The sequence below is a fragment of the Microcaecilia unicolor genome, chromosome 14, assembly GCF_901765095.1.
Source record: "Microcaecilia unicolor chromosome 14, aMicUni1.1, whole genome shotgun sequence".
Lineage (NCBI taxonomy): Eukaryota > Metazoa > Chordata > Amphibia > Gymnophiona > Siphonopidae > Microcaecilia > Microcaecilia unicolor.
Window position 1 is genome coordinate 5,212,661 of NC_044044.1, and position 72,089 is coordinate 5,284,749.

Consider the following 72,089-nt stretch of genomic DNA (forward strand, 5'->3'; position numbering starts at 1 on the left):
TGACCACATATAGGGAGGCAAAAGTTTGCTCTCTATCTCCACCTGCTGGTAGATGGACACAACCCACCAGTCTATGGATTGATCAGCTTGATGATATGGAATATCGCTTTATGAGAGAGAGACATAAACGGTTAGTGCAGCAGGCTTTGATTCTGGCAGCCTGGGTTCGATTCTCATTGCAGCTCCTTGTGACCTTGGGCAAGTCACTTAACTACTACTACTACTTATCACTTCTATAGTGCTACAAGGCATATGCAGCGCTGTACACCATACACAAAAAGACAGTCCCTGCTCAAAGAGCTTACAATCTAGATAAGACAGGTAAACAGACAGAACAATTAAGAGGCAAGGGAATAAAGAGGTGGGGATAAAAGTACCTGCATATAATGTGTACAGCACTGCGTGCATCTAGTAGCACTATATAAATGATTAGCAGTAGTAGTTAAGATTTCAACTCATGAATTGCCTGTCCCCTGCCATATGGGAGAATTCAATCCTTTTGTGTCTTGGCATGAAGAAAATCCAACCTGTGCCAGCATAGTCTTTACTGCTGACGTAGTCATGCTATAGTATGTCAATTGCGGGAGAAATTTCAGTTAAAATTATAGATAGAAAGAAGTGAGAGTAGAAATTGGGATAAAAGGGCTTTCTGCAGTTTAAGGGCTACAAATGTTTCTTCACAGGAAAGCAACCAGGATGCAAAGAACAACTGCCAACAGTCAGGGAATGGGGGTGGCGATAGGATGGCCTGGGAGGAGAAATATGCTAACTATACTTTAAACTAATTTGGCAGCAAAACTGGTAAGACTTGCTGGGGGCAGGGCCTGATAATGCCAAACAGAGGGAAGTGAGGAGGATCCTAAGCAAATGTGGACTGGAGCGGCTTAAGGAAGATCCGAGATCAACAGTTGCAAACTAGGCTGCAGGGTTTCAAAATTATATTCAGATACTTCTTTGCCCACACTTGTAGGCAGAGGCTCTGAATAAAGGCATACATGAACTAAGAAGTATAACAGGCTTTGGCATGTCTGACAGACACACTGACACATACAATGTCTCTTTCCCTTTCTGTACTGAAACTCTCAGTTGTTTTTTTTTTTTCCCCAGCATGTTCTAGTTTCACTTTGATTGACTCGAGTTGCATTGATTGGCTGGGAGTCTGGGTGGGACATTTTTCAAATGTCTCTGGAGAGAATTTGGAAATTAGAGGTACCGTAAAAGTGCATGGTCGGGTTAGTTTACAGATTAGTTGTTAGGAATAGGAAAATCTTTTTTTTTTCTACAGGTAAATCTAATCTTAGGCATTTTAGCTTACAAAGAAATTAGCAGGGACAGTGGAAGTGGCAGTAGTGAGGTGAGGGACAGGTAGAGATGGGCGCCTTGAATTCCTCTATTCAGATGACCGACAAAGTAAGGTCTGGGAGCGTAAACAATCAGCAAGTAACTGCAGGCAAAGCCCAGGATCTAGAGTCACAGCTGGAAACAAATCTGAAACAGGAACTTGATGCAATGCAGGAGGGTCTTAGAAGGGAAACGGGGGATGATCTCCCAACAGGCATGTGCAGAGTGAGGGGAAGTAGACCAGATACAAAAGTGGGCAAATGGAAAACGCTCCAGCAGCTGCCCCTGCTACTGGATTCTGCATGGGTGAAGAGAAATGGAGGAACAACAAATGTGGAAGGAAAGGACTGCTCACTGTTGCAATTCTTCCACACTGTTTCCAAAAATCAGGACCCAAATTCTCTGCAGGATCAAATGCAAAGTTCCATGATCCAGGAGCCAGAGGATGTCCTAGAAATAGCTCCAGAATGCACGGACTTGTCAGAGACTTCAGAAGGAGCCAGAAAAGAATGGACCAGGACTAGAACTAGGACCAGACAGAAGTGTGGCATAAGTGAAGCAGGTAAGAGCTAAAGAAAATATTTTTTCCTACATTGATGCTAGCACTTCAGGAAGAGGCATACAGCAAGTGGAGAAATTCCCAGTTTAGATTTAAGAAACACATGTATCTGTTCAAAAGACGGAAGGGATAATGCAGAAAGCTTGTGTTAGAGCCATGCAGTGACTGATGACTGAGCACAGGACTTGCTATCATAAGCCTATTGCAAAAGGTTTAGCACCCCATTGCAATAATTAAACTGCATGGAAATTATTGCTGTATTAAAAAGTATGTGCTGAAAACAAACAAACAATTAAAACAGTGCACACTACCCCAGTGGCGTTCCTAGGGGCGCTGACACCCGGGGCGGATCGCCGATGCGCCCCGCCCCCTGGGTGCAGCGCGACCCCCCGGCGAAAGAACCCCCCCCCCCGGGTGCACGCCGCTGGGGGGTGGGGTGGGGTGCCGCGCGTGCCTGTCGGCTCTTCGTTTTCATGCTCCCTCTGCCCCGGAACAGGAAGTAACCTGTTCTGGGGCAGAGGGAGCATGAAAACGAAGAGCCAACAGGTGCGCGGCACCCCCCCCATCGGCGTGCACCCGGGGCGGACCGCCCCCCCCCCCTTGGTACGCCACTGCACTACCCCAGTAACATACATCCACTGGACTATGCAAAATTATCTCTTGTGGTCTAATGGACCCCTTTCCCCTTGTTGGGGGTCAGGGTGCCACCATTATCAATGGGGTCAGGAGAATCCACAGAAGGAGGGCTCAATAGCACTGTTCCCTCTACGCTGAGTGCTTGTCCTCCAACTACATTGAAGCCAGTGGAGGCTGGTGAAAGGCAGGTTCCCTGGAGTCCTGCAGAGTTTGCCTGTCCCTCACAATTAAAAATGCAAGAGTGAAGCAGCACCTCCCACTGGCAGAACTGAAGAGGGAAAACTCCCACTCAGCTTAGAATGAACAGTGCCCATTACACACCACAGTCATTTAACAGAGATCAGGGGGTTGGAGATTGGGGTGCTGTTTAATCCGAGCGGTTGACATGGGCTCCTGATAAAGTAAAGTGAATAACACTTCTTACACATATTCTGAAGTGGCATTAAAACCCCACCATTGCACTCAGTTTGTCAGTCTTCTAACATAGTAGTTGACGGCAGATAAAGACTTGTAAGGTTCATCCAGTCTGCCCAACAAAATAAACTCATAGCACAACACATTAAGGGAGCATTTCACTAAAATGCAGCAACTGCAAAGTGTCTGCCTTAAATGTTAGGGGCATTTGCAGCTTCTGTTCAGGCAGATAACACAGACAAAATACAATTAGTGTGTTTTAGCTGCTCTACAAATAATGCAGATGCATTTACGGTCAGCCATCGAGGTTGCATTATATGGTTTGCAGTATCATCTGTGTTTACAGTCCAATGCCCATTCTCCAGTCCATTTTATGCAAGCATTTGACAGGGAAATCCCTTAATGGCTAGGATTTGGTGAAATGCTGGAGAGTAGATCAAGAAGAAAGAGGTAGACCAGACATGAACTATCACACATCTGGTTTTATTTAATGATGTCAAATCACTGGTCAGTATCCAAATACTACTACTTATCATTTCTATAGCACTACTAGACGTATGCAGCGCTGTACAGTTCAAAATGAAGAGACAGTCCCTGCTCGACCGAGCTTACAATCTAATTAGGACAGACAAACAGGACAAATAAGAGATAAGGGAATAACTAAGGTGGGAATTATAAACCTGCACTATTATGGATTTGACTTCTATTTGTTAAAAGTTGATAGTTGCACTTGCTTTTATGATTAACAATTGTTAAAGAAGGATTATTTTGGCAACCAAATGTAAGCACTTCCTTATATCCCACTTGTAACACTTTCCATAAAACTACTGTCTAATGTTGGTATACATATGGGAAAGGAGAGTTCCATATAAGAATGGGAATGTGTGGAAAAAAGTCTGACAATTGAATATCTGTAGAAACGCAGTTTGCACATTACCCTTCAGGTTTTCTATACAGTGCTTAATTGCATTTTGATGCCATAGCTGGTGATCCCTCCATTAAAAATACTTTCTATTTTTTTTTCCTTGTAATTTTCACAGGACATTGCTGTTCTAGAAGGGTGGAACTGCCCCAGTGGGCTGCAGCTCTTACCCTGTTGGTGTTCTGTACCATTATAACAGTCTTGGCAGCCATATTAGGTGAGGCATTTTTTCTCTCTTGTTAATATTAATAATTTGCTTGGATGTAACATTAGAATTTTTTGACCCTTTAGGAGATAAGACGGTCCTGGAGAATGAATGAGTGTTGACTTTCCTGTGTGAGAAGTGCCTTCCTGTACCTGTGCATTTTTATCTGGGTTCTAGGTGGACAATCTTGGGAGTGTTTTTAGGATAAGGGAGGAAATAAGTGCACCTACCAGACATTTTTCAAAAGCACTTGCCCTTTTGCTCTCTGTGTTGGATATTAGGTGGTGGCCAGGCAATATTCAGCTGTGGTATCAGGCTGTCCTAAATCTATCTGGGTCAGTGGCGTTCCTAGGGGGCCTGACACCCGGGGCGGATCGCTGATGCGCCCCGCCCCCCCGGGGTGCAGCGCATCCCCCCCAGCGAAAGAACCCCCCGGGTGCACGCCGCTGGGGAGGGGTGCCACACGCCTGTCCGCTTCGTTCGTTTCCATGCTCCCTCTGCCCCAGAAGTAACCTGTTCCGGGGCAGACACAGAACAAACGTAGTGGATAGGCGCGCGGCACCCTCCCCCCCAGCGGCGTGCACCCGGGGTGGACCGCACTCACCGCCCCCCCCTTTGTACGCCACTGATCTGGGTATGCCACTGAATATCAGTAGTGCTCAGATCTTTCTATAGTCTACCTACAGACGACCCCCAGCACTGCCTGGATATTTCCAAGGTGGTCTGCTCAGATTTTCAGCAGCACTATCTGGACAAGTACCGCCGGAAATCTGGATTAGTCCTCAGGAATGGGAGTTATCCAAGTAGGAGATGCTCCTACCCTGATAATTACTGCTGAATATCGCCACCTATGGTTCAACTATGGTAATCCTGCTTCAATATATGAAACTGTAAAATAGTAATGAGTTGGGGGTAGTAGTGCGCCCACTTGGTTTATATTTTCTTGTGTGGCTTGGCGCAGATGTAATCCATTGGCCTAACTGCTGTTTATTTATTTACTTATTTATTTATTTTTTAATATTGCCACAGGTTCCAAGAGCTGTACAAGCAGCACTGGTAAGTAGTCAAACAGACCACAACACAATTATCTAATGTTAAAACAATAAAGAGATCAAATGCATTAAGTGGTGATTGACAGAATAGCCACTGAGTTTTCACAAATTGCAAAAAAAACAAACAAAAAAATCCCAAAAACAAACCAACCAACCAACCAACCAAAAAAAAAACACAAAAAAGAAAGAAAGAATCCCCTACGCAATAAATCATAAAAAGAAAGAAGTAGGTATGGACAATGTTCTTCCACACATCAGAGAGAATTTATTCTGAATTATTATAGAGGCATCACACATGTAGAGACCAGGAACCTTGTTTCAGCAGTAAAAAGCCACCTTCCTCAGGGGTCAAACAATTTGTATGTTGTGATCAAAGGGTTCAGATCCAAGTAATGGTGTACAAAAAAGAAACTAATCTCAGTTCCTTCAGTAAAGCCACACTCAAATACAACGGACAATATTCTCAAGCACGGGACCACGTCAGGTTGTCTTAAGGTATTTTTTGGACTCTGAGGGGCCCTTTTACTAAGTCGTGTAGGCGCCTATGTGCACCCAACGTGTGCCAATTTTGAGTTACCGCCCAGCTACCACGTGGCCCTTGCGGTAATTTCATTTTTGGTGTGCGTCCGCTACACGCGCCGGAAAACAATTTTTATTTTCTGACACGCAGCAGAAACTGGGCAGTAAATGTCATTCTACATGTGAAGACGATTACTGCACGGTTACTGTGTGAGACCTTACCGCTAAGTCAATGGTTGGAGGTAAGGTCTCAGACCCAAAATAGACACGTGTCAATCTTTATTTTGCCACATGTCCATTTTCGGCAAAAATTTTAAAAAGGACTTTTTTACAGGCTAGCTGAAAAACGGATCTGCGTGTGCCCAAAACATGCGCCTACATTGGAGCAGCCCATTTTTTGGTGCACCTTAGTAAAAGGACCCTTGAGCCTGCTTTGATTCTGGTTTCTTTGTGATTGTTGCAGACCTAGAAATCCTCTCTGGTGTTGTATATTGATTTCAGAAATATATTCTGACCTTGTCAGTTACTGGTGAGACAGATCCGCAACTGATATGAAAGAATGTTTTGAAGTCTCCAGAAAGAGAATGTTTATCTGAGCATTCAATTTCCATTAAAATTTTTCTTCAAAACTGCAAAAAGTTACACAAGTTTAAAAAAAATCGAAACTTAAAAAAGTCCAAATTTCCTTCCCCAAACTCTCTTTGATGTCTAACTCTTTTTTGGTTCGCTTATGTTTTCATCTTTGGGTGTATATAAATTTCCTTACATTTTTTTGGAATTGAAAAATGGCTCTTCGGGTTCACATACTCTGATGTGTTTCTGAATGTGTGGAGTGCTCGGGTAAGTCACCATATATACAGGTGCCAGCCACCCTATTGAGTGACGTGGAGGGGCATTTTCCAAAGAAACGTCTAAGTGTGAATTTGGACGTTTTAGAAAGACGTCCAGATTCTGAGCCGGGGAGAAGGTCATTTTCGAAAAAGATGGACGTCCATCTTTTGTTTTCGAAAATACCATGGACGTCCTTGAATTTGGACGTCTTTGATTTTCGGTCATTTTTGAAAACAAAAACGTCCAAGTCTAAAATGTCCAAATTCAAGCCATTTGGACATGGGAGGAGCCAGCATTTTTAGTAGACTGGCCCCCTGACATGCCAGGACAGCAATCGGGCACCCTAGGGGGCACTGCAGTGGACTTCATAAAATGCTCCCAGGTACACAGCTCCCTTACCTTGTATGCTGAGCCCCCCAAAACCCAATACCCCCAACTGTACACCACTACCATAGCCCTTACAGGTGAAGGAGGGCACCTTTATGTGGGTACAGTGTGCTTCTGGTGGGTTTTGGAGGGCTCTCTGTTTCCTCCATGAGTGTAACAGGTAGGGGGGTATGGGCCTGGGTCCACCTGTCTGCAGTGCACTGCACCTACTGCTAAACTACTCCAGGGACCTGCATTCGCTGTCGTTTCTTTCTTTACAACATCCGTAAAATCCGCCCCTTTCTTTCCGAGCACTCTACCAAAACCCTCATCCACACCCTTGTCACCTCTCGTTTAGACTACTGCAATCTGCTTCTTGCTGGCCTCCCACTTAGTCACCTCTCCCCTCTCCAGTCGGTTCAAAACTCTGCTGCCCGTCTCATCTTCCGCCAGGGTCGCTTTACTCATACTACCCCTCTCCTCAAGACCCTTCACTGGCTCCCTATCCGTTTTCGCATCCTGTTCAAACTTCTTCTACTAACCTATAAATGTACTCACTCTGCTGCTCCCCAGTATCTCTCCACACTCGTCCTTCCCTACACCCCTTCCCGTGCACTCCGCTCCATGGATAAATCCTTCTTATCTGTTCCCTTCTCCACTACTGCCAACTCCAGACTTCGTGCCTTCTGTCTCGCTGCACCCTACGCCTGGAATAAACTTCCTGAGCCCCTACGTCTTGCCCCATCCTTGGCCACCTTTAAATCTAGACTGAAAGCCCACCTCTTTAACATTGCTTTTGACTCGTAACCACTTGTAACCACTCGCCTCCACCTACCCTCCTCTGTTCCTTCTCGTTCATATTAATTGATTTGATTTGCTTACTTTATTTATTTTTTGTCTATTAGATTGTAAGCTCTTTGAGCAGGGACTGTCTTTCTTCTATGTTTGTGCAGCGCTGCGTATGCCTTGTAGCGCTATAGAAATGCTAAATAGTAGTAGTAGTAGTATATTTTTCAAAATAGCAACATTTCTAATGCTAGCGAATGTTGATTCAATCACGTTAAACACTTCATTTGCAAATAGCATCACTGACTATTGATGCAAATTGACTTTCACAACGCTAATGCTATCTAAAGACTATCTGCAACATTTCTATTCATTAGATATATTTTTCAAAATAGAAAGCACGGTAATGTAGCGCACATTTTATAATATAGTCACTGTATTTCATAATACAGCCTCAGCCACTATCCAGCTCATAATCAAAAGTGATCGCAGGCCATTTCCCGACACAAATCGGGAGTTGGCCGGCGATCTCGGAAAAGCGGCGAAATCGGTATAATTGAAAGCTGCTTTTTTTGACAGCATCGCCACTTTCCAGTCACCTCGCCGGCGAAAGTTCAAAGGGGTGTGTCGGCGGCGAAGCAAAGACGGTACATGGGCGGGTATGGGCGTGGCTACCAGATAGCTGGCTTTCGCCGATAATGGGAAAAAAACGGCGTTAAGCAGTGTTTCGCCGGGTTTACTTGGTCCTTTTATTTTCACGACCAAGCCTCAAAAAGGTGCCCCAACTGACCAGATGACCACCGGAAGGACTCGGGGACGACCTCCCCATACTCCCCCAGTGGTCACCAACCCCCTCCCACCCTAAAAAACACAATTATAAACATATTTTGCCAGCCTGTATGCCAGCCTCAAATGCCGTACCCACCTCCATGACAGCAGAATGTGTTCTGTCCTCCGACAGCCTTTTCCTGCTTGTGATGTGGCTCTGGGGTGAGTGTGACACCTTTTCTGTTATTTGCACTGCAGAGTCACATCAGCAATGTATTGTGGTGGGTGTAGGTATTGGTAGTTGGTAGGCTCTATTCCCCTGGTGCTTTCCCCCTGCTTACTGGGTCAGAGTGTGCCCTGTTTTGTTTCCTGTTGTAGTCCATGCCATAGTGGCCATTTTTGTAAGCCAGTTTTAGTTCCCTTTCCTGTGTTACCCATGTTAGAGAACGTAGTTCTTACCTTGAATGGTGCAGACAGAGGGCATTGTACACCATTGTGCCAGCTCTGACCTACTGCTCATCTTAGTACCAGGGGACTCTTTGCCAGTGGGGCACAACCTCTGATCTGCAGTTAACTGTGAGTAAACGTGCTTATTCAAATAAAGGACTTTTTCAAAGAGATTAGTCTTCAGGTGTCAACTGGTGTGCCAAAGATATACAGCAGCAATAAGTCCTAGAGGCTGTATGCAGGTCCCTGGAGCAGTTTTAGTGGGTGCAGTACATTTGTGGGTAGTGGGTTTTGGGGGGGAGCCCCCCAAGTAAGGGAGCTATGCACGTGGGAGCTTTTCTGAAATCCACCGCACTGACCCCTATGGAGCCCGGTTGGTGTCCTGGCATGTGAGGGGGACCAGTGCACTAAAAATGCCGGCTCTTCCCACGGCCAAATGCCTTGGATTTGGCCGGGGTTTGAGATGGCCGACATAACTTTCCATTATCGCTAAAAAACCAAGCCGGCCATCTCAAACCTCGGCCAAATCCAAGGCATTTGGCTGGCCGGAACTGTATTATCGAAACAAAAGATGGCCAGCCATCTTTTTCGAAAATATGGGTCTGGCCAGCTGTTTGCGGCGCCGCCAAAATACATCGCCGGCCATGTATTTTGCAGGCGCCGTTCGATTATTCCTCTCCACGTAACACTGTTTCATTATTTTATTATTTTTCATCATAAAACAAAATCATGCTCATTGATTTTTGTTATTATATATTTTCAAGCAATCTATTTTTGAAAAGATGCTGCTATTATTTCATTTTATTCTAATCAAATTAATGATATTCCTTGTCGTTGTGGCTTTAGATATATCTCTCCAGCTATTTTTATGGCACTTTTTCACTCCCATCTATTTTTAAATATTTTTTATTACCTTTATTATGACTATTATTGTTTTTATATCCATTTTTATTTTCAATATATATTTTTTCATTTTCTATACATTTTTTTATTTTTTCATTTTTAACTATTTCTGTTTGTTATCTAAATCATTCAATACATATCTTGTTGTTTAAATACAATATTATAATATCAGTTAAATTAACATGAGGCTGTACCTGCCATGTTTCCACTATAGATGCAATGATGTTTAAATCTTAAATCCAATTGTTTTTTTCACATATAGTCCTATAATGGAAAATATGATCCACTTTTTGTCTAAATATTTATATATATGTATATGTCATGTATATGTTCTAATTTATGCTTTTACACCCAGGGTTTATAATGGTTTAAGCCTTACACATTTATTTGTTTTAAAAAAAAAAAACTATATTCTTAATTGCATATATATGTCATGTATTATGGTTTCTATTTTTTTTGTTATATATATGTATTTCACTATTAAATTACTATTTTTATGTTTTGTGTAGACCCCTGACACAGGCGCTGTGCGCCGAAACACGGACCGTGTCGGGTCCATTCTAGGATGGTTTCATCTATACATTCGATTAAAATTATTATCCCCTTTTTTGAAGGCTCCTGGTACTTTTTGTTTTGCTGTTCCTCCACAACTGTAACAGGTAGGGGGGTACGGGCCTGGGTCCACCTCTCTGAAGTGCAGTGCACCTCCTACTAAACTTCGCGCCTTCTGTCTCGCTGCAACCTACACCTGGAATAAACTTCCTGAGCCCCTACGTCTTGCCCCATCCTTGGCCACCTTTAAATCTAGACTGAAAGCCCACCTCTTTAACATTGCTTTTGACTCGTAACCACTTGCCTCCACCTACCCTCCTCTCTTCCTTCCCGTTCACATTAATTGATTTGATTTGCTTACTTTATTTATTTTTTGTCTATTAGATTGTAAGCTCTTTGAGCAGGGACTGTCTTTCTTCTATGTTTGTGCAGCGCTGCGTATGCCTTGTAGCGCTATAGAAATGCTAAATAGTAGTAGTAGTAGTAGTAGTACTAAACTACTCCAGGGACCTGCATGTGCTGTAATGGACCTGAGTATGACATCTGAGGCAGGACTAGAGGCTGGCATCACAATTTTTGAGGTTGGGAGGGAGTTAGTGACCACTGGGGGAGTAAGGGGAGATTCTGAGCATAAAGCATAGGTATGTCTCAGCAAAATATTCAATCTTAGGAAAAGATATTATATATATCTTCATCATTGGCCGAAAACCTCTTAAAGCTCTTTAATTCTTTTAGATCTCTTAAATCTTGAGCTCTGTATTATTCATATCAATGCAAAATCCAAGTTACTTAGCTTGTCTGCTATTCTGTGCTGTGCAGGTCCTTCCTACACCTTGATAGCCGACCACGGACTACGATGGCCAGCGTTTCGGTGACCTGCTGCAGGGTCCTGTGTATAATCTTCCTGGTAGATTCAATGCTTTAGAGTCCATCCATTACCCAAGGAATTTCAGTCTATGTGCAGCCCTCATACTTTTGGGTCAGACCATAGCCCCATGGCCTATCCCGTTCTGTTTTCTATGCATCTGGCTCACATTTGACCCGGTCTAGCAAAGAAGACACTCTAGAGACCTATGTTTGCAGGTTAAAGGCATGGACTTTGGAAAGATCCATTGCATGTTTTTTTTATGAATCTGGTTTCCATTATGTCTGTGTCTACAATGTCAGCCATGCAAAACTACAGGTCATCATTGGTTGGTTCATGGTAAAGGATATCTTTAAAAATCATCAGCAAGAGATAGTAAATTACCATCTCTTTTGCTATTGCATACTTAGTACTACCTAACATGTTAAAATAAGTCTTATCTCTTGTCTAGTTTTCTATCTCCCCACCTCTTTTTTGGAAGATGATTCTGGCTTGACTGTAGTAAAGGAGAAAGGGAGAAGGAGGCCAGATGAACAAGGTTACAATAAGACTATTAGGGAAAGTTTTCACAGTGAGAATGGAGAACTTTGGCCTTTTTTCTGCTTTCTGAGTCCCTTCCCTTGTCACTTTGCGAACAAATTCGAGCTTGTTCTTTCAAAACTCAATATTCCTTCCTTCCACCCTAAATTCCAGCCTTCCTTTGTGCTTCTAGCTTTCCCCCATGCTCTGTTTTGTTTACAACTAATCTGTTATGGCCTTATAATTCTGCTGTGACATTCTCTTCATATGAGTTTACATACTCTGAATTTGAAACTAGTTTGATTCATAGTTAAGGTTGAGAGACAATCGGTTTCCTGTTTGTCCATACTTATGAAAGATTACGTGCCCATGCATGGTGCTGCCCGGAAATTAAAATCTTCAGAATAGGTTCAGAGTGGGCAAATTTCTACATTTATCCCTTTTCTGGAAGGATCCCCTCAAAAGGAGAAAGGGGAATGCAGTCTGTAGGTCCATTAAGTCCTTGGGGTCTCTATTGAGTCACCCTATAAGAACACCATTTAGGGGAGGAGTTATCAATATGGGCTACCATTAAGATGGGTTATTTTCCTACAAGTTGTGCTATTTTAGCACAGGGTCCCATTTTATGCAATGAAACCCTGTGCTAAAATAGCAAGACTTGTGGTAAAATAACTTATCTTAACTTTGATAACTTCCGCCCTTAGTGTCAATTACAAAGGTAGTTCGTAATAATGTAGACACCTTCTCATTGTAACTGTAATTGGGATTTCTTAATGCCTTTCAGAGATGTTCAGTTGTTTCCAGGCTTAGCCATTTGGCCTAGAGGCAACATACTCATGTAAAAAATTAAATTACTGCCCGGGCCATGCGGTAGCTGGGCAGTAGTTCCAAATTGACACACGTTGTGCGTGAGTAGGTGCCAACGCTGCTTAGTAAAAGGGCCCCTGAATGTTTTCCAATTTAACACTGCTATCCTTTGTTTTCCAGTTCAAAAGTGTGTTCCTTGTCCAGAAGGATGGATATTGTATGCAGGAATGTGTTATAACTTCTCTGAAGTAAAAGATTCTTGGGCATCCAGTCAGGAGTACTGCTCCACATACAATGGGACATTGGCTGTACTAAAGAGTAATCAAGACCTGGTAAGGAAGGTGGCATACCTTATTTAGAGTTTCTGCTCTTGTTAAGGTGGGACATGTAAGCTCAAAAGCCATAGTGGTACTATTTATGAGTGCAGGGTGGAAGATGAGGGGTGAGGAATGATAGGAGAGAACAAGGTGATAGTTATTACTCTGGGTGTAGAAAGCAGAAGATGAGGAATGGTCTAGAATGTTGATGGTTGATGGTAATTATGTTCTTCTGTTAAAGTAAAAAACATTCAACAAAGCTGTGGGAACAAGAAATCTTCATTTGAGAACCAGCCACATTCTGTTCTGATATTACTCACAACTCAGGTCATGACTGAAATATGAATATATTTAAAAGAACCTAAATGAATTGATTGAAGTTTTCTTCCCATGCCTTTTCTTCTGATTCTTACTCAACGTGCCACATGCATATTAAACCTAAGAATAATTATTTAATAGCTTTTGATTAAAACCATGTCTGTAGAGTCGGTACACCAAACCTTCCACTCTGACTCTGACACTTCTGTCTGTCTCTGACTCCAAATCCAGCTTAGACTCCTCCTACTGATATTAGGGTTTATTTTTTGCTGGTATAATGTTTTTTAAATTTTGAAGCTGAAGTCAGAGTTGCTACATTTTTACCAAAATTACTTCCAACTCTGACTCCATGACTCCACAGCCCTGCTTAAAACTGTATTGAAAGATGTGCACATTAATTCAGTGTTGAATGGATTTCTACTGAATATCTACTGTCTCATTAAGAACTATAGCATTAATGATGACAGTTTAAGGGCTTGTGATTATACATCATTGGTAATCCTACATTCACGGGAAAATGCAACCCCCCCCCCCCCCCTTTCTCAGTTCTCTTTTCTTCTTACACACTATATTTGGACTACCAGGCTTCTTTCTCACTCAATTAGTCAGTTGTGTTTTCTTGGTAATCTCAAAAGTTTGTGAGTCTTATAAAATATATATTTTTTTTTAATACAGGAGGACTTTGTTGGTTTTGCACATGCTAATTTAATTTTTGTTTGCTCAGAAGAACATGGAATTCTTTTCCTATCTTCTTAAATTTCCTGTCTTCCTTTATTTCTGGAATGCAGAAAACCATTGAGCGTTTCAAGGACAACAATTATTGGGTTGGACTATTCAAGAAGGAAGATGGATGGTGGTGGTTGGATGGATCCCTGTTGCCAAAGGATAGGTGAGAACTTGCTCTTTGTTTTGTTTCAATAGGAGTTGTAAATATTGTCTTTTGGACATGTGCTGGTGTTCACAAAATTTTCATTGAGTGGGTTGTAGTCTTCACCATACATGGAGTCAAAATTAACATTATAAATGATCAGAGGACATTCAGCTAATCAAGGGGCCCTTTTACTAAGGCGCATAGGTGCCTCTGTGCTCCCAACGTGCAACAATTTTGATTTACTGCTTGGCTACTGCATAACATAGTAGATTACGGCAGAAAAAGACCTGCCCGGTCCATCCAGTCTGCCCAACAAGATAACTCATATGTGCTACTTTTTGTGTATACCCTACTTTGATTTGTACCTGTGCTCTTCAGGGCACAGACCGTATAAGTCTGCCCAGCACTATCCCCGCCTCCCAACCACTGGCTCTGGCACAGACCGTATAAGTCTGCCCAGGACTATCCCCGCCTCCCAACCACCAGCCCCGCCTACCAACCACCGGCTCTGGCACAGACCGTATAAGTCTGCCCAGCACTATCCCCGCCTCCCAACCACCAGCCCCGCCTCCCACCACCGGCTCTGGCACAGACCGTATAAGTCTGCCCAGCACTATCCCTGCCTCCCAACCACCAGTCCCGCTTCCCACCACCGGCTCTGGCACAGATCGTATTAGTCTGCCCAGCCCCGCCTCCCGATCTTGACTAAGCTCCTGAGGATCCATTCCTTCTGCACAGGATTCCTTTATGCTTATCCCACGCATGTTTGAATTCCGTTACCATTTTAATTTCCACCACCTCCCTTGCGGTAATTTTATTTTTGATGCGTGTCTGCTATGCGCGCCGGAAAATATTTGTATTTTATGGCACGCAGGCAGTAATCGGGCAGTAATTGGCATTTTGTGCACGTAGGCCATTACCGCCTGGTTAGACCTTACTGCTAGGCCAATGGCTGGCAGTAAGGTCTCATATCTAAAATGGACGCGTGGCAATTTTCATTTTGGTGCACATCCATTTTCAGCAAAAATTTAAAAAGGCATTTTTGATAGGTGCGCTGAAAAATTCTGCATGTGCCCAAAACACACGTCTACACTACCACAGGCCATTTTTCAGCAAGCCTTAGTAAAAAGGCCCCCAAATTTCTTGATTTGCCATCTCTTCCTCTAAGGCAATAAAGGGTCCTCCACTTGCATATATATCACCGTTTCAATCATAGGGAACAGATTCCCAGGGTATTTGCCTGCTCCTCAACTACAGTATTGATGCTTCATTGCCTATAGCATTTCCTTTAAAAATGTGCTGCTAAAGCTTTTTCTGACCAAGACCTTGTGTGCGCAGTTGTAGTGATACCCATGACCCGACCTAGGTATGTTATAATGATGTGCCTATGTTATATCCGCTTAGGTTGCAACCCACAGTTTGGGAAGTGCTGCTTTAAAGTCCATGAGAGTCCTCCATCCATGTACCTACCATCAGGGATGAGGCATCAATATCACCTTTTCAATCACAAGGAATAGGCAAGTCTTGTAGAACTATAAGGGTAACTGCCTGCTCCTCAAAAGTGAAACTACAATATTGATGCTTCACTGCCAACAACATTCTCTTTATGGGTTATGTGAGTCTCCCACCTATATTTCTACCATCAGGCATGAGACATCAATATTGTAGTTTTAATCACAGGAGGCATACAGATCCCATGGGAATCCTGCAGAACTTATATTCCCCTTCTGCAGGATTCCCATGGGATTTGCATGCCTCCTGTGATTAAAACTACAAGTCCCCTTATTATTGAAACTGCAATGTCCATGATGATAGGAATGCAGGTGAAGGACTCAAGTGTGCCCTAGAAGGAATAACATTAATATTAACATTGTGGCTTATATCCCGCTATCACCTTAAAGTTCTAAGAGGATAACAATCAACAAGAAGTCATACAAAGGCATACCCCACCGACCCAACATAAAGACTGAATACCTCCAACACAACAAAACCAAAACACGTAATGGACATACCTAACTCTTCTTCTCTAAGATCCCCAACATGTATATCATACATGAACCTCATTCTACCATAATATCACCTTGTATTTGTTCAAACCGGAATTGGCGAATGCCGATACGGTACCATGTAAGCCACATTGAGCCTGCAAATAGGTGGGAAAATGTGGGATACAAATATAACAAATAAATAAATATGGGAATTACACTAAATAAGTAAAAAATGGTGTCAAAATCTTTAAGTATATATTTCTTAACAAGAAAAGCTTTAACTTTCTTGCTAAATAGAAGATAGAAGGGTGGTGTAGAGAATATCCCTGCAATAATTTTGTTATTGACCACCAAAAATTTCTGTATTTATGTAAAACCAACAATCGGGTGAGGACGCAAAAAAGAAGAAACCAAAGCTAATCCAACAAATCAGGTCTTTTTTGCTTCAAAAGTGATGTAAGCCAATTGTCAAAAGGCTCAACAAGGCTGTGTTTCAGCAGACGTGCCTTCGTCTGGAGCCTTATCTTACATAGAAATAAAAAAAATAGATAAATACATATTGGTAAATAAAGTACACCAATGAAAACCAAAATGAAACAATAAATAAATAAATAAGCATTGAAAACTCAACACAAATAGTAACTATCATGGAAATACAAAATCAAACAAAGTATAAACGGTACAAAATGTATTAAAATAAGGTCCGTGAATAAACAAAAACTTACACCCTTGTTTACTAACAGGCTCATTTTCGAAAGAGATGAATGTCCAAAAAGTGACATAAATCAGCATTTCACAGAGACGTCCAAATCGGTATAATCGAAACCGCATTTTGCATGTCTTTCTCAGAAGTTTGTCACAAGGACGTTCAAATCTCAAGGGGGCGTATTGGAGGTGTGTTTAAGGCATGACTTGGGCATTCTTAAGACTTGGACATCTTTGAGCCATAATGGAACAAAGCAAAGACGTCCAGGACTAAAACTTGGACGTTTTCAGCTAGACCTGTTTTTATTACGAATAAGGCACAAAAAGATGCCCGAAATGATCAGATGACCACTGGAGGGAATAGGGGATGACCTCCCCTTACTCCCTCAGTGGTCACTAACCCCCTCCCAACCCCAAAAATTGTGATGAAGAACATTACTTGCCAGCCTCAGATGTCATACCCAAGTCCATTACAGCGCATGCAGGTCCCTGGAGTAGTTTAGTAGTAGATGCAGTGCACTGCAGACAGGTGGATCCAGGCCCATACCCACCCCCTCTACCTGTTACACTTGTGGAGGAAACAGTGAGCCCTCAAAAACCCAACAGAAACCCACTGTACCCACATATAGGTGCCCTCCTTCACCTGTAAGGGCTATGGTAGTGGTGGGTTTTGTGGGGCTCAGCACACAAGGTAAGGGAGCTGTGTACCTGGGAGCGTTTTAATGAAGTCCACTGCAGTGCCCCCTAGGGTGCCCGACTGCTCTCCTGGCATGTAAGGGGGACCAGTCTACTAAAAATACTGGCTCCTCCCACGTCCAAATGGCTTGACTTTGGACATTTTAGACTTGGACATTTTTGTTTTCGAAAATGGCCGAAAATCAAAGATGTCCAAATCACAAAACATCCAAATCCAAGGATGACTATGGTATTTTTGAATACAAAAGATGGACGTCCATCTTTTTCAAAAATGACCTTCTCCCCGCCTCGGAATTTGGACGTCTTTGTAAAATGTCCATATTCACACTTAGATGTTTCTTTCAAAAATGTCCCTCCATGTCACACTACTGTGAATGGGTTATGTTGGCATTTGCACATGGCAGCCTCTAACACGACTTAGTAAACAGGGGAGTTAGTGGCAAATGCAATAAACAAAAACAATTGAACCATATCATGTACTACTAAAGAAAAACATACATACCTTATTGACCATCCAGCTTATAATCGAACGAGAAAAACGCCCAAGTTCCGACCTAAATCGGGAGATGGACGTTTATCTCACAAAAACGAATAAAGCGGTATAATCGAAAGCCGATTTTTGGGCGTTTTCAACTGCACTCCGTCGCGGATGCGGACAAAGTTTATGGGGGCGTGTCAGAGGTGTGGCGAAGGCGGAACTGGGGCGTGGTTATCTGCCGAACAAAGATGGGCGCATTTCACCGATAATGGGAAAAAAGTATGCGTTTTTACCTAGAATTTAGGACACTTTTCCTGGACCCTGTTTTTTCACGAATAAGGCCCCAAAAAGTGCCCTAAATGACCAGATGACCACTGGAGGGAATCGGGGATGACCTCCCCTGACTCCCCCAGTGGTCACTAACCCCCTCCCACCACAAACAAATGATGTTTCACACATTTTCATTTTCACCCTCAAATGTCATACCCAGCTCCCTGGCAGCAGTATGCAGGTCACTGGAGGAGTTGTTAGGGGGTGCAGTGGACTTCAGGCAGGTGGACCCAGGCCCATCCCCCCATACCTGTTACAATTGTGCTGCTTAATGCTTATTAGTCGTCCAACCCCCCCAAACCCACTGTACCCACATGTAGGTGCCCCCCTTCACCCCTTAGGGCTATAGTAATGGTGTAGACTTGTGGGCAGTGGGTTTTGAGGGGGATTTGGGGGGCTCAACACACAAGGGAAGGGTGCTATGCACCTGGGAGCTCTTTTACCTTTTTTTTTGTTTTTGTAAAAGTGCCCCCTAGGGTGCCCGGTTGGTGTCCTGGCATGTGAGGGGGACCAGTGCACTATGAATCCTGGCCCCTCCCACGAACAAATGCCTTGGATGTATTCGTTTTTGAGCTGGGCGCTTTCATTTTCCATTATCGCTGAAAAAAACGCCCAGCTCACACATCGTTGAATAAAACATGGGCGTCTATTTTTTCCCAAAATACGGTTCGGTCCGCCCCTTCACGGACCCGTTCTTGGAGATTAACGCCCATGGAGATAGGCGTTTTCGTTCAATTATGCCCCTCCATATAAACTAAAGTGTAAAAACGAAAGCTGGTACAAACGTAATGCACATCTATAAATAAAAACAGAAAACTAATTTGAATCTGATAACATAAGTGTCCAAAAGCTTATTTGTAGTAACGTATATGGTTAAATTAAAAAAAATGTGAACTAAAATAAAGAGGATTAATAATATTCAAGTAAAAGGGAAGAGAAAAACATCATAATGCACAATGCTGAGAAAACAAATATTGCAAGTGAAGAATTCTAGAAATGAGACTAAAAATAGATACGCAAAACGTGATGTGCTGTGTATACATAGTGAAAATGGATGATACTTTGCTGCATCAAATAATAATAAACAAAATACTATGACAAAACGTCATTAACCATAAAAGTGAACATAACGTTTGTAAATTCTAAAGAAACTGAAATCATATAAATAACCTAAGAGACTGGTAAGTTGAAGATAAGTCTGTAGAAAACCTGAAAAACAAAGCAAAGTTACAAATGTACTAGTGAAAATAGATTTATGTATATATTGTGATAAAGTCACATCCAGGATAGTTTGGTTAAGGCAGTTTCAGTCTGAACTACAAGTCCCAGAAGGCATTGCAGGCAAGGAGCCAGGGGGTGAGATGAGGAACCCGGACTGGACTTCTAGCTGCAATAGGGGAAGACAAGGGAATAAGCTGACAGGATGTGTAGATTGGCTGCCCCTAGGGGGAAAGAGAGCTAGGAAACCCTGTGTGCAGGAGCTCCTCATTAGGCTCATGCTCAACTCAGCTGGTATGGGTGTGTAAAGAAGCTAATGAGTAAAGAATGATTGGTTGTGAAGGCAGAAGCCAGGGATTGATTAGGCAGGTGGGAAGGAGTCCCAGGAGAGCAGCAGGAGAGAGAAGCAGTTGCAGGCTAAAAACCCTTGGGCAGGGAGGTCCCTAAAGTATTTGCAGGCTGAAAACCCTTGGGCAGGGAGGTCCCTAAAGTACTGAAGCAGGCTGAAATTCCTTGGGTGAGAAGAAGTCCCAAAAGTATTGAATTCACTGTGAAGCTGATGCAGGGGAAAACCCTTGGGTAGAAGGAGTCCCTCAAATATTGAACTCTCCTGAAGGTAAAGAGGATAGAAGGTAGAAACTGCTGCTGGGGTGACTGAACTGTGATGATGAACTGAAAGAACTGTTTATCTTGGGAACTGAATTACTGTTTATTGTGCATTGGATAAAGAGCCCAGACTGGAGCCTGTAAGCCTGTATTGAATCCTGGTATGTGCTATGCTGCTGGGGGAACTGTGTACTAGAAACCCGCAGGGAATGAAAGTCCTTAAGATTAAAGTTACTGGTGGACATCTATTTCTTCATTGTGCCGGGAGGAGATTGTTCTATCCTTGGCTGCACAAGAGAGGTACCTGGTTACAATATAATAAAGAAAAAATAAAGACCTAATATATAAAGTCATACAGAACACCACCACCCATCTTCACGCTCAAGTGTTGCATATTTAAAACGGTACATGCTGGCAAAAAGGAGATAACAACTATCAAATAGAAGTATTGAGATATAAACAAAATAATAACTATTGTAAACAAATCACTATTTACAGTACTGAAAGTAATACCATAAAAAGTTAGAGCATAAGAACATAAGAGTAGCCATACTGGATCAGACTAGCGTTCCATATAGCCCAGTATCCCGTTTCCAAACAGTGGCCAAGCCAGGTCACAAGTACCTGGCAGAAACTCGGTTATTAGCAACATTCCATGCTACCAATCCTGGGGGAAGCAACTGCCTCCCCATGTCTGTCTCCTCCAGGAATTGTCCAAACCTTTTTAAAACCCAGATACGCTAACCGCTGTGAAATAATATTTCATCCTACTTTATCCTATTTGTTTTAAAAGCATTTCCATGTAACCTCCCTGAGTATCCCCTAGTCTTTGTACTTTTGGAGTGAGTAAAAAATCAATTTGCTTCTACTCGTTCTACACCACTCAGGATTTTGTAGACCTCAATCATATCTCCCCTCATCCATCTCTTTTTCAAGCTGAAAAGCCCTAACCTCTTTAGCTGTTCTTTAGACAAGAGGAGTTCCATCCCCTTTATAATTTTGGTTGCTCTTCTTTGAATCTTTTCTAATTCTGCTATATCTTTTTTGAGATACGTCGACCACAACTGAACGCAATACTCAAGGTGGAGTCACACCATGGAGCGATACAGAGGCATTATAGTATTTTCAGTCTTGTTCACCATCTGTTTCCTAATAATTTCTAGCATCCTGTTTGCTTTTTTGGCCACCGCCACACCCTGCTGAGCAGAACATTTCAGTGTATTATCTATAATGACACCTAGATCTTTTTCTTGGGTGCTGACCCCAAGGTGAACCCTAGCATCAGGTAACTATGATTTGGATTATTCTTTCCAATGTGCATCACCTTGCATTTGTCCACATTAAATTTCATCTGCCATTTGGTTGCTAAGTCTTTCAATTTCCCAAGGTCTTCCTGCAATATTTCACAGTCCGCATATGTTTTAACAACCTTGAATAGTTTTGTATCATCTGCAAATTTAGGGGATCTTTTACTAAAGCTTAGCCTGAGTTATCTGCAACAGAGCCCATAGGAATAAAATGGGCTCTGCTGCAGGTAAAGCGAGCTAAGCTTTAGTAAAAGACCCCTTTAATCACCTCACTCATCATTCTGATTTCCATATCATTTATAAATATGTTAAATAGCACCGGTCCCAGTACCAATCCCTAAGGCACTCCACTGTTCATCCTCCTGCATTGAGGGAAAATGGCCCAAAAAAGTAGACATACTAAGCACAACATCATCTAAGAAATGGTCATTTTCAAAGAAAAAAAAAGAGATGTTTTCAGCAAATTGTCCAAAGTTGAATTTAGTCATCATATCGAAAATGTTCCTCCACATCACCACACTTAGCAGATCATCATAAACATGGAACAGTGAGCAGAAAGCAAAATCCTTAATAAACTCAGTAAAAACCAGTGCAGATAGTACTGTAAAATAAGACTATAGGGACCTAAGGGAACTTTTACATAAGTGCGGGAGGGCTAACGTGCAGGTACATAAGTATTGCCATACTGGGAAAGACCAAAGGTCCATCAAGCCCAGCATCCTGTTTCCAACAGTGGCCAATCCAGGTCACAAATACCTGACAAGATCCCAGAAAAGTACAAAACATTTTATACTGCTTATCCTAGAAATAGTGGATTTTCCCCAAGTCCGTTTAATAATGGTCTATGGACTTTTCCTTTAGGAAGCCGTCCAAACTTTTTAAAAACTCCTCTAAGCTAACCACCTTTACCACATTCTCTGGCAACAAATTCCAGGGTTTAATTACATGCTGAGTGAAGAAAACTTTTATCTGATTCGTTTTAAATTTACTACATTGTAGCTTCATCGCATGCCCCCTAGTCCTAGTATTTTTGGAAAGCGTAAACTGATGCTTCACATCTACCCATTCAACTCCACTCATTATTTTATAGACCTCTATCATATCTCCCCTCAGCTGCCTTTTCTCCAAGCTGAAGAGCCCTAGCCGCTTTAGCCTTTCCTCATAGGGAAGTTGTCCCATTCCCTTTATCATTTTCGTTGCCCTTCTCTGCACCTTTTCTAATTCCACTATATGTTTTTTGAGATGTGGCGACCAGAATTGAACACAATATTCGAGATGCGGTCGCACCATGGAGCGATACAAAGGCATTATAACATCCTCATTTTTGTTTTCCATTCCTTTCCTAATAATACCTAACATTCTATTTGCTTTCTTAGCCGCAGCAGCACACTGAGCAGAAGGTTTCAACGTATCATCAACGACGACACCTAGATCCCTTTCTTGGTCCGTAACTCCTAAAGTGGAACCTTGCATGACATAGCTATAATTAAGGTTCCTCTTTCCCACATGCATCACTTTGCACTTGCTCACATTAAACGTCATCTGCCATTTAGACGCACAGTCTCCCAGTCTTGTAAGGTCCTCTTGTAATTTTTCTCAGTCCTCCCGCGAGGAGCGCAGTCTCAGCACAGACCCCTGGGGAACCCCACTAACTACCCTTCTCCATTGAGAATTCTGACCATTTAACCCTACTCTCTATTTTCTATCTTTTAACCAGTTTTTAATCCACAGTAGAACACTACCTCCTATCCCATGACACTCCAATTTCTTCTGGAGTCTGTGTTTTTTTTAAAGGGTCAATTTTCATCATGGCTAAGTTTCTGACCTAACAGCTCAATTTTATTTTTTCTTTATATTTATTTATACAGATATTTTGCATTGGCAGTTACAGTACCAAAAATATAGTAAAATTATTTCCTGGCCTCCAAATTTCTACCTAAACACAAAAATCAATAAAAAGCCTATTTTAAGGTCCCCTCTCTGTTTCAAATTAGGTGGATGTCGGAAGGCCAGCACTGGTGGTGCTTGGAAATATCTCTTGTAGTAATTCATCCGCCTGGAGTTGTAGCTGTAACTTTTTTTTAATGATTCTTCTCAATTTCTCTAGCTTTGGATTTTATGTCACTACAAGGGTAACTCTCTCTCTCTGGCCTTTTTCTCTTTGTACTGCAGTAGGTTTTCTCTAGCTATTTTAAGGGAAGAAGCAATATTCTTGGAGATTAGTTTGGGGTTGTAGCCACCTAATTTGAAACAGAAATAAGTGAAAAGCAAACTTCAAAACCTCTGTAATATACCTAGCTGCAAACTGTGCCAGTGCACCTCACAGGATCCCACAGTCACTCACATGGGAAAAAAAAATCAGCATAAAGAGATCATTCACATACTCATCCTCAAATGTGCCTAATATCATTCAAAATAAAAAGTGTGATGAAGGATGCTATATTGGAGAAACAAGCCAGATGCTAAAGACGAGGCCCAGTTTATATAGATACAATATTAAACATTCCAATGATAACCAGGATGCCACCTCTGTGGGACAGCACTTTACAAACCAGAACACTACATCAATGACCTTATGGTAAGAATGCTAAAAGGAAATTTTAAGATAATCCAGGAACGTAAGACCTTTTAAGTCAAAATGATGAAATATTTTGATATCCACCAGACAGGATTTAACAAAGATCTGGGCTTTCTATCCCACTATAAGCCATAAAATTATACTGCTTTGCCACCCATCTCTCCCTGTCTTTCACCCACCCAGCTCTCCCTGTTTCTCATCTAACCCACCCCTTCCTCTTCCTGTCAGACTGTCATTAGAACGCTTTTGTGTTTCACTTATATATTCTGATATTTGTCAACATTTGCTTAATTTCAATCTGAAGATGAAAGGTTACCTTCAAAAACTAATCAAAAATGTATTGTTAGGTATCATCATATTTACTTTTTTATGTTTTGATTTTTTTTTCTATTTATTACCTTTAAAAGTGGACTAACACAGCTACCACACCTCTTTACAAGTCATTCTAGCAAAGTTCAGATAGTCAAAGCCTCTTGGCACAGAGGGCACATTCTCTGTTTTCACGTTCTCTAGAGATGCATGTCTTTTTCTTTCCCTCACAGGAACCCGTTAACAAATAATGACTCATCTCTAGGCTGTGCGTACCTTAACTCTGGAACTTTTGGAGCACTGTATTGTAAGACAGCTCGACACTGCCTTTGCACCAGGGCTCCCGCTTCATGTTTTATGGCTAGAGAGTAATTACATTGGTGCAAGAGGGTGAGAGAAGCATCCAACATCTTGAGATGAAATAAAAGTCAGGTGCAAGGCCTTTCTCTGGCAGTCTGGGTGCTACTGAATATCATTTTGGACAGACATGAAAAAATGTGTTACCATCAGGCAAGTTCCTGTATATCTTCTCAGATGTGTGACCTCAGGAAAGGCCAGACCAAGGATCCTCTCTTCGCTCTTCTCAGAAATGGGTCTCTGTCGTGGTAATTGTAAGATGATTAGCAAGGACACCTTACATCATCCCAGAACCGAAATATGACTGGCTGCACAGGATCCTCCTACAGGGTATACCAACAATTTTGAATTTGTCATTTTCTTTCTTGTTTTACTGTTCATTACAGAAATTTATAAATAATTTCTGTATATAATGAAGGACTTTACATGCAGAAATAGACCTTTATAAAATTACTTCAGGATCTGTGTGTATAAAACTATGATTGAAAAGAATTTTCACATGTACTTTTGTGTATTTCAGAAGTAGGACTTTGCAATTTTGGTACATATTTTCCATTTTATAAAGTATACACAAAAATCTAGAAGCAAGGAGCAGGGTTGCTTTCTACATTTTTCTTTGTGTCTGAGATTAAGTATTATTTTATTTTAATTTTTTATTTATAACCATTTACATTTTTACAAGCGATAAAACAACTAGCCGAAAATACAGAGAAAGTAATATATAGGAATTATTTCAGTCAGGTAATTCTATTCTCTTCCTTAGACCACTAAATAGGGAGAGTGAAACAAGACAAGGAGATCAATTAAACAGTAAACAGAAAAAATAACGTGGTATTAACCTGATTATCCCCAGTTATTACTCGTCTAATTCATTATTCCACATTGATCATCTGGTTGGCTTCTTCAAGGCCAATACGGTGTATAGTCAAATCATTTCATTGAAAACATACTTATTGTCCAATATTAGTTAGAAATAATACATCTGATTACATTCTTTCTCTTTTAAAAACCAGAAGTTATTTAACAATACATATACTTAAGCCTCTAATTCAAATCCCACTGATTAAAGTAATCCCAGTTTTCACAGGCTTCACTCCTTTTAAAGTAATAATTGAGGAAATATTTCTGAGGAAAACTTTAGGAGTCATACCCAGAACTCTGGGAATAACAATAATCTCGATATTAATCATCTATAATAATATTCATTTTATTATTCAAAGTTTCTGGTCTATTATCATTTTCAAAATCATAACCATTTCTTGCTCATGTAGAATCATTTGTTATATCAATTTTTCACTCTCAAAGGGTTCAGTTAAATTGTCCATTTAACTCTCTAGTAAAATTATATCTGAAACAAAATTATTTACTGCCACCGTTAGGTCCCGAAGCGCCTTCCAGATGGTATTCAATGTAACCTCCACGGGAGCCAAAAACTCCAAGTTGATTTCTCTTAGGTGTTTAGGAGTGGTTCCGCCGATTCGGGTTCTGCTGTAAACGTCCTCCGTTTCAACATATGCCTCTAATTCACTCCTCCACTCCTTTGGACATGGTGGTTGAATAATTTAGGAGCGATGGAGTTGTTTTTTCCAGGTCCAAGAGCATCGACGCTCCTTCGCCGGCGCTAATCAAAGGACTCGCCAACCCTTTCATCTGTGGGGCAGTTCATCGCGCAGCGGTCCCACACTTGCTGCTCAGGGGACAAAATGCTGGCCATCGGCGGCTGACCACCAGTTGTCCCCTTCCTCTCAGTTAAGGTAACTGCAATTGCAGAGAGGAAATTTATGTAAAGAAGACAAAACTTCAGAGGGCAGCTGGGCCGTTGGGCATATGAACTTCAGGTTGCCATCTTACCACTCTCCCAGTTTGGGACACTCTTTGTCTGGTTTCTCCTCAAAGGCCTGTCTGATATGGGTACCCCTTCAGCATAGCCCTCTGAGTCATTGAAACACAGAAGACCCTCCACCACTACAAGGTGGTGTCCCTTCGGAGGGGTAAGTATTATTTTATAAAGGAAAATATGCACATACTTTCCCTTAACAGCTTAATTTAAGCACCTACCTAACACAGGGTCCTGTGATGTAATGTATAGAAAACTAGTGAAAGTGCCCCACAATGCCTTACCCATGCATTATCAGCTGAGGACGCCCATCTCCTAATCATGCCCCAGTCCTGCCTTCGCTACCCTGCTGACACGCCCCTGTTAACTTTAGTCGTCCCCGTGATGGAAAGCTGTCGAGGGTGTCAAAAAATCTGCTTTCGATTATGCCAATTTGGGCGGCCTTGCAAGCAGGGCGCCCATCTCCCTATTTGTGTCGAAAGATGGGCACCCTTCTCTTTCGAAAATGAGCTGGATAGATAGCAGTTCTAACTTTATGGGCCCGATATTCAAAAAGGTTTAACCAGGCAGCAGAGGCTCCTGCCCAGTTAAAAAAGCTATGCTGGCCATTCCCGGATCATGATCAGCACTTAACGGGATAGTGCTGCTCAATATTCCCTGCCACTGCCAAAGCAATAACCAGGTAGAGTTGGGGTGGTTAGGGGTAGAGCCAGCACTTAACCAGTTAACAACAATATTCAGTATGCTAACCAGTTAAGTAATCTCTTTGAAAAAGTCCTTTATTTGAATAAGCACGTTTACTCACAGTTAACCGCAGATCAGAGGTTGTGCCCCACTGACAGAGTCTCCCTGGTACTGAGATTAGCAGTAGGTCAGAGCTGGCAGAATGGTGTACAATGCCCACTTTCAGCCACATTCAAGGTAATAACTAAGTTCTCTAACGTGGTTAACACATGAAAGGGATCTAAAACTGGCTTACAAAAATGGCCACTACCTCATGGACTACCAGAATCAAAACAGGGCATACTCTGACCCAGTTAGCGGGGGGGGGGGGGGGGGGGGGGAAGCACCATGGGAGTAGAGCCCACTACCCTACACCCACCACAATGCATTGCTGATGTGACTCTGCAGTGCACCTAACAGAAATGGTGTCACACTCACCCGAGAGCCACATCACAACCAGAGAAAGGCTGTCAGAGGATAGAACACATTCTGCTGTCATGGAGGTGGGTACGGCATTTGAGGTTGGCATAGAGGCTGGCAAAATGTTTATAATTGTGTTTTTTAGGGTGGGAGGGGGTTGGTGACCACTGGGGGAGTACGGGGAGGTCATCCCTGATTCCTTCCGGTGGTCATATGGTCAGTTGGGGCACCTTTTTGAGGCTTGGTCATGAAAATTAAAGGACCAAGTAAACCCGGCGAAATACTGCTTATTGCCGCTTTTTTTTTTACATTATCCACGAAAGCTGGCTATCTGGTAGCCACGCCCCGCCTTCGTTATGCCGCCAACACGCCCCCTTGAACATTTGCCGGCGAGGTGATGGGAAAGCGGCGATGCTGTCAAAAAGCTGCTTTCGATTATACCGATTTGGCCGCTTTTGAGAGATCGCCAGCCATCTCCCAATTTATGTCGGGAAATGGCTGGCGATCACTTTCGAAAATAAGCCTGCAAGTTAACTGGGCACTGGTCTGAATATCGGCCGATATGTGGATAGCTTCCAGGTTGCCACCCTAACCTGAATATTTAGTACTGAAGCCCGTAAATTCTCGGACATTAAACATCCTGTCTTAACTCAGCCTGACACTGCGAGCATCTTACAAGCTGCTTATTGCTATGGACTGAATATCGACCCCTATATCAATAATTAATCTGTTTGTATAGGACCATATGTTCAGCAGTTCAACTTATCTGCGTTGGCTGGCTAAAAATCTACATAACAATATCCAGAAAAATTATCTGAATGTCTTCATGTGGAAGTTATCCTAGGAGCCCTTTTACTAAGCAGTGGTAAGCCCACCATGGGCTTACTGTGTGCCAAACAGGAACTACTACTGCTGGGCTACCGCAGTAGCCCAGTGGTACTTCCCACCCCCAATATGCATCATTTCCGGTGCTACAAATTTATTTTCTATTTAGTGCAGGAACCCCCCTGAAATGCCCATGTGGTAAATGGTTGGCTGTGCTGGGGATAGACCCTCTTAGTTGGCCTCAGGCGAGTGGCTAGATGTTTTGTGACAGACCCCCTAGTAAATATGGTTCCCAATGGAACCTTAGTGGTTAAGGGAGGGAGATTGTTGTAACAGCTCAGAAGGAAGGGGTACATGGAAAGGTGTGAAGGAGGTACTTGGTGCACCTTATCTACCAAAATCCAGGGCCAGTGCAAATACATTAGTGGCTGTAGGTGAATCTACAACCTATGCCACCTTCTCCTCCCCCCCCTCCCGCCCCAATTAACTTCAAGGCCCTAGGCACCCCTCTAAGATTTTGATAAACTCAACAATATTGATCACGTCAACGCCACACCTTCTAGAACAATCCTGCAAAAATGCAAGCTTAGATGTCAAACCTTTGATTATTAAATGTTATATAGAATGTTCCTAATGAGGGCAATTTCCAAAAGGCTATTTACCTGGGCATCTGGAAATTCCCACACTCCTTGTGCATAAAGGGATAGGCTGATCTTTTAAGGTTGTGTGATTGTCAGAATGGTTGCTTTACTCTGATCACAGCTACTCTTTACTGCCCCTTCAAAGCTGCTGCCCTAGGCAACCATCTAGTTTTGCCTAGTGGTTGAGCTGGCCCTGCCAACATCCATTGTGTTAGTCATCTTTTGAGGGCTTTGCAAGAACGTTAAAGTAGATTGTGTGCAAGAGAAGGATGAGGTGAGCCGGGTCACTGTAGAGGATCTGTTGGTGTTGCAGTCTCACCAGTTCCTGTCCAGACCTTCCTCTCACAAAAAAAAGGATGGTCCTAAAAAAACAGATGGGCAAGCAGTCCACTAGTTCCAGTAGAATGGAAGATGAAGAAGCAGAAACAGCAGAAGATAAACTTACGAGTATTTATTGTAGACAGCGGGTAAAAGGACACCCAATGCTGCCATGTTTCACCCAGCAGAGCTGCTTCAGGGGCGATATAATAGTAATAAACATATAAAAATATAAGGCAAACCAAAGGTATCAATAAATATAAATAAATAATTGAAACCATATCAACGTAAAATCAAAGTTAAATGAATACAAAATCAAAGTTAAAACCAGGCACTTTTTTAAATGTATTTGTAATATTTATGTTGGCGTGTATTTATTGACCAGTTTACGTATTCATTTAACTTTGATTTTGTTGATATGATTTCAATTATTTATTTACATTTATTGATAAATTTGGTTTGCAATTTGGTTTAACTTATGCTTTTATATGTTTGTTAGTATTTTATTATCCCTGAAGCAGCCCAGCTGGGTGAAGCATAGCTGTCGGGCATTCTTTTACTTGAACTTGTAAGTTCATCTTCCACCGTGTCTGCTTCTTCATTTTCTTTTCTTCCTCTCACAAATCCAACAGTTTTCATTGGAGCAGTTTTCTTCACTACAGTTTTGTTGCGCTTTTTCCATCTTGCTGATTTGAGTCCTTTTTCAGAGGCAATCCTCCAAAGAAACAATTTGCAAAATCAGATACAATGAAAGGAAACCAATCATATGATTTACATAAAGAAGGAATGAATTCTTAAGAAGAGTACTTAATAGAATAGTGACATTTTCTGTCTATATCTTATATTGCAGTTGCCACATCTGAAAGAGCACACCGGGGTTCTCAACGCCAGCAAACGATGGACTGAGTTATACATCATCGCAGTAAGTATTTGTGGGGACTGTGTGTGTGGAGGGGGGGGAGGGAGAAAGGCATCCAAGATAATTGTGGTCCCACCTTTGCAACTCACTGGCACTCCGTATCTGTACTGAACCCTCCAGCTTCACATTCAGAAAAAAGCAGATAAAGTCTGGCTTTTCAACCTTGTCTTTGGTTGAACCTCAGTTTGTCAACAGGCTTCTGCAGACTCCATGTTCTATTTTCTCCTCCTGTCCCTCTGCTCCTTCCTCCTCTGTTGTTCCTCGCTCTCATAGGTGCTCTTTTACTAAACCGCTTTAGGTACTAACATATGCCTAAAGCAACCAACAATGGAGTATCGTGGGACGTGCTACATTTTGTTCTGGAGGCATGTCAGAGGCAGAGTGTGTGTTCCTGAGCTAACCAGTTAGTGCAGCTGCATTACCATATTCTAACTTGTTTAGCCCATGGATGATGCAGGAGCGTTAACTGCTTTTAAAATAGTTGATGGTAAGTGCTCCCATGTCGATTTAAAAAAAAAAAATAGCCATGTGCTAATGGCAACATTATCACATGCAAAAACCAATATATTCCCTTAAAATGTTTTTGAGGTAACAACCTAATCATGAGATGGTCAAAAAATGGAAGGAAAAAGGCTCAAATGAGCTCCAGGTAGTATACTCCCTTCGGAGCTGAAACGTTCGTCACTGGCGTAAAAAACGTTCCATAGTCCCCATCTTTAATGTTCATTCAATATTTAGTAGACAATTCATTTAGTAGTATAGTATGCTTATCTTAGTAGAATAGTATTTAACCCTTTAAAGGGCCACTACTTTTAAAGAGTCGTCTTCATCGCACTCTGTAGTCTAATCCCACAACAATAATCGACAATGGCCAGCGTTTCGCAAAGCTGCTTCAGGATGTTGCCATCTGGGATCCTCTAAAGCGTGAGAGCCTTGTAGAAAGCAGTATGAGTGCGCTTTAGAGAATCCCAGATGGCAACATCCTGAAACAGCCTTGCAAAACGCTGGCCATCGTTGATTGTCATCGTAGGATTAGAAACTACAGAGTGCAATGAAGATGACTCTTTTAAAAGTGGTGGCCCTTTAAAGGGTTACACACTAAACTACAAAGTGCTTTCCGTCTGTCTTTTACTTTATTCTCTTCTTTCCTATACCTAGCATCTACCCCTTTTCTCTACCTCTTACTAGAACTGTTGTTGCTCTCCCTCTTCTACAACTGAAGATGAAAACAGATTCAGCACTGGCTGAGGGTTTGAACCATAAGTGCTCACTCAAACACTGCTGTCTCATCCCCTGCTGATGCAGGCCTTTATCTTGGAGGGGGTGTGGAAGGACATGCCAGTGTTTGAGTGAGGACCTGTGCTTCAAGGTCCTGCACCAGAGCTAAATCCACTTTCTGCTTAAGTCCTGAAGGAGGGAGGGTAGCAGCTGCAGCAGTGGCCTGACAAAAAGAAAAACATACCATTGCCGCAGTCCCCCAACTGTTTCCACCCTAAGTGAATTCCTAGTGCCTGCCAATACTGTCCTTGCAAAGTGGTTGTGTTGAAATAATTTCTCTCTCTGTCTCCCCCAATTCTGGACCCTATGCATGATCACCTCTTGGCTCCCGAGCCTATGCACTAGCTTATGTGGTCAGTCTGGGAGTTAATGGCAGAAATCTGTTTTATTTATTTCAAAATTTGGAGCCAGTCGGGTGGAGGGGGAAACACACCCAGTGCCTGACTCAACTGTAAGAAGTGTAAAAGAAGTGAGAAAAGGGGAAAAAAAAGGTCAAGGATTTCCCTTGGTTTAACATTAAGCTGTTTCTTCACAGGATATTCACTAACCACAGCAACTGCCAAGTGATCAGAGAATAAGGGGTGATGGTAAGGAAAAGAAATAATACCAGAAACAGGAAGATGAGGATATTGAGAACATCTGGTCTGAAACAGATTAACAGACAGGTTGATGTTCAGAACTCCGACACTATAGTGAACAGTGCCTAGGAATAGTACAGGAGCAGTGCAGAAAAATAGCTCCCCAATGCTCAACACTAACTACATACAAATAGTGTCCACACTGAGAGACTGAAAATAAGGGGGAGGAACATGTCTGGTACATGTGTGTGCACAAGGGGTTCACGGTAAGCGCGGCTCGTGTGCATGTCCAGGTAAACCCAGAAGTGAAGCATACATTGGGCCGTTCCTCTGTGCCTTTAAATATAAGCCTTTCCATTTTTTTTTTAATTGGAAGGCTTATATTTAAGTGCAGAAAACAGGTGCCAGAGTGTGCTTTCATTTTTGGCTTTGCTCAGACTCACGCACATGTGTTTCTCACTCACAGCACTAAGAAGATTACAAGGGCATTCCTTCTGCTTCCAAACTCAAAACTAGCAGATTTTAAGGAGAAAATCATGGGAAATCCTCTGTTCAAACATCCCAATGCCAGCTCCGAGCTGGCGTTAGGTTTCCAGCGGTAAGTGCAGCTTTGTTTTGTGCACTGTTCTCTGAGCATGGGGAGGAAAAAGGAAATTACCTCATTAACATTTGTTTGACTTCATTTAAATACTATTTGTGCTAATCTTTGGCAGATATGTTTTTTCCTGTGCTAGATCTCTCTGAACATCCCGTGCAGATTAACTCTGGTGCTAGTCCAGCGCTAATTGGCTCTAGCACCAACATTAGGTTCTGAGCATCGGCCCAAGAGTCGGGGTTTGTTCTTCAGACACTTTTCTTTCCCCCAACACATGTAGATAATGAATCTGGTAAAAAGTACCATATGCAAACTACCTCCCATACATATGAAGTTTACCATAGGCCTCAGCGGTGTCACTTACTGAACTTAGACTTTTCAGTCTGTAAGATTTACACACCCACCTCCTCATTGGTCTACTGGTAGAAATATTTTAACCATCTTATTGAAGTGCAAAAGAGTACATAAGTAATGCCATACTGGGAAAAGACCAAGGGTCCATCGAGCCCAGCATCTTGTCCACGACAGCGGCCAATCCAGGCCAAGGGCACCTGGCAAGCTTCCCAAGCGTACAAACATTCTATACATATTATTCCTGGAATTTTGGATTTTTCCAAGTCCGTTTAGTAGCGGTTTATGGACTTGTCCTTTAGGAAACCGTCCAACCCCTTTTTAAACTCTGCTAAGCTAACCGCCTTCACCACATTTTCCGGCAATGAATTCCAGAGTTTAATTACACGTTGGGTGAAGAAAAATTTTCTCCGATTTGTTTTAAATTTACTACACTGTAGTTTAATCGCATGCCCCCTAGTCCTAGTATTTTTGGAAAGTGTGAACAGACGCTTCACATCCACCTGTTCCACTCCACTCATTATTTTATATATCTCTATCATGTCTCCCCTCAGCTGTCTCTTCTCCAAGCTGAATAGCCCTAGCCTCCTTAATCTTTCTTCATAGGGAAGTCGTCCCATCCCCGCTATCTTTTTAGTCGCCCTTCGCTGCACCTTTTCCAATTCTACTATATCTTTCTTGAGATGCGGCGACCAGAATTGGACACAATACATTTATCTATATTCATAAAAGTAGTTGAAAATCTCTTTGAAGAACTTAATATGAAAGTTGAAAATGGTTCTACCGTTAGACCGATGAGGTGGGTGTACAAATCTTACTGATTGAAAAATCTAAGTTCAGTAAGTGACATCGCTGAGGTCTATGGTAAACATCTTATGCATGGGAGGTAGTTTGCATATGGGATTTATAAGAACCTAAAACATCCAATGAACCAATAACATCCATCCTCGATACTAAATAATAAGACTGCACATGATCTAGAAAAACCGAACTCTGAATAACCTCTTTTGATCAAGCACTACCACTTTAACCCTTATGTCGATTATGGTCTCTCTATAGTCGATGACCTAATGTATGTTACAATCCAATCTATCACTCAGGAACTAATATGCAATACCATAACGTATTCATGCACCTCAATGCAATGCCTTTTGTAATTCTGTTACCTGGAAATGGCAACCGCCATTACGGCAAATGTAAGCCACATTGAGCCTGCAAATCGGTGGGAAAATGTGGGATACAAATGCTACAAATAAATAAATTATTGCTATTGACGTTTGGTATTATCTCTGGTAAAACGTGTGCATGAGTTAAGAAGCATAGCACGTTGTGAGCAAGGCCGACGGACACACAGACATTGCTAGAGTTGTAGTTTCAGTTCCCCCCCACCCCACTTTCAGACTGTTTCAGTATCCCTTTTGCACTGCATTGGTTGATGGGACTTATTATTAATTGAACAGGAGAAAGGAAATTGTAACATTTTCAACAGCTGATTGCCTAATATTCAAAAAAATATAACTGGCCGCAGACTGGTTAAATTGCTTGGTCAGGGCTTGCTGCTAATATGGCACTTAACCGGCTACATGCCCCTGAATATCGAGATTAGCACTGAGCACAAAATTGGCTATCTCGGGGGCATTCCAGGGGCAGAGTCAGCACGGCCAGGTTTAGCACATAAATGGGACCGCATAATCTGAAACATGAGTTTGATGCAAATCAGGAGGGGCTGAGAACAGAAAGAATCTCCAGCCTCTCCTCAGAGAGGAGAAGTGGCCCAGATACAGAAGTGAAGGACAGGAAGATTCTCCAGCAGCTGCCCCTACTGATGGATCCTGAATGGGAGACGAAGAGGCATGGAACAACAACAGATATGGAAGAAAAAGACTACAAACTGGTACAGTCTGACCACACTCCCAAAACCTGGATCGGAATTCTCTGCAGGATCTGATGCAAACTTCCATGATCCAGAAGCCAGAGCATGTCCCTGGGAATGGCTCCAGAATGTAGGTAGGAGCCAGGGAGGAAGAAAGCGAGACCAGAACCAGCTAGAACTGTGTCTTATGTGAAGCAGGTAAGAGCTGTTTTCCCCACGATCCTCTGTCCATTCTATAACAGGTCACCTGGCACCACAGGGCTGGATCCTATTTACTAGTGTGCCTGTGTTCAAGGACTAAGAAGTGAAAGGGGAAAACTTAACAAGTGAGTTAAAATAAACTATTATCGCAGACAAAAAGTAACGACGTGGGTCCTGAAAGCCTGTACATAGAAATGCTGATGCCAATAGTCAACATGGATTAACTGTAGTATACACAACCCGTTACTTTTGAGACAATGAACATACCAAATAAAACATAATTTTTTATTATTAAAGAAAGCAAGTCTGCAGTACGAGAACTGCATCTAAAGGGTTAATTGTACACAAGTATGAACATCCATACACACAGTGAACACCAGTTTTCATTGCCACTCTGCCCTGCGGAACATAAACTTTGAATAATATGGGATCTTATATTTGTTGGTACCAAGGTCTAATATTTATTCACACCTTGTCAGGAGTAGCTCAAAGTGAGTTACATTCAGGTACAGTAGGGATTTCCTTGTCCCTGAAAGGATCACAATCTACGTTTGCACCCGAGGCAACGTAGAGTTAAGTGACCAGCTCAAGATCACAAGAAGCAGCAGTGAGATTTGATCCAGATACAAGTGAGCTCACTGTACCCTTCAATGGAATGTATTTACACCAGTAACCAGGTCCAGTAACATACATGCTTGATATACAGTTACCTTCAGATTCTCTGATGACAGCAGGTAAAGAAACACAGAGTTCAAGTGGAATGTGCAAGGAAATGCCCCCTCCACCTCTCTGGGATTGGAGACTGAAGAGCTAAATGTTGGGAAAATAAAATCAAAAAACACATAACTTGGATTTACTAATACACAAACTCACCTATGGTGAATAACTCTTGGACCTATATTCGAATAAGGTCCCTATCTATGGATTTTGGGCCAGCATTGAATATTTGGTTTGTTTTTGGCCAGTTTGAATCTTCTAATAAAATAATCAGTACAAATGCTGTTTCACTCTCGCTTTCTTCAGATTACTTCTTTATATTTTGCTGTGTCACAAATGCTCTCGGGTTTTTAGCATTATTGATAGCTATATTAATATAATCAACAAGCAATAAGAACTTTATATAAAGCGGGATATAAATTTGAATCCTAAGTAATTGTAATGGGGAGAACAGGGAGAATGAATATTTTAGTGCAGCCCATAATCACTGTTCCCTCTAAGCTGAGTGGGAATCCTTCAACTGCATTGTTGCCAGTAGGGGCTGGTCCTTTAATATTTTGTTTTCATTGGCTGGGGCCAGGAATGTTCCTTGAAATGCTGCACAGCTTGCCTGTCCCACTATTGAAAATATGATAGTGAAATAGCATCCCCTGCTGGCAGGACTGTAGGTGGACTCCCATCCAGCTTAGAGGGAACAGTGCCCATCATTGGTCAAGAGTTTCACATATCTGCACTATCCTATAAATATATGAGTGAGTGTGCACATAAGCAAGCCTGTAATTTATGTACATATCCACAGCACTTAGAGATACATACTAGACTACAATTTATACTACTAACTGTACACATTATATGCAGGTACTTTTTCATTCCCTAGAGAGCTCACGATCTAAGTTTTTGTACCTGGGGCAATGGAGGGTTGCTGAAGGCCACAAGGAGCTGCAGTTGGAATTGAACCCAGGTTGCTAGGATCAAAGTCTACTGCACTAACCGTTTGGTTACTCCTCCACAATTCCATAAGTGGGTGTCTCCATTTATGTGCCCTGATGCCATGTGGTGAGATCCAATTCTATAATTTTATCTGGACACCCAGGGCTAAATATTCAGCCAGTGCTGATCAGCATTTTGCTAACCGCCACTGACATTATTCTCAGATCTTCAACGCCAGGTCATGTCTGGGCTTCGACTCTGAATATCTGGTTTTGCAGAATCAGCTAATCCATAGCCAGCACAGCAACTATGGGTTGCCACATAAAGATAGGACTCAGTGGTGCACCTAGCATAGTTGCCACCCAGGCAGAGCACCCAATCCTAGCAAGGGGGTACACCAAGCAGTTGCGTGGCTGTTGACTCTGCCGCTCCCCTACCCCCTCTAACATCTAACAGCCACACAACTGCTGATCGAACTCCCTTGCTGTGTGCATCCAGGGTGGACCACACTCACCACCACCCTACCCTTGGTATGCTAGAGATAGGACTGACTTTTATACAGTCCTATTTATACAGTAAACTTAGTTGGTTAAATTCTGAACATCAGTACTTAACCAGCCAAGTACCAAATCCGCCCTCATAATGCTCTGAAAATAGCCAGTTTGCAGTTCATCTCTAACCGGTTATTTTTAGAAGCGCTAACTGATTATGTGATGCTGAAAATGACTGGTTAGCTCCAAACAAGTGATTTAACCAGCCAGGAATCCCCAGATTCTATTATAGAATATTGGCATAACCTGGTATCACTTCACTTTACATTTTCATCCCACAGTTATACCACCCGTACATATGACAGGAAAACACATAAGTGGCGACATACATGTGTAAACGGACTCGTGCTGCTGGTAGGCATTTACAAGGGCAAAGTTTGGGCAGCACGTGGCATAGTCCACAAGTATGTACTTAAAGGGCAGGAATGTAACCTAGAAACCTGTAATTGTGCACATAAATATATATCTTACCAGCACATATGTACTCTTACCCATGAAAGTGCCAACAGGATGCCGAAGCGGATAATGGTGTGCATAAGTGGTATAAGGTCAGATTCAAGAAATGACACCCAGACTTGGTGCTATTCTAAAAAGGTAACTCCAGGCTGAGTGCAGTGCTGATTCCAACACCCAAATTTGGGCTCCAGGACTTACATCTGCTGAAATCAGATGTAAATCTTGGTGCCCAGTTTTGGCATCCATCCTCCGTATTCTATGACAAAGTGCACACATTTTCAAAGTGCCCTAGTGACCGCCATTAAATATCTAGGTTTTTTTTTTTTTGGCTGGATATTCAGTAGTTTTATAGTTAATAGTAGGCAAAGGTAGGACTGCTATTTAGAAAGTCCGATTTGCCTGTTTAATTTAGCCGGCCGGTGCTTGAATATTCGCGGATAACCAGCTATATTGCATAATATAACCAGTTAGCCGCTATCCCCAGAATTCTATAAAAATTGCAAGCTCAAATTGGGGGCGTGCCAAATTTGTGTGCACAATTTAATTACATAATGAGCTAATTAGTGCTAATAAATGGCTTGACAAGTAATTATTGACACTAATTAGATTGAATTAGACCTTACATGCGTAAATTTAGGAGCCAGATCCACGCCTAAATTTAATGTGTGGCCCAAAAAAGGGGACACAGAACTGGGAGGGTCATGGGCATTTTAGGTGGATTAGGGGTATGGTTTTGAGTTCCACACAATTATAGAATATGGGGGCTCCACATGCAAATGTAAGCATGGGTAATTGCACCACATTTTTGTTGGTGCAAATGGTGGCACCTAAATGTACACACAATCCCTGGGTGTAAGTGCTATTCTATAAACCATGCCTAACTTTAAGCATAGTTTATAGAAGAGTGCTTTTTTCGGCACCATTTTTTGGGGGCACCATATATAGAATTAACCCCTATGTGATAGCATTCAGAGGAAGTAAGGGGAATGGGAAAGGGGATAGGATTTGATATACTGCCTTTCTGTGGTTACAATCAAAATGGTTTACATATTATATACAGGTTCTTATTTTGTACCTGAGGTAACTGAGAGTCACTAGGAGCTGCAGTGGGAATTGAATCTGGTTCCCCTGGGCTCGAGCCACTGCACTAATCAATAAGCTACTCCTATGTCATGCTGAATATTAGCGCTAAGCATTATTTAACTGGCCAGGAGCTGTTCCTGGCTGGTTAAATAGCACTGACTATCGAGCCCCCAGTGTTATAGCAAGATGCACGTGCAAATCCACATTGGCACCAATTAAACATCAATAATTGATTGTTAGATCTCAATAGGAGTGGCCTAGTGGTTAGAGTACCGGTCTTGAAAACCAGAGGTGGCTGGTTCAAATCCCGCTGCTGCTCCTTGTGATCTTGGGCAAGTCACTTAACCCTCCATTGCCTCAGGTACAAACTTAGATTGTGAGCCCTCCTTGGACACAGAAATATCCAGTGTACCTGAACGTAACTCACCTTGAGCTACTACTGAAAAAGGTGTGAGCAAATCCAAAGAAATAATTAGCTTGTTATCCAATTAAATTGCACCCACATCTCTGGATTGTACCCAAACTTGGGCACCCTTTGTAGAATCCAGGGAACAGTTTGTGGTGTGGAGGAGTAGCCTAATGGTTAGTGCAGTGGGGCTTTGATCCTGGCAACCTGGGTTCAATTCTCACTGCAGATCCTTGTGACCTTGGGCAAGTCACTTAACCCTCCATTGCCCCAGGAACAAAACAATTCAGATTGTGAGCCCCCTAGGACAGAGAAAGTACCTGTATATGATGTGTACAGCACTGCATACATCTAGTAGCACTATAGAAATGCAAGGGGATGGGGTTCCTACTTATTCACATAACTTTCAGAATACTGTAAATTATGCATGGCCCTGCCACATGTACTTCCTCCACAGCTATGCCAGCTTTATGAATGGTGTAACTGTGAGACTATAAATGTTAGGTGTGCAGACACCAGATTACCTTACTATCTATAATGGAATCTGGGTGCCCAGATGCCTAAACCTCCTACCATGTGACCTCAGGGCATCTAAATGGAGCTGCCTAGATTAAATAAAATCTGCATGCATACATGATTAATCCATGTGTGGGCGTTTACTCCAGCTCGAGAGCATTTCTAACTGAGCCTGTAATAGTATTGTATAGAAACAAGCAAGAACCTTCATGAAATATCACCCAGGAAGGCGCCTTCTTGCTCTCTTAGTACAAGAGCCCCTGATTATATGTATAGCGAGCTGGATATACATATTTATTTAAACACCACATTTAAATATTATTTTGGTAACTGCTACTGCTGAACATTCAGTTCTGTGGTTTTTAAGGTGGCGCTCGATGTCACTGGATTAACTTTCATTATGGACTACAAAAGCCCTGCTCAAACCTCTTATTTGTACTTAAAGGATAATGCAAGCTCCTAGGGATCTGTTCTTCTTCCCTTCAGTCTATGGGGTTTTCATTCTCTGCCCGTCAACTGCAATGAACAGAGCTCTGGTTACAAATCACAAGGACCCCACAGCAATATCTGCAAAAACAAGGACACTAATTCTTAACGAGTTACAACTAGTCTCATCCCAAGCTATCTATTTATCCTCCACTGCCCAGCCTTCCCTGGATACTCACTGTAGGATTCCTGCAGAGAGACAGCAGGTTTATTTGGGTGGAATCACAAGCAGCTCTCCTCTTCATCTCACTTTCTGTAAATGAATTTGAAAACCCCGGGCAGATTTCAAATCAGTACTCAACAGCTTCTGATTGGCCAATATCTCTTCAGCAACTGGCTCTTAGAGTCATGTCATCAGAAACAGGGCGTGGATCTCAGGAATTCATAAGCTGAGGCTGATGTGAAGGGGAGGGTTATGAATGATATCTAGAAGTCACAGTGTCCCTGCTGCACCTTCCTGGCAAGCATGAACGCATGCAGTGATTATACACAGAGCAAGGGAAGAGGAGAAAGGGGCAGGGGGGGGGGGGGGGAAGGGGATATCAAATAATCAATTTGTAGTTCATAATCGTTCTTAAATCCTTCCTGTTCCACTGTAAGATAATTTTAACTTCAAAAGTTTTACATTTCTAGATTATACTGAAGTTTGTTTTGAGTACCCTGATCATAAAGTCACAACAGCGGCACTGCTTGATCCAGGAAGTGACTGGTATTGGAGTCCAGCAGGTCACACAGATAGACAACAACAGAGCAAGGGATTAGAACTGAGGCATAGGGAGATATTGATTCTCCCAAGATCACACACAGAATTTACAGAACTGAGGATTAACTAGTGAGGTAATTAAATTTGCTGATGACACAAAGTTATTCAAAGTTGTTAAATCGCAAGAGGTTTTTGAAAAATTGCAAGATGACCTTCAGGCTTATTTTTCAAAGAGAAGGGCGCCCATCTTCAGACACAAATCGGGAGATGGGCGTCCTTCTCTCAGGGTCGCCCAAATCGGCATAATCGAAAGCCGATTTTGGGCGCCCTCAACTGCTTTCCATCGCGGGAATGACTAACCAGCTTATTTTCGAAAGAGAAAGATGCCCATATTTCGACCCAAATCGGGAGATGGGCGTCTTTCTCCCATGGGCGTCCAAATCGGTATAATCGAAAGCTGATTTTGGGCGTTTTCAACTGCAATCTGTTGCGGAAACGGCCAAAGTTGACAAGGGCGTGTCGGAGGCGTGATGAAGGTGGGACTGGGGCATGTTTATCGGCCGAGGAGAGATGGGCGTCCTCGGCCGATAATCGAAAAAAGAAAGGCGTTTTTAGCGCGAATTTGGGTCACTTTTTTTGTACCCTTTTTTTTCACGAACAAGTCCCCAAAAAGTGCCCTAAATGACCAGATGACCACCGGAGGGAATCGGGGATGACCACCCCTGACTCCCCCAGTGGTCACTAACCCCCTCCCACCCAAAAAAAAAAACAACTTTAACAACTTTCTTTCCCAGTCTATATGCCAGCCTCAAATGTCATACCCAGCTCCATCACAGCAGTATGCAGGTCCCTGGAACAGTTGTTAGTGGGTGCAGTGGACTTCAGCCAGGTGGACACAGGCCCATCCCCCCCCCCACCTGTCACACTTGTGGTAAATGGGAGTGCTCCAAACCGCCCCCAAAACCCACTGTACCCACATCTAGGTGCCCCCCTTCACCCATAAGGGCTATGGTAATGCTGTAGAGTTGTGGGCAGTGGGTTTTGGGGGGATTTGGGGGGCTGAGCACCCAAAGGAAGGGAGCTATGGACTTCAGAGGTAATTAACTGTTTATTTTAAATTGTTACAAGTGCCCCCTAGGGTGCCTGGTTCGTGTCCTGGCATGTGACGGGGACCAGTGCACTACGAATCCTGGCCCCTCCCATGAACCAATGCCTTGGATTTGGTCGTTTTTGAGCTGGGCGCCTTTGGTTTCCATTATCGCTGAAAAACGAAACCGCCCAGCTCAAATCCGCACAAATCCGATGCATTTGCCGGGCACAAACTGTATTATCGGAAAAAAGATGGACGCTCATTTTTTTTTAAAATACGGTTTGTCCTGCCCTTCACGTACCCGTTCTCGGAGATAAACACCCATGGAGATGGGCGTTCACATTTGATTATGCCCCTCCACAGCTCTGGGAGCGTGTCGGAAGCATAGCGAAGGCGGGACTGGGGCGTGCTTAACAGATGGGCGTCCTCGGTCAATAATGGAAAAAAGAAGGGTGTCCCTGACGAGCACTTGAGCGACTTTACTTGGTCCATTTTTTTTTACAACCAGATGACCACCGGAGGGAATCGGGGATGATCTCCCCTTACTCCCCCAGTGGTCACCAACCCCCTCCCACCCTAAAAAAAAAACTTAATTTTTTTTTTGCCAGCCTCAAATGTCATACCCAGATCCCTGACAGCAGTATGCAAGTCCGTGGAGCAGTTTTAGTGGGTGCAGTGCACTTCAGCTAGGCAGACCCAGGCCCATCCCCCCCACCTGTTACACTTGTGGTGGTAAATGTGAGTCCTTCAAAACCCACCAGAAACCCATTATACCCACATGTAGGTGCCCCCCTTCACCCCTTAGGGCTATGGTAGTATTGTACAGTTGTGGGGTTTGGGGGGGCTCAGCACACAAGGTAAGGGAGCTATGCACCTGGGAGCAATTTGTGAAGTCCACTGCAGTGCCCCCTAGGGTGCCCGGTTGGTGTCCTGGCATGTCAGGGGGACCAGTGCACTAAGAATGCTGGCTCTTCCCACAACCAAATGGCTTGGATTTGGTCGTTTCTGAGATGGGCGTCCTCGGTTTCTATTATCACCGAAAACCGGGAATGACCATCTCTAAGGATGACCTAAGGATGACCATCTCTAAGGTTGCCTAAATTTTTGGGATTTGGGCGTCCCCGACCGTATTATCAAAACGAAAGATGGACACCCATCTTTTTTCGATAATACGGGTTTCTCCGCCCCTTCACTGGGATGTTCTTAGAGATGGGCACCCATAAAGATGGTCGCCCCCGTTCGATTATGCTCCTCCTTATGAGACTGGGAGACTGGGCATCCAAATAGCAGATGATTTTTAATGTGAGCAAGGGCAAAGTGATGCATGTGGGAAAGAGGAACCCAAACCATAGTTTTGTGATGCAAAGTTCCACATTTGCAGTCACCATCCAGGAAACGAATATAGGTGTCATCATTGATGATACGTTGAAACCCTCTGCTCAGTGTGCGGCGGTGACTAAGAAAGCAAATAGAATCTTAGAAATTATTAGGAAAGAAATGGGAATGTTATAATGCCTTTGTATTGTTCCACGGTGTGACAGCATCTCAAATACTGTGTGCAGTTCTGGTCACCGCATCTCAAAAAAGATATAGTGGAATTAGAAAAGGTACAGAGAAGGGTGACAAAAATGATAAAGGGGATGGGATGACTTCCCTGTGAGGAAAGGCTAAAGTGACTAGGGCTTTTCAACTTGGAGAAGAGATGAGGGGGGAAATATGATAGAGGTATATAAAATGCTGAGTGGAATGGAACAGGTAGAAGTGAATCGCTTGATTACTCCTTCCAAAAATACTAGGGGGCACGCAAAGAAGCTACTAAGTACTAAATTTAAAACAAATTAGAGAAAATATTTCTTCACTCAATGAGTAATTAAACTCTGGAATTCATTACCAGAGAATGTGGTAAAAGCAGGATTTTAAAAAGGTTTGGATAATTTCCTAAAAGTAAAGTCCATAAGCCATTATTAAGATGGACTTGGGTAATTCCACTGCATATTCTAGGATAAGCAGCTTAAAATATGTTTTACTGTTCTGGGATCTTGTCAGGCGCTTGTAACCTGGATTGGCCACTGTTGGAAACAGGATACTGGGCTTGATGGTCCTTTGGTCTGTCCCAGTATGGCAATGCTTATGTTCTTATGTTTTTATATGTTTATGATTAGAACTGAGAAATCTGCCGAAGTGCAGTAAACTAATGTAACCCAGTAGGGTTAAAAAGAAAAAATAAATACCTGGTGGAATTGCAGAGCTGGGTAGAAGCAGCATTGGGAATGGCGGTCTGAGACAGTACTGGGCCAGCTGGAAGTTTGCTGCGGGTGCTACAGGGCTGAAAGTCTGCTATAGATGCTGCGGGGTTGAAAAGGGGGAGTGCATTTGCTTGTGTGTGTTGTGAGGAACTTGTGAGTCAAAGTTATTTTTCTCATTATTATTCTTTTTAAAATATAAGAGTAGCAAAATTACAACAGGTTCTGAAATGTATTAACTGTCATTTAATCTGATTTAACTGTCAGGAAATGTTAACCCTGATAGATGAGAAAGAAAAGTGCTGATAAAACTTTGGCAGCACTGTCAGTAAAAGAAGCGCTGTAAGTTTTAAGTTTGAGGAGAAATGACAGAAACATGATAAAGCATTAACTTCCTGTCAAGGGCTGTGCAAGCTCAAAACAATAATTGAGTTTTACAAATTTGAAGTAAGTAAAGGACATTGGGCCTGAACTTTCATTATTGAAATGGCTCAGCCTATCTAAACCCTTGGTGATTGTCTGCGGCTAGCAATGGGAAATAACCAGTGATAAACATTTGGTAAAGCCACTGACTGAAAAATTGTTGCAAATTGGAATCAGCAATGAGCTGATTATTTTTGAGTAATATGCCTCTTGATTCATAAGTATCTTTGCATATAATTGCTAAGATTTAGTGGAGCCATATTGCAAAAGCAGTGTGGAGCCCTTTTACAGAGCGGCGGTAAGCCCAAGGCGGGCTTACTGCTCGCTCTTCCGGGACTACCACTGGCCCAATGTGGCTACTGGCAGTAGTCCCGTCCTGAGCATGCACCATTCCCGGGGAGAAAAAGAAAACCCCTGGAAATGACTTGACGGCGATAACCCGGTGTTAATCGAGCATCACCGTGTGCTGCCCGGTTACTGCTGGGTTAATATGGGAGCCCTTATTGCCACCTTTATGGCAATACTATCTGCTACCACATTTGCTTATTTCCGATCTGACGAAGAAGGGCAACCTTCGAAAGCTAATCAAGAAATGTATTAAGTTATGTCCAATAAAAAAGGTATCATCTTATTTTCTTTTCCATGTTTTATTTTGTTTGATTTCTATTGATAACCTTTAAGAGTGGACTAACAGGGCTACCACACCTCTCTACTTAAGCTTACAAAAGAAATTAGCAGGGACAGTGGAAGTGGCATTAGTGAGGTGAGGGAGAGGTAGAGATGGGCGCCTTGAATTCCTCTATTCAGATGACCAACAAACTAAGGGCTGGGAATGGAGGAGTAGCCTAATGGTTAGTGCAGCGGGCTTTGATCCTGGTGACCTGAGTTCAATTCCCAGTGCAGCTCCTTGTGATCTTGGTACAAAAACTTAGATTGTGAGCCCTCTAGGGAAAGAGAAAGTACCTGCTTATAACATGTACAGTGCTGCATACATCTAGTAGCACTATAGAAATGATTAGTAGTAGCATAAACTATCAGCAAGTAACTGCATACAAAACCCAGGATCTAGAGTCAAAGCTGGAAGCAAATATGAAACAGGAATTTGATGCAAAGCAGAAGGGGCTTGGAAGAGAAACAGGGGCAGAGACAGGTGATGATCTCCCAACAGGCATGTGTAGAGGGGAAGTAGACCAGATACAGAAGTGGGGGGAACTCTTCAGCAGCTGTCCCTATTACTGGATTCTGTATGGGTGAAGAGAAATGGAGGAACAACAGATGTGTAAAGAAAGGGTTGTTCACTGTTGCAATTCTGTCAGATTGTTTCCAAAATTCAGGACCTAAATCAAATGCAAAATTCCAGGAACCAGAGAATGTCTTGGGAGTAGCTCCAGAATGCATGAACTTGTCAGAGACTTCAGAAGGAGCCAGAAAGGAAGGGAGCAGGACCAGAACCAGGCCCAGGCAGAAGTGTGTCTTAAGTGAAGCAGGTAAGAGCTAAAATTGTTTATCATTTATCGTTTATTTATTTACTATACCGTCACTTATTGCAATAGCAAATCAGAATGGCTTACAATAAAAAATATACATTAACATACATTTTGGTTTAAGTTAGGAAATCCATCATATGATAGGACTGCGCTAACAAAACATCCACACTGAAGAAGTAGCTAGACAGACATTACACCATTCATACACAATTTCCTAAGGTTTTAATACTTCTTATAAAGTTTGAGCATCTTTTGTATCTGTGTGGTTTTCTTTTTCAATATCATATTATATTTTCAAAAACATTTTGAAAAAAATAAGTTTTTAGAGCTTTGTGGAAACAAGTATATGATTCTTCCATTCTAATAGATTTTGGAAGGCAGTTCCGCAGTGCAGGGGATGAAAAGAAAAAGGCTGAGGCTCGTGTGGATTCCCATCTAGTCCTTGAGGGTGAAGGAATCACTAATCTATTATTTGAAAGTGAACGAAGCGTGCGTGTCGGTGTATATGGAATAGTAAGGTTTGCAAGGTAAGATGGGGTAGATAAATGTAATGCTTTCTATGTCAGAATGAGAACCTTAAAATTTAACTTCTATCAGAAGCCAATGAAGGTAATCTAAAAGAGGCGTAATCCTATCATATTTTGAAGCTCGGCAGATAATACGAGCAGCCGTGTTTTGAATCATTTGTAGGCGTTTTAGATTGACCTTAGTAATGACTGCATAAATAATATTACAATAATTGAGACGTGTTATGATATAAGCATATGTTAAGATACGCATGGAATCCTTATCAATTGAGTTTCTAATAGAACACAATTTCCGTAAGTGTAAAAGGACTTTTTTGCTACATCATATATTTGTTCATTGAAAGGAACAGCAGAGTCTATGATCACGCCTAGATATTTAAAGGATTGTACTGGAACTATCTGCCAATCAAATAGTGTAGGTATTAGAGATGGTTTTAGAGATCGTCTTATCAGAATTTAGTATTAGATGATGCTTAGTGAACCAACTCGCCACCTCATTGAGACATTCCTGAACTGGTTTCAAATTTATGTTCAATGGATTTCTATAGTGAATAAGAAGGAAGGCATCTGCATAAGAATATGAACTAATACCCAGGGACTGAATAAGTAACGCCAGTGGACTGACAAACAAGTTAAACAGTAATGGCGATAAAACTGATCCTTATGGAACCCCACAAGAGATGGAGTGAGATTTTGAAATGGACAGATTTTGTACAACTTTGAATGAACGGTTACTAAGGAAAGAGGAGAACCAGTTATAAACTGTGCAAGAGATACCTATTTCTCGCAGATGTTTCAGTAATAGACTATGGTCGATCAAATCAAATGCTGCAGACAGATCGAGTGAGATAATCAAAGCAATATAACCTTGTTCAAGTCTCAAATGTAATTCACTCAAGAGGGCAGTTAGAACCATCTCTGTACTATAGCATCTCTTGAGACCTGTAGAATGTAGGGGCTTTTCGATTTGGACGCCAACCCCATTGTGCTGGAATCTGCAAATTTTCCAGTAATAAAGATGGTGAAGTATGGGGTGGTATAAGAACCCAATAATATAATATCGATAAACAGAGAAAAATAATGAATAACCAGCTAAGTTTTCTTACTGGCAAATTCCAAATCTGAGGTTGCAGCTATCGTAAAGCTACTAAATATGTAGTAAAAAAAAGCCTCATTAAAATATAGGAAAAAAATTAAACACCCCTCATCATGCACCCCAAGGAGCACACCTAAGAAGCAGGACCTGCTCCTCAGGTGCGCTCCTCCAGCGCGCACCTGACACGTGCTCTGTGTGGCACGAGCGCCGCTGGCAAACAGGTTTACATAGTAGTGGGAACTTGATTTGATGTTGGAAAATACTGGTTCGAATGTCATGTGACCCCGCCTGGGAATGGGACTTCGTATATTCAGAAAACCACTCAGGTAACCTGGAAATGAGAGCAAAGAGAGCAGCAATTTTACAGACATTTGTTATAATCTAATAACGAGCATAAAACACACGAGCACCACAGGCAAACAGGTTTAAATAGTAGGGAAAACTTGCTTTGATGATGGAGAACGCTGGTGCGTGGGTCGCGTGACCCCTCCCAGGAACGGGACTTTGTATATTCAGAAAACCACTCGGGTAACTTTGATGTTGGAGAACACTTTCCTACGTTAATGCCAGCACTTCAGGAAGAGGCATACAGCAAGTGGAGAAATTCCCAGTTTAGATTTAAGAAACATGTGTCTCTGTTCAAAAGACTGAAATGATGATGCAGAAAGCTTGTGTTAGATCCATTTAGTGATAGCTGAGCACAGGACTTGCTATTTAAAGAATAATAAAATATACTTATGTGTATAAAAGATAAAAGTATACATAAAGATAGACATAATTTATCTTGACATCATTTCAATACATTTCAAAGTAATATACATATGTAGACAAATATTGAAATAACATCGCTGGTGGCACCCATCTTAAGTACCAATTATAAATATACATTGTGTGATAAACACAGGTTTGCCCTACCCCAAGGAAGCCGCCAGAGGGTGCTCTTCTAAAAGAAACTGGGAAAATGCCATGATAGAGCCAGTAGAGGGAGCTCCAAGGGAATATCTGGGTTATACTCTGAAGGGACAGCTAGAGGGCGCTCATGTCATAGGATCAGCTTTTCCCTATGGAGGCCACCAGGTGGAGCTATCGAAGTGGGGGAGAGAAAGGTAGAGAAGGAGAGTTCTAGACTGAGACCTGACTGGAACCAAGGGGGCAGGGCTTAAAGAGGTGGGGAGGATTATTGATCACCTCATAAATTCCTTTCTCCCAGTAGAGAGAGGAAGGAGGGGAAGCCAGATGCCTAATGTTGGCTGCTTGATGGGGAAGCCAGAGGCCTAATGTTTACTGCTTGATGGGGTATGCCTGGTGCCTGGGAGAGAAGGTCTCAAGGAAGGAGGGCCAGGAGGAGCCTTTCAAAACCAGGAAGGTATTAAATGCCCTGATGTTATAAGGCTGTTGGAGCTGATAATTGGCTAAGTGTCTTGATGCTATGCAGCTAATAATCCTGTCAGGTTGCTGAAGAGTTCAAGCAGGGTTTGTGATGAAATGCTCTGATGTTACAAAGCTGTTGCAACTGATAATTGGCTAAGTAGTGGGAGCAGTGTCCTAAGAGACTGAGCAGGACCTCTTGGAGAGGTATTCTGGACTGTGTTAAAGGGCCAAGTGCACAATGAAGGTTAGGAATTGTGTCACTAAAACTTAAGCCAAATAAAATTCTTAATTATAAGAAGCATTGGAGTTGCTGTGTGTTTGTCAGTGAAACCAGTTAGGAGGAGAACAGAGGGTGATGATCATTTACAAAGAGGGCTGGAACCTGAGAGTATTGCATGAGTGCCAAACCGCGGAGTAAAGCTTTCCACCCACGTGGTACTTGGAAGGGTCAACCTTGGCGAGGTCCTGGAAGGGTGACCTGGTTACAATTGGTACAATGTAATAAAGGTACACAAAAATGAATGAAAAATAGCAACAAAACCAATTGGCCCATAATTATCATACTGTGAAAGAGAGTGGTAGAATAGTCAGTTAGGAACCATTTCAGCAGTCATTTCTCTTTAAATATCGGGCGGATTGTATTTATGTCCTCAGTCGTGACTCTTTTTACATGAACATACTCTCAATAGCTTATGACCCACCTCACTCGTCATCAGGCTGCTACATTTTTGTTACTTGTAACTTTCTCATTATATAAAAATTCCTTATTTATTTTTTTTACTTGTATTTTTAAGAGCATGCAAGAAATATGACTAATCTTTTATTGTTCTATCAAATATCAATTGTCAAGGGACCAGCAAACGACATGTTCCATGTTTCATGGACACTGACTCAGAGAGTTGGTCCCCTGAAAAATATTTGTTTGAAAAAAAATACTATATTAAATTTTTAAAAAATTGCTCTTTACGTAAACACTTTATCCCATATCATACCTGCCTCCCTTTTACTTGTGCTTGTAAGATGGCCATTGAGTTTGTTTGAACTGTTATATGATTCTACCAGACAATCAACAGCTTAGTTTCACAATAAAGACTGCCAATCATTTTCAAGATTTAAACCTGCTGGCATTATTTAAAATAAATATCCAGCAATGTTTTTTTATAATTTAGAAAATAATCTAAGTACACTCATGTGAAACGGGTCACCACTGAGGGCATACATACAATGTGAATTCTGTATGCACATTACTCAAATTCCATAAGCAGCATATAAGACCTGTGTTATAATATTCTTGGGGCCCTGTTTATTAAGTCGTACTATGGGTGTGCTAATGTTTTTAGTGCACTCTAAAAATTAGTGCATGCTAATGCTAGAGACACCCATAGGTATATATGTGTGTCTGAAGCGTTAGCACGTGTTAAAAACGCTAGCGTATCTTAGAAAACATGGCCATTAGTGTTGCTATATTGACGTAGAATTCAGGTACAAGCACCTAATGCCAGCAATGGAACTTATATAAATATTGGTGTATAAGAGGTTAGTAATTACCATGGACTACTGTTAAAATGTGTTATTTTACTGCAGGTCCTACTTTTAGCTTTGCTCTCAAGCAAAACCATGTTCTGTTTCCCTGTGGGTGTGGTTCTTGTTTGTACCGGAAAGGTCTACTTTTCAGTAACTTTGCTTTCAAGCACAGCCTGTACTCTTTCTGTCTCTGTGCAGTTCTTGTCTGTGTTTTTTTTTTGTTTGTTTTGTTACATTTGTACCCCACGCTTTCCCACTCATGGCAGGCTCAATGCGGTGTTGGTTATGAGAGTCTATAGAAGCCAGCCTCATTCTTCATTACTTTGTTTCTGTGCAGCTGTCTGCTCTCTCTCTCTGCCTGCCTTCCCTTTCCCTGCCCAGCTGTGTGTGTGCTGGCTGAGTTTTGGTAAGAACATTCTTTCTTTCTTTGTTTCCCCTTTTGCCTGCTTTAACCTTTTGTGTGCAGTGTTTGTTTTTGGCTCTTGTAAGCTCTGCTTCCTTCTGACTTGCATATTTAGAAGCAGTCTTTTTTTTTTTTAGTCTGCTTTTACCCTTTGTCTGCAGTGTCTGTTACCAGGCTTGTGAGCAGTGCTCCTTTTCTGACTTGTGTGTTAGAAGCAGCCTTTCCCTTTTACTTACTTTACCCTTTGTCTCCTGTGCCTGTTACTTGGTTTTTGTGAGCTCTGCTTCTTGTCTGACTTGTGTATTTAAAAGCAGCCTTTCCCTTTTTGCCTGATTTTTTCCTCTTTGTCTCTAGTGTCTGTCATTTGACTCTGTGGCCTTGGCCTGAGTTGCTTTTGTGTGTTTTCCCTTTACCTTAGAATGGCCTTGTGGCCCTGTCTTGAGTTAGTTCTCTGTATGCTTTCTGTTTGAGTCATCTCTGTGAGATTTCTGTTTGAGTGAGATGCTGTTCTGTTTATCTGTGACTATTAGAGCAGCCCTTCTGTGTGGCACGAGTGGGTTGTTCTTCCATTTAGCCGTGGCTACTAGCTCAGCCCTGAGCGTCCTCTCTGTTTGGTTTCTTTCTGAGTATGAGTGGATGGTTCTTCTGTTTAACTGTGTCTACTACCTCAGCCTTGAGCTGCCTCTCTGTGTGGCATGAGTGGTCTGCTCTTCCGGTTTGCTGGGACTACTAGCTCAGCCCTGAGCTACCTCTCTGTGTGATTCCTGTTTGAGTTAGTTATGACTATTTGTCCATATAACTGTGGCTTTAAGCACAGCCACGAGCTATACCCCTGTGTGGTTTCCCCTTCAGTCTCATTGTGGTTGTGTGTAGGGTCTTTTGACCTCCTGTTTGCGACTCTGATTTGTGCAGTATATGTGCACTGCTTGGGTAGTATCTAGTCAGGGGATTCTGTTCTGTTTCTTTTCCCTTCCCTCTGATATGTATGAGTTCCAGTTCAGCCTTGCGACCCATATGCTTGGACTTTGTTACATGTGGGTTCCAGGTCGGCCTTGCGGCCCGTATGAGTGTCCTTCCTTTGTTTCTGGTTTGGTCAAACTTTGTTACTGGTGTTTGCTTTAGCCAGGCTCTGCTTCTACCCTGCCTGCACTGCACTGCCTGCAGTGTCTATTGCTATGTCTTGTCTGGATTGAGTGTCTGGCTCGCCTCTGTTTTGCACCTTCTCAGAGGACTTGTCTGCTGTAGCCTGGCTGCTGTCCAAGGGCTCACCATCCCTGTATCTATGACAGAAGGAGGATAACAAGTGGGACACTGTGATACCAGGGTACAAATTATATCGTAGTGTTAAGGTAGATCGAATTGATAGAGAGGTAGCATTGTATGTTAAAGAGGGCCTTGAATCAAATAGCCTAACAATTATGCAAGACACGAAGCACATCTTGGAATCCCTAAGGACTGATATTCCATGTGTATAGGGAAAAAGGATAATGATAGCAGTGTAATACTGTCCACCTGGCCAGGATGAACAGAAAATGATAAAAGGGGTGAAATGACTTCCTTATAAGGAAACTATAAAGCAGTTAGGGCTTTTCAGCTTAGAGAAAAGACGGCTGAGTGGAGATATGATAGAGGTCTGTAAAATAATGAGTGGAGTGCAATGGGTAGACATGAATCTCTTGTTTACTCTTTCCAAAAATGCTAGGACTAGGGGGCATCTAATGAAGCTACAAAGTAGTAAATTTAAAACAAATTGGAGAAAATATTTCTTCAATCCATGTGTAATTAGACTGTATAATTCATTCTCCGAGGACAAGCAGGCTGCTTGTTCTCACGACTGGGTGACGTCCGCGGCAGCCCCCACCAACCGGAAAGAAGCTTCGCGGGACGGTCGGCACGCAGGGCACGCCCACCGCGCATGCGCGGCCGTCTTCCCGCCCGTGCGCGACCGCTCCCGCCAGTTCCTTTTTTTCCGCGTCTGGAGAGAGTCGTGCCTCGCCGCTCTCTCTGATTCAGCCGCCGGATTTTCGATCGCGTTTACGCCGATCGGGTTTTTTCTTAGTTTGTTTCGGTATAGTTACCGTCTGGTTTCTTTTTACAAAAAAAAAAAAAAAGAAACCCTGCGCGTGTGGAGCACGCGCTCCCTTTTTCCCTCACTTCCAGCGGGGACGCCGCGTTGCGGCCTAGTGGCCGCACGGTCGTTTTCCTTTTCGTGGTGTGATTTCAGCCACCATTGACGACTTTGACTTCGCCGACGCGATTTTTCCGTCGATGTCCTCGAAGGTCCCAAGTGGATTTAAAAAGTGTGGTCGCTGCGGCCGGCCGATCTCGCAGACCGACACCCACGCTTGGTGCCTCCAGTGCCTCGGGCCGGAGCACAATCTCAAGTCGTGTTCTCTGTGTCTCGGTCTCCGGAAACGGACTCAGGTTGCGAGGCAAGTTCTGCGGGACCGTCTTTTTGGAACTTGCGCCGGCCCCTCGACGTCGACCTCGAAGGCATCGGTATCGACGCCCGGTCCTTCGGTACCGGTATCGATGCCCGAGACATCGGCACCGATGGCAGCGACCCCAGGAGAACAGGTCCCGTCGGCCCGCCGGTCCTCCGGTGAGAGTGGGGGTGAGAGGCCGCGTGGGCAGTCGGCCCCGGTCACTCCCTCAGCTCGTGGGCCACGGGACCGAACCCTGTCTGACCCGGTACCTCGAGACCGAGGGGGATCGACCTCCTCCTCCATGCCCTCCGGCGCCGGTGACGGGCATCGTAAGAAAGACAAGAAGCGTCGTCACCGGTCGCCCTCGGTGCATCCGGATATCGGAGAGGAGGCGACGCCGAAGCGTCATCGTCGAGAGGAGAGGTCTCCGTCGGTTGTGGAGGTACCGACGCGTCGGGGTTCCGGCACCTCGGTGCCGTCTCCTGGCCCCCAGCAGCTTCTGGCGCCGACACCCCTACCGGCCCCACCGCCTTTCCCGGCAGCGGGCCTGGACGAGTGCCTCAGAGCCATCCTTCCGGGGATCCTGGAAGGGCTGATGCGCCAGGCTGTGCCGGCGCCGGGGGTGCTTGCGCCCTCGGCGCCGATGACTGTGGCGCCGGCGAGCTCTAGCCCGGCGCCGGGGCTGTCGACACCGTCGCCGCTTGCGGTGCCGGTCTCGACCGCCATGCAGGTGGAGTCCCCATCGACGTCGATGGAGGGAGCTCCGTCCCCGCCGGCGCGGGAGTCCACCGCTCGACGACACCGAGACCCTGGTGCCTCGACGTCGAGCTGGGCCCGGTTCAGGACTCAGCTACATGAGCTTATGTCCGACACCGAGGATGAGGACTCGTGGGGGGAAGAGGAGGACCCTAGATATTTCTCCTCAGAGGAGTCTACGGGCCTTCCCTCGGACCCCACGCCTTCACCGGAGAGGAAACTCTCACCTCCCGAGAGTCTCTCCTTTGCCTCCTTTGTGCGGGATATGTCTATTAGCATTCCCTTCCCCGTGGTCTCTGTGGAAGAGCCGAGGGCCGAGATGCTCGAGGTCCTCGACTATCCATCACCACCTAGAGAGTCCTCCACGGTGCCGCTGCACAATGTCCTTAAGGAGACGCTGCTTCGGAACTGGTTGCGACCATTAACTAACCCCACCATTCCCAAGAAAGCAGAGTCCCAGTACAGGATCCACTCCGACCCAGAGTTAATGCGGCCCCAATTGCCCCATGACTCGGCGGTCGTGGATTCTGCTCTCAAGAGGGCACGGAGTTCGAGGGATACCGCCTCGGCGCCCCCGGGGCGGGAGTCTCGCACTCTGGACTCGTTTGGGAGGAAGGCCTACCAATCCTCCATGCTCGTGACCCGCATCCAATCATACCTGCTCTATATGAGCATCCACATGCGGACCTATGTGCAACAACTGGCGGACCTGGTCGAGAAGCTCCCGCCGGAGCAGTCCAGGCCTTATCAGGAGGTGGTCAGGCAGCTGAAGGCGTGCAGAAAGTTCCTGTCCAGGGGTATCTGACACCTGTGACGTGGCATCTCGTGCTGCGGCCCAAGGTATAGTGATGCGCAGGCTCTCATGGCTGCGTGCCTCTGACCTGGACAACCGCACCCAGCAGAGACTGGCTGACGTCCCTTGCCGGGGGGATAACATTTTTGGTGAGAAGGTCGAGCAGATGGTGGACCAACTGCATCAGCGGGAAACCGCTCTCGACAAGCTCTCCCACCGGGCGCCTTCAGCATCCACCTCCACAGGTGGACGTTTTTCCCGGGCCCGGCAGGCTGCACCCTATTCTTTTGCGAAGCGTAGGTACAACCAGCCGGCCCGAAGGCCTCGTCAGGCACAGGGACAGCCCCAGCGCGCTCGTTCTCGTCAACAGCGTGCGCCTAAGCAGCCCCCTGCGCCTCCACAGCAAAAGCCGGGGACGGGCTTTTGACTGGATCCACGGGAACATAGCCGCCCTACAAGTGTCCGTACCGGACGATCTGCCGGTCGGAGGGAGGTTAAAATTTTTTCACCAAAGGTGGCCTCTTATAACCTCCGACCAGTGGGTTCTCCAAATAGTGCGGTGCGGATACGCCCTGAATTTGGCCTCCCTGCCTCCAAATTGTCCTCCGGGAGCTCAGTCTTTCAGCTCCCATCACAAGCAGGTACTTGCAGAGGAACTCTCCGCCCTTCTCAGCGCCAATGCGGTCGAGCCCGTACCACCCGGGCAGGAAGGGCAGGGATTCTATTCCAGGTACTTCCTTGTGGAAAAGAAAACAGGGGGGATGCGTCCCATCCTAGACCTGAGAGGCCTGAACAAATTCCTGGTCAAAGAAAAGTTCAGGATGCTTTCCTTGGGCACCCTTCTGCCAATGATTCAGAAAAACGATTGGCTATGTTCCCTGGATTTAAAGGACGCATATACTCACATTCCGATACTGCCAGCTCACAGACAGTATCTCAGATTCCGCCTGGGCGCACGGCACTTTCAGTATTGTGTGCTGCCCTTTGGGCTCGCCTCTGCCCCACGAGTGTTTACCAAGTGCCTCGTGGTGGTAGCGGCCTACCTACGCAAGCTGGGAGTGCACGTGTTCCCATATCTCGACGATTGGCTGGTCAAGAACACCTCGGAAGCAGGAGCCCTCCGGTCCATGCAGTGCACTATTCAACTTCTGGAGCTGCTGGGGTTTGTGATAAATTACCCAAAGTCCCATCTCCAGCCAACTCAGTCTCTGGAATTCATAGGAGCGCTGCTGAATACCCAGACGGCTCAGGCCTACCTTCCCGAAGCGAGGGCCACCAATCTCTTGGCCCTGGCTTCGCAGACCAGAGCGTCTCAGCGGATCACAGCTCGGCAGATGTTGAGACTTCTGGGTCATATGGCCTCTACAGTTCATGTGACTCCCATGGCTCGTCTTCACATGAGATCTGCTTAATGGACCCTAGCTTCCCAGTGGTTCCAAGCCACCGGGAATCTAGAAGATGTCATCCGCCTCTCCACCAGTTGCCGCACTTCACTGCTCTGGTGGACCATCCGGACTAATTTGACCCTGGGACGTCCATTCCAAATTCCGCAGCCCACGAAAGTGCTGACGACGGATGCATCTCGCCTGGGGTGGGGAGCCCATGTCGATGGGCTTCACACCCAGGGTCTGTGGTCCCTCCAGGAAAAGGATCTGCAGATCAACCTCCTGGAGCTCCGAGCGATCTGGAACGCACTGAAGGCTTTCAGAGATCGGCTGTCCTGCCAAATTATCCAAATTCGGACAGACAACCAGGTTGCAATGTATTACGTCAACAAGCAGGGGGGCACCGGATCTCGCCCTTTGTGTCAGGAGGCCGTCGGGATGTGGCGTTGGGCGTGTCGGTTCGGCATGCTCCTCCAAGCCACATACCTGGCAGGCGTAAACAACAGTCTGGCCGACAGACTGAGCAGAGTCATGCAACCGCACGAGTGGTCGCTCCATGCCAGAGTGGTACGCAAGATCTTCCGAGTGTGGGGCACCCCCTCGGTGGACCTTTTCGCCTCTCAGACCAACCACAAGCTGCCTCTGTTCTGTTCCAGACTTCAGGCACACGGCAGGCTAGCGTCGGATGCTTTTCTCCTCCATTGGGGGACCGGCCTCCTGTATGCTTATCCTCCCATACCTTTGGTGGGGAAGACCTTACTGAAGCTCAAGCAAGACCGCGGCACCATGATCCTGATAGCGCCCTTTTGGCCCCGTCAGATCTGGTTCCCTCTTCTTCTGGAGTTGTCCTCAGAAGAACCGTGGAGATTGGAGTGTTTTCCGACTCATTTCGCAGAACGACGGAGCGTTGCTGCACCCCAACCTTCAGTCTCTGGCTCTCACGGCCTGGATGTTGAGGGCGTAGACTTCACTGCGTTGGGTCTGTCTGAGGGTGTCTCCCGGGTCTTGCTTGCCTCTAGGAAGGATTCCACTAAAAAGAGTTACTTTTTCAAGTGGAGGAGGTTTGTCGTGTGGTGTGAGAGCAAGGCCCTAGAACCTCGTTCTTGCCCTGCACAGAACCTGCTTGAATACCTTCTGCACTTATCGGAGTCTGGCCTCAAGACCAACTCAGTAAGGAATCACCTTAGTGCGATTAGTGCTTACCATTATCGTGTGGAAGGTAAAGCCATCTCTGGAGAGCCTTTAGTCGTTCGATTCATGAGAGGCTTGCTTTTGTCAAAGCCCCCTATCAAGCCTCCTACTGTGTCATGGGATCTCAACGTCGTCCTCACCCAGCTGATGAAACCTCCTTTTGAGCCACTGAATACCTGCCATCTGAAGTACTTGACCTGGAAGGTCATTTTCTTGGTGGCAGTTACTTCAGCTCGTAGGGTCAGTGAGCTTCAAGCCCTGGTAGCTCATGCTCCATATACCAAATTTCATCACAACAGAGTAGTGCTCCGCACCCACCCAAAGTTCCTGCCGAAGGTGGTGTCGGAGTTCCATCTTAACCAGTCAATTGTCTTGCCAACATTCTTCCCCAGGCCGCATACCCGCCCTGCTGAACGTCAGTTGCACACATTGGACTGCAAGAGAGCATTGGCCTTCTACTTGGAGCGGACACAGCCCAACAGACAGTCCGCCCAATTGTTTATTTCTTTCGACCCTAACAGGCTAGGGGTCGCTGTCGGGAAACGCACCATCTCTAATTGGCTAGCAGATTGCATTTCCTTCACTTACGCCCAGGCTGGGCTGACTCTTGAGGGTCATGTCACGGCTCATAGTGTCAGAGCCATGGCAGCGTCGGTGGCCCACTTGAAGTCAGCCACTATTGAAGAGATCTGCAAGGCTGCGACGTGGTCATCTGTCCACACATTCACATCTCATTACTGCCTCCAGCAGGATACCCGACGCGACAGTCGGTTCGGGCAGTCGGTGCTGCAGAATCTGTTTGGGGTGTAAATCCAACTCCACCCTCCAGGACCCGAATTTATTCTGGTCAGGCTGCACTCTCAGTTAGTTGTTCTTCGTAGGTCAATTTCTGTTGTTCCCTCGCCATTGCGAGGTTCAATTGACCTGGGTTCTTGTTTTGAGTGAGCCTGAGAGCTAGGGATACCCCAGTCGTGAGAACAAGCAGCCTGCTTGTCCTCGGAGAAAGTGAATGATACATACCTGTAGCAGGTGTTCTCCGAGGACAGCAGGCTGATTGTTCTCACCTACCCTCCCTCCTCCCCTTTGGAGTTGTGTGTTTCATCTTTTGCTAGTCATTCAACTGGCGGGAGCGGTCACGCACGGGCGGGAAGACGGCCGCGCATGCGCGGTGGGCGTGCCCTGCGTGCCGACCGTCCCGCGAAGCTTCTTTCCGGTTGGTGGGGGCTGCCGCGGACGTCACCCAGTCGTGAGAACAATCAGCCTGCTGTCCTCGGAGAACACCTGCTACAGGTATGTATCATTCACTTTGCCAAAGAATATGGTAAAAGCAGTCAGCTTAGCAGGGTTTAAAAAATATTTGGATAGCTTCCTAAAAGAAAAGTCCATAAGCCATTATTAAGATTGTCTTGGGAAAAATCCACTGCTTATTTCTAGGATAAACAGCATAACATGTTTTGTACTGTTTTGGGGATGTTACCAGGTACTTGTAACTGGGATTGACCACTGTTGGAAACAGGATGCTGGGCTTGATGGACCTTCGGTCTGTCCCAGCCTGGCAACACTTATGTACTTGGGCTAGGAGGTAGTGTTCTATTGTGGATTAAAAACTGGTTAAAAGATAGAAAACAGAGTAGGGTTAAATGATAAGTATTATCAATGGAGAAGGATAGATAGTGGGGTTCCCCAGGGGTCTGTGCTGGCACCATTGCTTTTTAACATATTAATAAATCATCTAGAGATAGGAGTAACTAGTGAGGTAATTAAATTTGCTGACAACATAAAGTTATTCAAATTTGTTAACTCACAAGAGGATTGTGAAAAATTACAGGAGGACCTTATGAAACTAGGAGACTGGGCATCCAAATGACAGATGGCATTTAATGTGAGCAAGTGCAAAGTGCTGCATCTGGGAAATAGGAGGGCCTTGAATCAAATAGATTGAAAATTCTGCAGTAAGCAAAACACATCTTGGAATCCCTATAGATTGACATTCCATGTGTAAAGGGGAAAAGGATTTTGATAGGAGTGTACTACCATCCGCCTGGCCAGGATGAGCAGACGGATGTAGAATTGTTAAAAGAAATTAGGGACAGTAACAAACTAGGCAACACAATAATAATGGGTAATTTCAATTACCCCTCTATTGACTGGATAAATGGGAGTTAAAATTCCTTGATGAAATCAAGGACTGCTTTATGAAGCAGCTGGTTCAGGAGCCGACAAGAGAAGGATAAATTCTAGACCTATTCATTAGTGGAGTGCATGATCTGGTGCGGGAGGTAATGATGCTGGGGCTGCTTGATAACAGTGATCATAATATGATCAGATTCGATATTAGCTTTGGAGTAAGTATACTCAGGAAATCCAATATGCTAGTGTTTAACTTTCAAAAAGGAAACTATGATAAAATGAGAACGATGAAAAAAAATACTTAAAGAAGCGGCTGCGAGGGTTAAAAATTTACATCAGGAATGGATGCTGTTCAAAAATACCATCCTGGAAGCTCAGACCAAATATATTCTGCGTATTAAAAAAGGAGGAAGGAAGGCCAAATGACAGCCGACATGATTAAAAAGTGAGGTGAAGGAAGCTATTAGAGCTAAAAGAAAATCCTTCAGAAAATGGAAGAAGGAACCGACTGAAAATAATAAGAAACAGCATAAGGAGTGGCCTAGTGGTTAGGGTGGTGGACTTTGGTCCTGAGGAACTGAGTTCAATTCCCACTTCAGGCACAGGCAGCTCCTTGTGACGCTGGGCAAGTCACTTAACCCTCCATTGCCCCATGTAAGCCACATTGAGCCTGCCATGAGTGGGAAAGTGCGGGGTACAAATGTAACAAAAATAAAATAGATACTATTGGAGATTCTACATGGAATGTTGCTACTATTGGAGATTCTACATGGAATGTTGCTATTCCACTAGCAACATTCCATGTAGAAGGCCGCGCAGGCTTCTGTTTCTGTGCAGGATGTCAGACTCACAGAAGCAGAAGCCTGCGCGGCCACATTGGTGATCTGCAAGGACCGACTTCTAGTGGAATAGCAACATTCCATGTAGAATCTCAAATAGCACCAACAGTGGAGGAGTGGCCTAGTGGTTAGGGTGGTGGACTTTGGTCCTGAGGAACCACTTCAGGTGCAGGCAGCTCCTTATGACTCTGAGCAAGTCACTTAACCCTCCATTGCCCCAGGTACGAATAAGTACCTGTATACAATATGTAAGCCACATTGAGCCTGCCATGAGTGGGAAAGCATGGGGTACAAATGTCACCAAAAAAAAAAAAATATAGGAGAATCTGGATGCATAGGTTGATTTGTATTTGAGTCTTTTGCAGCTTTGATGCTCTCATCACAGTTATACCGAAACCTCAAAAATGTCCCTTAGAGGTTCATAATTATTGTCCAATTTCATTACTAAATGCTGATTATAAATTATATGCAAAATTGTTAGCTTCTCGTCTTAAAAGTATCATCTCAAAAGTAATTCCCTCATCTGAAGGTTTTATGCCTGGTAGGCTGATAACTGACAATTCAGGTCTATTCTTCCATTTGTCCTTCAACGTGCAAGGTTACTGCTTATGCTGATGATATTTTATCATATATGCAAAACCCAACTGTATCTCTGTCTGATTTGTTTGTGTTAATCTCTAATTTCTCTACCTTTTCTGGCTATAAAATCAATCAGTCTAAGACTGAAGTCTTACTGTTAAATGCTCATGTTCATTCTGAAATGGTTAAACCTTTCGGACTCATTTGGTCTCCCACTAAATTGAAATATCTTGGCATATCTCTCTTTGCCACAGTGGAAATTACTATTCTTCATCATAGTAATAATATCATCCATTTTGTTGGTTCTCTACTAGCTACCTGGCACCCGTTGCATTTATCCTGGTGGGGTAGATTGGAAACTATCAAGATGATGATTTCTCCAAAAATCAATTTTATACTCAGCGTTATTCTTATCTATCTTTTACAAAAAAAAATTGGGAAGATTTCTCTCTTCCTTTCTCTGGAACTCAAAACCTCCAAAAATATCACTTGTAAAATTAAAGTCTCCTAGAGAACAACTGGGAGTTTTTTTTCCCTGATTTTTTTCTTTACCATACATTTTTTATTCTTCAGCAGGGACCGAGGTGGCTGGTTCCAGATTTGACTGATTATACTCCCCAATGGTTCACTTTAGAAACTTCATTGTTTTTTCCAATACCTACTAAATCACTACTAAATTATCAGCTCTCAACATGACAAATTTAATACTCGTCAATACACACAAATCTCTCATTGATTTTGATAGTACATTAGCTTCTCCACTCTCCCTCTCTTTTTTATACTTCTCTATGGTACAACCCTAAACTTCTTTTTAACAACTGTACCTTTTTTTGGAAAAATTGGTCTGATAGGAACATGTGAGTCACTTATGGATATATGTGACAAATCTAATGGGAAATTGTTATCCTTTGATATGTTACAAGATAAATTTGCTCTCCCTCCTTCATGTTATTATCAATGGCTTCAATTAAATCACTGTTTTGTCTCTACTAAATTTCTCTCTCATATTACCAATACTTGTCCTTTATTTCCTGAATTGGCATGTATGTTATATTATAAAGGTCATGTGGCTTCCTCGATATACAGTATAAGATGCTTCTGAAACCTTTTTAACTAGTAAATAAATCTATTGTTCAATTTTGGGAATCTGAAACAGGATTTAAAATTAATGATACCCCAAGAGGGGCATAATCGAAAGGGGTGCCCACGTTTTCCTCAGGGCGTCCTCGCAGGACGTCCAGCGAAAGGGCGGGAAAACCTGTATTATCGAAACAAGATGGGTGTCCATCTTTTGTTTTGATAATACGGTCAGGGATGCTCAAATCGCAAAATTTAGGTCGACCTTAGAGATGGTCGTCCCCAATTTTTGGCGATAATGGAAACAGAGGATGCACATCTCAGAAACGATCAACTCCAAGCCATTTGGTCGTGGGAGGAGCCAGCATTTGTAGTGCACTGGTCCCCCTGACATGCCAAGACAACAACCGGGCACCCTAGGGGGCACTGTAGTGGACTTAGAAATTGCTTCCAGGTGCATAGCTCCCTTACCTTGTGTGCTGAGCCCCCCAACCCCCCTCCCAAACAAACCTACTACCCACAACTGTACACCACTACCATAGCCATAAGGGGTGAAGGGGCACATACATGTGGGTACAGTGGGTTTCTGGTGGGTTTTGAAGGGCTCACATTTACCACCACAAGTGTAACAGGTAGGGGGGATGGGCCTGGGTCCGCCTGAATGAAGTGCACTGCACCCACTAAAACTGCTCCAGGGACCTGCATACTGCTGTCATGGAGCTAGGTATGATATTTGAGGCTGGAATAGAGGCTGGAAAAATATTTTTTAATTTTTTTGAGTGTGGGAGGGGGTTATTGACCACTGGGGGATTAAGGGGAGGTCATCCCCGATTCCTTCCAGTGGTCATCTGGTCATTTAGGGCACATTTCTGTGGCTTGGTTGTAAGAAAAAAAGGACCAGGAAAGTCGTCCAAGTGTTCGTCAGGGACTCCCTTCTTTTTTCTATTATCGGTCGAGGACGCCCATGTGTTAGGCCTGCCCTAATCCTGCCTTCGCTACACCTCCGACACGCCTCTGTGAACTTTGGTCGTCCCGCGACGGAAAACAGTTGAGGACGCCCAAAATTGGCTTTCGATTATGCCGATTTTGGCGACCTTGTGAGAAGGTCGCCCATCTTGCGATTTGTGTCGAAAGATGGGCGTCCTTCTCTTTTGAAAATAAGTCTGCAAGTTACTCATTTGCTCAAATCGTTCTTAGACCTTTCTCTTAAGCTAGCATGCTACAATCAATGGTTTTCCTATATCACAAGACAAGGAAACTCCATACTGCTGGACTGTTGTCTTGTAATCTATGTTGGCTTTGTAAACGTCAACCTGGTACTTTACTTCATATGATATATGAATGCATTCTGATACAACCATTCTGGCTATCAATTTGGAACATCATTTCTGCAGTTTTTCATTTTGCTATTCCACTTTTGAGTCATCTAATTGTTTTCAAATCAGCTGCTATTACAATCACTTTACTGGACCATCAAAAATGATTGCTTGACATTTTAATCACGATTGCCCAAAGATTGATTTTAAACAACTGGAAAGATGTCTCATTACTTAACCCTCACTTTTGGTAGCATTCTGTGTTATATTACTATAAACTGGAATCTACTGCAGCTAAACTTTCTGGTTGTACTAGAAGAAAGTTGCAAATCTGGTCCTCTTTAGACCAATACTTCCAATCTTTTATTTAAATTATTTCGTATTTATACCTGTATAGATGTTTTGGTGAGCAGATATTGTATTTGTAACTCATTATTGTCATATAATGTCTATAATTTTTATTTTCTTCTCACTTTTTTCCTACTTCTTTTCTTACTCGTTCTCTTCTCATTTATGGATTCTCTGAACAAGGCTGATAGATTTTTTTTTTCAATTGCATTCTTCCCTGGTTTGCTTAATTGTAGTCTTTTGATTACATGAGATTATGTTTCTCCTCATTTATTGTTATTTCTCTGTTACTATGGAATAGTAATAAAAATTTCTGGAACTAAAAAATGCCTTTTAAAATTTTTGCTGAAAATGGACGTGCAGCAAAATAGTAGAGGAGTGGCCTAGTGGTTAGGGTGGTGGACTCTGGTCCTGGGGAACTGAGTTCGATTCCCACTTCAGGCACAGGCAGCTCCTTGTGACTCTGGGCAAGTCACTTAATCCTCCATTGCCCCATGTAAGCCGCATTGAGCCTGCCATGAGTGGGAAAGCGCAGGTACAAATGTAACAAAAATAAAATAGATACTATTGGAGATTCTACATGGAATGTTGCTACTATTGGAGATTCTACATGGAATGTTGCTATTCCACTAGCAACATTCCATGTAGAAGGCTGCGCAGGCTTCTGTTTCTGTGAGTCTGACGTCCTCAGGATGTCAGACTCACAGAAGCAGAAGCCTGCGCGGCCACATTGGTGATCTGCAAGGGCCGACTTCTACATGGAATGTTGCTAGTGGAATAGCAACATTCCATGTAGAATCTCAAATAGTAGTAGCAACAGTGGGGGAGTGGCCTAGTGGTTAGGGTGGTGGACTCTGGTCCTGGGGAACTGAGTTCGATTCCCACTTCAGGCACAGGCAGCTCCTTGTGACTCTGGGCAAGTCACTTAACCCTCCATTGCCCCAGGTACAAATAAGTATCTGTATATAATATGTAAGCCACATTGAGCCTGCCATGAGTGGGAAAGCGCAGGGTACAAATGTAACAAACAAAAAAAAATTGTCATGCATCAATTTTGGGTCTGAGACCTTACCACCAGCTATTGACTTAGCGGTAAGGTCTTGTGCGTTAACCAGACGGTAATGATGTATGCACATAGAATGCCACTTGGCGCGTGTCCGCTACGCACATCAGAAAAAAATTATTTTTCGGACGCGTGTAGTGGATGCACGCCAAAAATGAAATTACTGCAAAGGCCACATGGTAGCCGGGCGGTAATTCCAAACTGGCATGCATTAGGCACACAGAGGGGCATAATCAAATGTCGTCGGCGATCTATTTTGGCGGTGGCGCAACAGCTGGCCAGAACCGTATTATCGAAAAAGATGGCCGGCCATCTTTTTTTTCGATAATACGGTTTAGCCCGGCTAAATGCCAGAGTTCGCCGGGTTTGAGATGGCCGGTTTTGTTTTTCAGCGATAATGGAAAAAAAATGCCGGTCATCTCAAACCTGGCGAAATCCAAGGCATTTGGTCGTGGGAGGAGCCAGCATTTGTAATGCACTGGTCCCCCTCACATGACAGGGCACCCTAGGGGGCACTTCTAAAAATGTTTCAAAAAATAAAAAAAAAAGCTCCCAGGTGCATAGCTCCCTTACCTTGGGTGCTGAGCCCCCCAAATTCCCCCCAAACCCACTCCCCACACCTCTACTCCATTACCATAGCCCTTATGGGTGAAGGGGGCACTTACATGTGGGTACAGTGGGTGTTGGGGGGGGGGGGTTGGAGGGCTCAACACTTAGCACCACAAGTGTAACAGGTAGGGGGGGGGATGGACCTGGGTCTGCCTGCCTGAAGTGCACTGCACCCATTAAAAACTGCTCCAGGGACTTGCATACTGCTGTCAGGGACCTGGGTATGACATTTAAGGCTGGCATACAGGCTGGCAAAAAAGTGCTTTATTTTTATTTTTTTCGTGTGGGAGGGGGTTAGTGACTACGGGGAGGTCATCCCCCATTCCCTCCAGTGGTCATCTGGTCAGTTGGGGCACCTTTTTGAGGCTTGGTTGTGAAAATAAAAGGACCAAGTAAAGCCGGGGAAATACTGCTTAACGCCGCTTTTTTTCCCATTATCCGCTAAAGCCGGCCATCTGGTAGCCACGCCCATGCCCGCCCATGTCCTACCTTCGCTTCGCCAGCGACACGCCCTTTTGATCTTTCGCTGGCGTGGCGACGGGAAAGCGGCGATGCTGTCAAAAAAGCACCTTTCCATTATACCGATTTCGCCGCTTTTCCGAGATCGCCGGCCATCTCCCGATTTATGTCGGAAGATGGCCGGCGATCACTTTCGAAAATGAGCTGGATAGGCACCTACGCAGCTTATTAAAAGGGCCCCTAAGTGTATTTTGGGATCAGGGTTAATATAGTTTGACAAGTTCATTCATTTTCTTGAATTCTCCATCTCTTTCTAAAATAACACCAATCAAAAGATGCTGCTTAGATGTAGAAAACAATCTGGAGTTTGTCTCTGAAAAATAGAAATAAGGAGCCCTGTTAAAATATAAGATTAGGAAAAGAAACTCTATAGGTTTGCATTCCTCCCTTACCTCTATTCATCTGAAAGTCTTCTGGTTCAGGATAGAAGGATGACATGTTACCCTTTGTATATCTTTTCTGCATTTGCAGGACACAGCAAGTTGTTGTTTTCTCGTGGCAAGCCGTGAGTGTTTTGCTTAGCTTCAAATGTGTGGAGGACTTTTACTGCTTCTCATACATATAAAAGAGGTGAAGAGTAATAGACATATCATATATATTGCTGCTGAAATTTTCAAGGATGTGGTTAATAAAATAACTGAAGCCCCTTCAAAGTGGAAGCACATACCTCGTGTACAGAATGAGAAATGGCCCCCGCCAGTCCATGCTGTGGTTTAGAGATGTGGGGGAAATAAGTTCAGCCGAAGTAGGAGCGGACAGAAGTAAGATCAGGTCTGAACACTTGAGTACAATTAAAAATATGTGCTATTCAGCTCAGAAGTGTAGACAGGTTGAGGTGTTCTGAGGAGGAGCGAAGAGTGGACTGCCGATGGTGCCGGTGCCTGTTTTTTACTTGACAAATCACATGAAAAATAGGTGCTGGTGCCATCGGTAGTCCATTTGGGGGAGCGGTCTCTCCCCTGGCGACCCACCTAACTATGCCTCTGATTCAGCTGAATAGTACTATAAAGTAGCACTATACACTTTTAGAAGAAACACAGTGTCTAAAAGTTATAGCCTTATGAATTGCATACTGCAGAGGAGAAACTTATGGCCTAGATTCTATATATGGTGCCTAAAAATTTGGCATTGAAAAAATGCTTAAACACTGTTCTATAAGCCACGCCTAAAGTTAGGCGCGGTTTATAGAATAGCATTTAAGTGGAGGGGTCGTGCCAACAAAACCATGTGCAAATGTCCATGTCTAAATTTACGAGTGGAGCCCCCATATTCTGTAATTATATGCGTAACTCAAAACCAAGCCCCCGAACTGCCTCAAAATGCCTGTGACCCTCCCATTTCCATAACCCCTTTTTTGGGCTGCATGTATGTTCCAATCAAAGCTAGTTAGTGCCAACACTTCCTTGCTAAAAGGCCAACTATTGGCACACTATTCAATTAAACTGCATGTACAAATTAGGCACATGCCCAAATTTGCACACACAAGTTTTGGTGACTTTTATAGAATCAGGGGGTATATGCGTATGAAGGGCAATTGTAGAACTTGGTGCCTATATTTACACACCATGTGCGCATAAATTTACATGCTACCAGTACTTTTACTGCTAAGTGTACACAACCCACATAAGTGGTGACAAACAGGCCCTTTTACTAAGGCTGAGAGCACACTAACTGAATTAACACACGCTAACCCCCAAATTCTATATAGCGCGCCTAGCATTCCGTGCTGAAATCCAAGCATATTCTGTAACAACGCACATAACTTAATTGGCTTAACAAGTCAATCAGCATTGTTAACAACACTTAACAAAGCAATAATGAGCACTAATTGGCAATACTTAGAATTTACACACATAACTTGCTAAGCCTATTCTCTAATGCATTGTGCCCAAATTCTAATGCATGCAGGCAAAAAGGAGTGTGGTTATAGGTGGGGAAATGGACGTTTCATGGGTGTTCCAAAATTTATGTGCATAGTTACAGAATATTGACCATTACGCCTAAATCTATGTGCTAGGATTTACGCAATGTAAATGGAGACGTGTAGTTTTGGTTGCTAGGATATCAATTAAGCATATTTTATACACCATGATTTTTTTTTTCTTTTTAAATGAGCTTTCAACATTTTACAAAATGTTGGATAAACTGTAACAGTTTGAATTTGTTTAGATAAGGCATTCTATATATGAGATGCTTGAAAAGATTAGGGTAGGACACCAAAAAGGCTGTCTTAACTCTATTCAATTAGTTATCCAGGTACTGGTCTGAGTATCACCCATTACCTAGTTGACTGCTGATGGTCAGGTTATCTATTCAACACCGCCTGGATAACTGTGTTGAATATCAAGGAATAAGAACCCCACTGCAGCTGGCATTTAAATCAAATGCTGACTGCTATAGCTGAATATAAAGGGGATATATATTTTTAACACTTTCATGAAGATAGCCCAAGTGAGGGGATTGGTGTACTTACTGGAAGCTGAAAGGTCAGGTTCAAATCATGACCAGCCCCTTGAGACATTTACAGCTTTCTGTTTGTGGGTAGGAGGGATGAGAGAAAGACAGAGAGAACAAGAGTCCAAATGGGGACCTTGTAGTTATCACATGGGGGGAGGTTGCGCCATAAGAAGGGGGTGAAGAAAGAAAACAGAAGAATGAGAGAAGACTTTGAAGAAATGGACACACCATGGCAGACCAAAACTAATAGAGAATGGAGAAGGGGGTGAAGGTATAAGAGGCCGAGCCAAAGATGCATTTATCAATAAGAAATAGCAGTTTAAATTCCTTGCCAGGGCCAAAGCAAGGAACGTAGCAAAATAGATGGAAAGGAATTTAAATGGAAGCATTATGAGTAAATGTTGAGCTAGACAACTGGCTAGACATCAGTAAAGGAGCACAAAGGGGCAGACATCATCAAACCTGAGGACAGAGTAAAGGAAGGAGCAGGGAGTGAAAATATGGGCCTAAAAAGAATGAATTGGTCAGTATTCAAAGACATTTAAAGGATCAGGAGTTATGATATGAATGTTGAAGGAGAGTTTCAAATAAAATGCAAAGGAATACTTCATCATGGATTCTAGAATAGCCTACCAGAAAGTTGTTGAGGTCAGTTCTGTGATATAATTTATACATTCTTAAGACACAGGACAGTGGTAGACATGGAGGGTCATTTTCGAAAGAAACGTCCAAGTTGGGATTTGGACGTCTTTGTAAAATGTCCTAATTAGAGGACGGGAAAAAACGTATTTTTGAAAAAAGATGGACATCCATCTTTCATTTTGAAAATACCAAGGACGTCTTTGGATTTGGATGTCCCTAGACATAGACGTCGTTGACTTTCGGTGATTTTCGAAACCAAAGATATCCATGTCAAAAACGTCCAAATGCAAGCCATTTGGACGTGGGAAGTAGTGCACTGGTCCCCCTGACATGCCAGGACACCAACCGGGCACCCTAGGGGGCACTGCAGTGGACTTCATAAATTGCTCCCAGGTACATAGCTCCCTTACTGTGTGTGCTGAGCCCCCCAAACCACCCAAACCTCACTACCTCCAACTGTACACCACTATCATAGCCCTTACGGGTGAAGGGGGGCATAGAGGCAGGCACAACATATTTTTTTTTTGAGGGTGGGAGGGGGGTTAATGACCACTGGGGGAGTAATGGGAGGTTATCCCCAATTCTCTCCGGTGGTCATTTGGTCATTTTGGGCACCTTTTTGTGCCTTATTCGTAAAAAAAAAACACGTCCGGGTGAAAACGTGTTCGTCATGGACGTCCCTGCTTTTTTCGATTATGGCTCAAAGATGACCAAGTCTCAGGCATGCCCAAGTCCCGCCCTTCACCATGCCTCTGATATGCCCCCTTGAAATTTGGACATCCTTGTAATGGACTGCAGTTGGAGACGTCCAAAATTGGGTTTCGATTATACCAATTTGGACATCCCTGGGAGATGGACGTCCATGTTCCGATTTATGTGGAAAAATGGATGTCCTTCTCTTTCAAAAATGAGCCCGATAGTGTTGAGAGGATAGACAAGTAACATGGTGCCATGTGGAATATGTGTACTCTGTGCCATAAATTCAGGGCAGATTTTGGGAATCTCACCTGCACAGACCCCACAGTTTTTGCACTTGCTATGCACTAGTTTTTGCAAAATCTTACCACACTTTAGTAAAAGATCCCTTTAGTTTTCTAAGTTAGATTCCTAAAGCTGACCCTATTTTAAGCCAAGCTTAAGCCTAACTTTTCAGTTCAAAATATTAATTTAGACATTTGCAAGTTATACTTATAAATTTAGGGCTGGCATTCATTTGGCTGTTTACCCTTAGTGAAATTTTAAGTACAATTTTAAGCACTCGGCTCTAATACATTTTCAAAGACTCAAATCTAAGAGCAAACCTTCAAAGTTAGGAACATGAATCAGGCCCACAATTTTTTATTTTTTATTTTAATATTTATTAGTTTTAATTATAATACAAACAAATCAAGTTTGTAAGGCAATACAGAGAGTTATTAAGGAAAAAATATATATATATATATATATATATATTCCATTCAAACATACATGTCAAACTTATTTATCTTATCTCTCTTCCTTAGACCACCATAAAGTGAAGGGGGAGAGTCCAAACAAACTTAAGGAGAATTGTTACTCTAAAAGAGAAGGAAAAAAAAAAAACTTGGCACAAATTGGCATAGTCCTGATTTTACGTTCTCTTAATTTTGAAGTTTTCCCTAGCGGATATTCCACCCTGTAATAAGGTTTATTATTTACCTAAAGTGCAAAAGCAAGGAGAAGTACCTCAACCTCCAGCAATAGATATTCAGAATTTAACAGCATTATTGGAAGATTCAATGATAGAAATAACTTCAAGAGGGACCCTTATAATATCTATGGTTTTTGAACAGGACTTGAATATGATTATGAAAATGTATTTTAAACACTCGTCAGCCCTGTTTTGTGGACAGAAAATATGGGTATACCCTGACGTTACTAAGACAACGCAACAGAGGCGAAAGCAATTTCTTGTACTGAGAGATGAAGTGAAAGCGTTGGGTGCAATATTTACCTTGGCATATCCATGCAAATGCATAATTCGTATGTCTGGCATTAAATATGTTTTTTTTGAGCCAACTCAACTAAAGGTATTTCAGGCCCACAATTTTAAGAAAATATTTTTGAATCAATGGTGTGGACTAGGTTCCTCTCCAAAGTTTCGCCAGTGAAGTTGTTGCCCAATCATCTAGGCTTCTAGGTACCCACGGTCTTACTAAATGATACCAAGTCAATACCAGCCTGCTAACACTAACCTGTCTGATTTATAGGGAGTTAAAGCCTGCTGGAATGAGACATGGCTTGGGCTGTCACTTGGTTGTACTTTCTGTGGTATCTCAAGGCCCTGCAATATATTGAATATTCTTGTTCTTTGTCGATGATGCCCCCGGCCTCTCAGATCTCTATGAATTCTTCTTTGATCTCATACTAATATTTTGTCAAACACCTCCCATATATCCGTCTTATTAGCAGAGAGCCTTGCAGCAGAGCATTGTATTGAGAACTGAGTGGGCTTAAGGCCTGTGGTAATCTGGCACCAAACAAGGTGAACTACAGGAGGAAAGCCCCACCCCCCTCTTTCCTTCCACCCCAGAGTGGAAATAAAAAGTAACAAAACTTGAGGCCACAGACTGACCGGAAGCTAAAAGTAGCAAGTAACCTTGACACCTGCTTGACTTGAGATTTCCCACACTCCTCATAGAGAAATGTGCAGACTGCAGCTCAGAATGAGCATCCTACCAGGGATCCTGATCCTGGCCCTTGTTATGCAGATGCCGCATGCCAAGAAAGGTACAGAAGCTTCTTTGTATTCAAAGGGACTCATACACCACAACTTGGTGATTCACAATGTGACAAGATA

General features: G+C 43.4%; 1 protein-coding gene across 6 annotated transcripts; it reads left to right on the forward strand.

Moving 5' to 3' along the window:
* The first annotated feature begins 1,225 nt into the window (after positions 1-1,225).
* LOC115457519 (C-type lectin domain family 7 member A-like) lies at positions 1,226-32,653 on the forward strand. Of its 6 annotated transcripts, XM_030186973.1 has the most exons (9): positions 1,226-1,903; positions 3,991-4,089; positions 5,107-5,133; positions 12,673-12,824; positions 13,916-14,016; positions 24,447-24,900; positions 30,185-30,256; positions 32,067-32,118; positions 32,576-32,643. In XM_030186973.1, exons 1-6 carry the CDS (start codon positions 1,372-1,374, stop codon positions 24,583-24,585), a joined length of 1,050 nt encoding a protein of 349 aa, XP_030042833.1. In that variant the 5' UTR covers positions 1,226-1,371; the 3' UTR covers positions 24,586-24,900; positions 30,185-30,256; positions 32,067-32,118; positions 32,576-32,643. The 6 variants fall into 6 exon arrangements, with proteins under 6 accessions (XP_030042833.1, XP_030042832.1, XP_030042837.1 ...); XM_030186972.1 differs by having other exon boundaries at positions 32,067-32,653; XM_030186977.1 differs by lacking the exon at positions 24,447-24,900 and having other exon boundaries at positions 32,067-32,653.
* The last annotated feature ends 39,436 nt before the right edge of the window (positions 32,654-72,089 follow it).

Bases quoted from the DNA above. Each gene is read 5' to 3' on its own strand.
- LOC115457519 (XM_030186972.1), top strand. From the start codon at position 1,372: ATGGGCGCCTTGAATTCCTCTATTCAGATGACCGACAAAGTAAGGTCT. The intron at 1,904-3,990 runs GTAAGAGCTAAA...TAATTTTCACAG, and splicing joins GTGTGGCATAAGTGAAGCAG to GACATTGCTGTTCTAGAAGG. The intron at 14,017-24,446 runs GTGAGAACTTGC...TTTCCCTCACAG, and splicing joins TCCCTGTTGCCAAAGGATAG to GAACCCGTTAACAAATAATG.